The 72089-nt window shown below is 44.0% G+C and overlaps 1 protein-coding gene and 1 long non-coding RNA gene across 5 annotated transcripts in view; both read right to left on the reverse strand.

The window, feature by feature from the left end:
- The window catches only part of LOC308477334, a 6038-nt gene extending 4314 nt beyond the window's left edge, over positions 1-1724 (reverse strand). For both annotated transcript variants that reach the window (XR_013986498.1, XR_013986499.1), the window contains exon 1: positions 960-1724. This is a non-coding gene — a long non-coding RNA (uncharacterized lncRNA). The remainder of the gene's footprint in view (positions 1-959) is intronic.
- Positions 1725-5150: 3426 nt separating this feature from the next.
- Positions 5151-20828, reverse strand: P2RY1 (purinergic receptor P2Y1). Of its 3 annotated transcripts, XM_081008261.1 has the most exons (3): positions 20351-20828; positions 14771-15857; positions 5151-14150 (listed from the first exon to the last, which is right to left on the reverse strand). In XM_081008261.1, the coding sequence occupies exons 2-3, from the start codon at positions 15798-15800 to the stop codon at positions 14107-14109; spliced, it is 1074 nt and encodes a 357-aa protein (XP_080864387.1). In that variant the 5' UTR covers positions 15801-15857; positions 20351-20828; the 3' UTR covers positions 5151-14106. The 3 variants fall into 3 exon arrangements, with proteins under 3 accessions (XP_080864387.1, XP_080864385.1, XP_080864386.1); XM_081008259.1 differs by having other exon boundaries at positions 5151-15857; positions 20351-20818; XM_081008260.1 differs by lacking the exon at positions 20351-20828 and adding an exon at positions 17286-17460 and having other exon boundaries at positions 5151-15857.
- Positions 20829-72089: the final 51261 nt, after the last annotated feature.

The raw sequence follows: 72089 nt of genomic DNA on the forward strand, positions 1-72089 counted from the left end.
TTCTTGTTGGTTTTAAAACCTGCTTATCTATATGGCCTAGATAAAGTCTGCACGTCATTGTAAGTTGCAGTTTTGAGCACTTCAAGTTAACAGGAAGTTTAATGCTGCTAGATAAACGTATGTTTAAAGCAAACGCTAAGTTGTACAGCTCAGCATTTATTTTCAAAGGAGGAAAATTCATTCATTTTTCCCTGAAAAGAAACGGAAGCACTCAATCTAATATCAGATGAAAATGTCAAATGTGGTTTCCTCACTTCATTTTATTAAATGAATTCTAACACTGGGATAGGGATGGAACAATCTGTAGATTTCTGTTCGCTCCCTTTTTCATTTTCCCAATCTTAAGTTCTCTAGAGTTCTACAGCAATTTGCAAATATATATTTAAAACCCTCAAGAAAAATCATAAAATTCCTCCTAATAAGCACATTTTTGTATGCAGTATTGACTAAAGCACACATTTTTGCAAGCAGTTCCCCTGTTATAATGCATTTTGCATGTTATCTACATGAATACTTTGTATTCATTTTTAATGCACATTCCCCCTAATATATGCATTTTTGTAAACACTGGTTGGGGAATGACACCCTAAAATTCACAGACGTGTGAATTTCTAAGGATGGCTGCGTTTTGATTCTCATATTGTTTTGCAAAATGCAAATTTAATAAATTCTCTTTCAAATGTGAAGTGAATCAAATTTATCTCCCCTGGGGAACCTGCGGCCCTCCAGATATTGCTAGATTCAAACTCCCATCAGGCCCAGCTGACATAACTAATGGTTAGAGATGACAGCAGTTGCATGAAGTTGACTACTTCATACGAGAGCCAGTGTGGTGTAGTGGTTAAGAGCGGTGGACTCGTAATCTGGGGAACCGGGTTCGCGTCTCCGCTCCTCCACATGCAGCTGCTGGGTGACCTTGGGCCAGTCACACTTCTTTGAAGTCTCTCAGCCCCACTCACCTCACAGAGTGTTTGTTGTGGGGGAGGAAGGGAAAGGAGAATGTTAGCCGCTTTGAGACTCCTTCAGGTAGTGATAAAGCGGGATATCAAATCCAAACTCCTCCTCCTCCTCCTCTTCTTCTTCTTCTTCTTCTTCTCCTCCTCCTCCTCCTCCTCCTCCTCCTCCTCCTCCTCCTTAAATGCCATCTAGGTTGGTGGCCTGCCCTGCCTCCTGTGGGAGTGAGTTCCACAGTCTAACTGTGCACAGAATGAAGAATTAATTTGTTTTATCTGTCCTGAATCTCCCAACATTGGATGTCCATGCGTTCTTGCATTGTGAGAGAAGGAAAAGGACTTGTCCACTTCCTCCATCCCACGCATAATCTTATAAACTTCTATCTTGTTGCCTCTCAGTTGCCTTTTCTCACTGTGGTGTGTTCTTGCCATGAGCTGTGACCAATGGAAGTCTTCATGGGCTGCTCTTTCCCTGTGGCTGATAAGAGACTGAGACATCTGCTCTTTCCCTGTGGCTGATAAGAGACTGAGACATCTAAGTACTGTGCAACAGAGCTGGCCTTGAAAATCATATATCAGTGGTGGACAGAGGCACAAGCAGGCCGAGGATTGAGTGTGAATGTTACTTTTGTACAGTAGGCTTGTTTCTTCAAACTCAAGCCTCACACTCTATCCCCCATCCAGACAAGTAAGAAGGGGTTATCATAGTTCCGGGATACATTCCTCCCAGGCAGAAACACCCAAGGAAGGTGCAAAGCTGGAATGGTGAGGCTTGAGAGAGTGTGCGGCTTGGGAAGAGCATTGAGGGGTTATATTTAGGCCACATTCATATCATACATACACAGAACTTTGATACTGCTTTAAAGTCCTGGCTTTGCAGACACACACAAATTCTCGGAACTGGCAATTTGTTATGGGGGCTGAGAGTTATTAGGAGACCCCAGTCCCCTCACTCCCCAAGCTAGAATTCCCAGAATTCCCAGGGTGTGTGTGGATGGATTGTTAAACAACTCTGGGAATTGAGAGGGGAATAGGGGTCTCCTAACAACTCTCTGCACCCTTAACAAACTACAGTTCCCATAATCCTCGGGGCAAAGCCCTGCCTGTTTAAAATGGTATTGTAGTGCTTTAAATGTATGTTGTGGGTGGCCTTAAGTTTCTCAGCCCCCACATCTCCACCTTAAGGTAAAGGTAAAGGGACCCCTGACCATTAGGTCCAGTTGTGACCAACTCTGGGGTTGCGGAGCTCATCTCACTTTATTGGCTGAGGGAGCCGGCATGACTAAGCCGCTTCTGGCGAACCAGAGCAGCACACGGAAACGCCGTTTACGTTCCCGCGTGCTTTCGAACTGCTAGGTTGGCAGAGGCAGGGACCGAGCAACGGGAGCTCACCCCATCACGGGGATTCGAACAGCCAACCTTCTGATCGGCAAATCCTAGGCTCTGTGGTTTAACCCACAGCACCACCCGTGTCCACATCTCCACCTTACATGTTGCCATTAATTTTTTTCTTGGTAATTCACTGGACAAACATAGCTTCCTCCCCACCCGTACACATTCACGAACCTCACTGAGGGGCAGACAACCTACAGCTCGAGGGTTTCATGCCTAACTTTATGCGGGGGGGGGGGGGCATGTCATGAGAAAAAAAACATGGAGGGGAAGTAAAAATGGGTGGAGATGTGATAGAAAGCCGAAGGGGACAGGCTTCTGTCAAGTGTTCAGTACAGCCTTCTGGAAAGAACACTCTTTTCCAACCCTTTCAGCCTTCCAGGTAGGGAAGAAGAGGAAAGAGAAAGAAAAAATGGCAAAGACAGGTGGTCCTGGTTCCATTCATTGCTGGCTCTAGCTCCACCCACACAGGCTCCCCCACAAAAAAACCCTCCCCAAATTAACCACCCAAAGGGCAAGATGGTAAGCAAGTGGTTTGTAGTCCCGTCCATAAACACAGTCGGTGCATAATTCTTCTGCGACAGCATTACGTGGCCAGTTCTCTCTCTGAGCCTGTGTGCGCGTTCCAAATGTTAAGCCTATTCAATGATGTGTGAATCACTGAATATAGAATAAGGCTGTGACCAGATGGTGGGTGGGTGGCTCTGCTTGTTCTCAAAACGTCAAGAGCCAATTTGCAACAGGATCTTATGAGGCATTGTGTGGATATTGCAACTGAAAGCACTGAGCAAGGGCTGTCAATAACATCAGTAACCACTGATGGGTCACCGGCTTGCCTTGGAGAAATCTAGAGTTGCCAGTAAATAGCATCACGCGGGCAACAGGCATTCAGATTCACGGAAGACATATTGGGCAGTTGTATAATCTTACAAATGTACACAACCAGCAGCATGTAAATTGGAGGGCCCATCCAGAAGAATCTGGATTATGTTGCCTATTTGTGCATATGTAAAGCAACAGCTAAATGGACATGGGTGGCGCTGTGGTCTAAACCACAGAGCCTAGGGCTTGCCGATCGGAAGGTCGGCAATTCAAATCCCTACAACGGGGTGTGCGCCCGTTGTTCGGTCCCAGCTTCTGCCCACCTAGCATTTCAAAAACACATCAAGTACAAGTAGATAAATAGGTACCACTCCAGTGGGAAGGTAAACAGTGTTTCTGTGTGCTGCTCTGGTTCACCAGAAGCAACTTAGTCATGCTGGCCACATGACCCACAAGCTGTCTGCAGACAAACGCTGGCTCCCTCAGCCTATAGAGCAAGATGAGCTCCGCAACCCCAGAGCTGTCCGCAACTGGACCTAATGGTCAGGGGTACCTTTACCTTTACCTAAAGCAACAGCTAAAGCTGTTGGTGTGCAATGGGAAAATAAGTTGTTGTTTTTCCATTTCTGTTTTGCTTATCATTTGTTTATATTGCACTTGTTCATTTATTTTTCCAAGGAATTCAATGGGAAAGCCCAGTTTCCTGCTGCTTATAACTTTGGTGTTTGCCATCCAAATGGGATCAAAACTGCAGGCATTCTATTCCTTAGAGCAGGGGTGCCCAAACTTTTTTCAAAGAGGGCCAGATTTGATAAAATGTTGAGCTTCTTTCAGGATTGAAGTTGCTGAGCTTTTGAAGTTGCTCCTCATTTTATAGGCAGTTTAAGATGCATGAAGATCCCACAACCTTCAGTGGGAAACTCAGCCGTGTTTTCCTGCTCATTACTTATGTGTGTTTGGCACAGTGTTTACAGGCATTCCAATACACAAACAAAGAGCACCAGGTATGAACTATATAGGATAATCAGTCTTTGCTTTCTGTAACTTTGCTTCTTCCATCCTAATGGCACAAAATATTCAAATATGCAGGATATCAGACAGGCCAGATTTCAGATTTACAGGACAAATGTTCCCCATTATATAGGAAATTAAAAGAATTGCATAGGCATAGCCAAACAGCTATCAACATTAAATGGAATTTTCCTGTCTGTCAATTTCACTGCTCTACCACTTTCTCCCAGTGACCTGTGTGTGAACTGTACATAGGTCTGTTTCCTTAAGGCAATGTCTCCAATGCAGAGCAGTTGCAAATGAATCATTTTCATTTTGCTTTTGTTTGCTAAAAATGTATTTTTAAAATCCCATTCATTTTTATCATTAAAACAAATGGAGGAATGAAGCCTCATTTTTTTATTTTTTAAAAAAACAAACATGAATGTACACCCCTTAGCATGCGGGTTAACAAAAAGAACAGGTTTTTTTAAAGCAGGCTACTATTCACAGTAGTTTAATATGTTATTTACGATGTACAGGGACCCATATGAATATCACCTTCCTTGGGCTATAGTTTTTGCATAGTAATAGGGGAAAACCTTTCCCTCCAGAGTCTGTGTGAAGGGCACCCATCGTCAGCATTCAGCAGTCAGGGAGGGAGGGATTGTGTGTAAACACCCCTAAGTTACGGTTCTGTCTGAGCTCTACCAGCATGCCAAGTATAAAATGTTGACTTCTATAGATAGCACTTTTACCCCCTTAAAGAAATAGGTCAGGTCAGCAGCAGCAGCCCTTGAGTTAAATGACATAATTGATAGCCTTGCCGAGTGACTGATTCACTTGTCTGAAAAGAAGGGGTTTCAAATCAATACTGCCCAGAAGCTTTCCAATTCCTTCTATTTTAGCATCCACACCTTTTAAACTGGAACTTGCAAATATTCCTGGTCTCAAGGCAAGTTGGTTGGTTGTAATAACATAGCAGCCAACACATCAGTGTACCATCACTTTATTTGATTTTTATTTATTTTTTTACTCTTGAAGTAGCTCAGTACAATACTAGTGACTTGTGGAGGCAGTGCAGTTCTACTGTCACTAAAAAGTTACAAGATGCTATTGGCATGCCTTATACAAAAACTGCATGCAACCAACACAGTGCTTTATACAAAAAAAAAAAAGGACAATCTGTTTTTTTCTCTTTATTCATGAGAGTTATGCACAGTTAGTTGTTGTTTCCCCCAAACGACTACTAGTTTCAATCCACAACAGAACCTGAGGAGCTTAAATATCAAGTAACACTGTCTCTGTAGGCAAATCAAACCAAATGGCACTGTTATCCACAAATAAATCTCGAGTTACTCAACAATATTACAGAATGGTAGAAAAATAAAACATTTTCACATATGCACTTGAAACACACTATAAAGTCCAAATTTGCAAAACATTTAGCACATAAATCACACTTTCCCCCCCTTCCTTCATATTTGTTTGAAATGGTGATGCTGATTTAAAAAAAAAAATACACCCCGGACATTATATTTCTTAACAGATACAGTCTGAGAAACTAAATGGTCACTGGTGATTAAAAACATACAGGCAGCGTTCCTATGAACCGGCTATGCCTGTGTACCAATAGCAAAGGAAACCATTTAAATGTGAAACCCCACAGTTTCTGGATTATGGTGAGGAAGTTAAATCTGAATATAACAAAGGTAAGAGCAATGAAATACTTCCAGCCAAGCCCCTGTGCTGCAGGTTTATGGCATTTTTGTGTCTTCCACACACCTTTTGTTTGGACAGCTAAATTGTGCTCTTTATTTATGCATGGGAAACTCACCTCCTCCCAATGCTTTTACACATGAGGCAGCATGCTCTGGAGAATTGAGCAACTCTGTTTTCCAGTTTTATTGCTGCCTAACTGAACATCCCTGGGCAATTGAACTTCACTTCGGCTTCCTATCTCTACAGTAGACAAGATGATGCCATCTGGCTTAAAGGGACACGGATGTGTAACCTGTTTTGTGAACGCAAAGGGAGTCATATTGCTACAGCTCTTTTCCATATCTCTGAGGCTAAGGCAAACAAATGAGGTTTCATATACTTTGCTCACTGAGGAGTAAAAATGCCTGGATGCCAAGATACGGGAAATCAGAATGTAGTCTGAGGAGGGGAGGGTATTGCTCTGCTATAAAGCTCCACTCAAGGCACTAATCTGAGAACAGACTATGTCTGAATTCAATTGCTTTTATTGGAAAACATGCAGTCCATGCAGTTCCTTCAGTGTCTGAAGTGCTTTACAATGATAACCTCTCTTTGTCCTTACCACAAGCCTGTGGGGTGGAATAGTAGGAGAAGGGAGGTTTCAGGCCACCCAGTGACTAGAGGGATTTGAATTCGGGTCTCATTCAGATTCAACAGTCTGCACATCGCACTATGGTCAGGCAAGGCAAAACACACTTCTCTATTCCCATTTGCACGGCTAACTATAATGCCAAGCTAAATATGACTAGGATGTAATAAATCTCCTATGGAATCCTGCAGAATCTCAAAAGGGTAACAACATTCACTCCACACACACACATACAAAAGAACCCACAGTTTTAATTAGTGCAGGTACACATGTAATGTGGAGAGGTAAGAAGCCTTCTTCTCTCCACTATTTTTGTGGGTTTTCTGGAAAATTGTGAATATTTGCATTAGAATTTTTTTCATCCTCTACAGCAGGGGTGGCCAACTCTGAAGAGAGGAAAGCCCTGTTTTGGGGGAGTGTAGGGCTAAAATGTTGAGCATTTTTAGGGGAGCCAAAGTTGTTCAGCTTCTTTCGAGTGAGCCAGTGATCTACCAGTGATCTACCACAGATGTCCAGTGATCTACTGGTAGATCACGAGCTACCTGTTGGACGTGCCTGCTCTAGAGCAAGGGTCATGGGCTTAAGGCCTACAAGCCCTTTGGCCTGCAAGACCATTTCAGCCAAGCCACCCCCACCTGCCCTATACCTGATGTCATATAGGAAGCCAGGTGTGGGGCAGGAAAAAAAAACTTGGCTCAACCAAAATCCAAAAGGGTGTTTTCAGGCACTACCGATCAGTCTATCTGCCATGTCTGCAAAGCGCATTTCACTGGTGATGTCAGGTGATTGACAGGTGCGTGGCTCCGCCCATCTGCCAAACCTGGCCCGTGAGGTACAGAGGAGATAATTATCAGGCCCATTGTGCTAAAAACATTCTTAACCCCTACCCTAAAGAAGGATCTAATTTAGCAAACTTTTGCGTTTAGTAAATAAAGCTTAAAAGTTCGAATCTGCTCAGTCTGCCTAATATTAATCTGTAGTTGACGTTCATCTAAATGAACTTATGAAACAGGGCTCTTTTTTACCATGGAAAAATAAAGAGACTGCTCATCACCCAAGAACAAACCCCCACCATTAAGGGGGTATGTCAGCACCAACATTAAATCACAGGTAAGACTGAACAGTTGCCTGTTCAACCAAGATGCTTAACTGGCTACAAATCTTCCAGGCAACGTTAAGAAATTGTGGTTCCTTACAAGAGCACTGCTCCTTAGCTAGTCCTCAAAATCTAGTGAAACAATATTCTCCCCACCTGAAAGAAATAATGCAGGTTAATCTAAGGGTCAACCTTCACATGACAGGTGTTGTTTTTTTTCCTGTCAAGCTGTGCAGAGTTCCCTAATCCAGATTTCTTTTGCGCTTTGTGGACAATATTCAAAGAGTTAAAATAAATCTGTGGACAATACTCAAAGAGTTAAAATAAATCTGTGAAATTAACTACCTTTGATGTTGTGGTGCTCCTGCAGTAGCAAAGAGTGAGGCTTTTCCATATTCATGGAATAAATCCAAATGCTCGTTTCATCTACCAGTTGAAAACCAAGCACATCCAGGAAATCTGCAAACACTGAGGCTCTCACCCTGTACTTTCCGTCTAGCTTTGCATTCCAACTAATTACATTTTAAATGCAAAAAAGGCACATGAGTTTCAGACTGTTGAACTTTCTCAAGTAATCACCAGTTCATCCTCAGTACTTGAATTTCTCATAAATGTATAAATTTGTTTCTCATATTCTCCAAGCAGCATGGAAGCATAGTAAGTATTCCACGGGGCTCTGTGGGATAGACTTTTATATAAGTCACAATTGTCCACTTCTCCCTTTCAGAATATTTATACCTCTTGACTTCTAAGGGTTGCCTCAAGTATTTTCTATTTTGGAAATAATGCACAACAGAAAAGGTGCTTCTGAAAGACAGTCTTGCAAAATCAACGCTTTCAGTCAGAGGTATATATCTACACCAAAAACATTCCCCGAAGAAGAGTTTGGATTTAGATTTGATATCCCACTTTATCACTACCCTAAGGAGTCTCAAAATGGCTAACATTCTCCTTTCCCTTCCTCCCCCACAACAAACACTCTGTGAGGTGAGTGAGGCTGAGAGACTTCAGAGAAGTGTGACTAGCCCAGCAGCTGCATGTGGAGGAGCGGGGAAGCGAACCCTGTTCACCAGATTACGAGACTACCGCTCTTAACCACTACACCACACTGGCTTGGGAACTGTCGTTTGGTTAGCTGAGAAGTTGCAGTTGGAGATCCCAACTCCGCTTCACAAAACCGAAGTTCCCAGGGTTCCCTTGAGGGAGGCAATGATGATTCAGTGAGCATAGACCTTCCTCATGCATTCAAGAAGGGAGGTAGTCATCAAGGGGGTGAAGGGGGAGCAGGCATGCTCTAGTCTCACCCCAAATGTCCCCTTATGGGCTGGGTACACCTGCTGCCTTGCCCACAACATTCCTATGCTGAGCAGGAATGACTGGAGGGTGCTGCTCAGCTGAGCATCCTTAGAAGCTGTTTGAAGCTGGGGACTTTGATAATGCAGGGAGGTGTCTCCAGCCAAATGCACAATAGACCGCCCTTTCGGATTTCGCTGTTCAATGCAGGAACGTTGGGCTGGGCAGGCAGGGAAGACACAAAGTGGGTAAACGCACGATTGTCCTCTCCTGCAACACACTTCATGCTTACCCGCACATGGTCTTCTGAACGAAAGGACAGAGCTTAAGTCTGTAGTGCAGGTAAGTCCTCAAAAACCAGGAAAATAAAAATGCTCCTTTCCTCATGTGGCCAGTCTTGCAAGCACAGGTAGGGAACCTATGATTCTGCAGGCAGTGTTGGACTCCAACTCGCCCCATTGACATAACCAAGGCGTAGGGATGATGGGGCTAGGAGTCCAGCAACATCTGAAGGGCTACAGATCCCCCCCTTGCTCTAAAGGATGTTTTGGGGTGAATAGAAAGAGGAGGTCTCCACTGCATACTTTTAGGAGAAGAAGAAGAAGAAGAAGAAGAAGAAGAAGAAGAAGAAGAAGAAGAAGAAGCATCCATCAAGGCTGATGTCAAGCTTCAGCAACAATGGCCATGTACTGAGCCTCACGGCCCAGCAGAGACCCCACAGCCTCCAGATCTTGCCACTTCCTTTCACCGCAATAGCTTCCTGTTTGTCTGCTCTGTGCAGTGGAGGTTGCCCCACCAAGATCACTCTGTATTCAGCCAGCTCCCATCTGCTTACATCATTACCTGCAGCATATCTAGGGGGTAGCATTGGCTGCCTCCTCCTCCTCCTTAGTCTGTGTTGCCTTATTTGGAAGAACTCCGCAAGGGAAATGGGGCAAAACCTGGAACTAGTTGGCTCTCCCTCTGCCTATCATTGGCTGTGGTGCTACCCGCTGTTTGCTCTGGTGCCACCTACCGTTGGCCTCCCTACTGTCCACCCTACCAGTCCCCAATGGGCACCAACCTCCACTGCCTCTGAGTGAATAAACAGCAACAGCAGATTAGTGGAAAGGAGCAGTTGCTGCTGCTTCCTGCTGGTTAGCAGCATTCACTGGGAAAAGGCAAGCTAATGCTGGGTGACCGCAACTGATGGTAAGCTTATGTTAGGCATGACAACCAGATAGCTCAGTCGGTAGAGCATGAGATTCATAATTTCAGGGTTGTGGGTTTGAGCCCCACATTAGGCCAAAATATACCTGCATTGCATTGCAGGGGACAGGATGACCCTCTTGGTTCCTTCCAATTCTCCAAGTCTATGACCTTTCAAAGCAGTAATAACAGAAAGGATTAATAACTAACAGGTACTTTACACATCATTTGATATCCCAGAAGAACCATTTGGGGTTGAGGTACCAGAGCCCCACATTGGTTGCATCTCTCCACAGCTGTCCATTTCACTTTGCGGTCTTGAGGGAGTCTCTGTCCCTCAACCCAAATTACCTTGAAAGACAGTTGGGGAGAGAAGCGAGGTCAGGATCATAAAGCACTTCGTGAAGTCAGAAAGAACTGCAGGAGGAATAAATAATCAAAATAAAATATTGGGCATCTGATTGCCTGGGCATCTAATAAAGTATCACTGGCACCTGGATCCTGAAATTGTTTTATGACAGAGATAATGTTATATGGGAGAATATGAAGTCTTAATTCTGACCTTCTTTGTAGCATCTCCCAGTAGGATCTTAGGATCTGCCTGACTGGTGCTCAGAAAGGATGTTGATTTGTTTTTTTTAATGACCTCCATGGTTTCAGAAGCTCTTTCTGAAACTCTGGGATTTCAGAAACCAACTTCTAATATGGCACAGATGAGAGGGGCTATTGAAAAAAGAAGGTTAAAAAAAACCCCTCCTCTGTATGCAGATATTTCTAGACAGGTGTGGCATATTGTATTTCCAGAGACCTGTATCTTGACCTTCAGAATAGGCCATGCCATCAAGATGCAGTTGATCCTCTGGGGTTGTAGCTCTTCAGGACAGCAGCCCCAACTGAGAGACCATCATGTTCAGCATGAGGCTGCTGGACGTGATGATTTCCCAGGATGTACCTACACAGATGGTGGCATTTGTCTTGATAGCTTAAATTTGATAGGGGGACCCAGATTCATCTTTGTCACCCAAAACAGATGATTGGTGCTTTTAGAGGATGGCAAGCTTGGTGTTGGCTTCAACGATCCTGCAAGTATCCATGCAAGTCTTGTGACTCATGAAGGACTTGGTCTAAAAGAAGATCCACAAAGGGAAACCTGCTTCCACATGAGAGTCTCTCTTGCTGGATCGGGGCTCTAATGTATAAATAGAGAACCACTGTGGTTTAATACTAGGGTGCTGCACGCAAACACACAAAGATTTTGCAGGATTTTTTGGGGGGGGGAGGATTAGCAGATTATAAGAATGTTACACCCCAACATCCATTGACTAATTGTACGGAGCACGACAATGAACAGAAAACAGAAGTACGTGAAAGATAGCTGAATGTAAAAATGTAGCAAAAGAAAGTCATTCCAAAGAGTAAAAAATCCATTCCACCATTGTACCCTTAATTCAATTGCTGTGCCCAGCAAGGCATGCCTCAGTTCAATTTGGTTTAAGGGAATTGTTTAATGTTACATGTTTCTCGGTGATGCAGGGAAAGGTTTTCTATGTTTCCTGACACTCTCCCCGAACCTTCATCTAAACAGCTAATCACAAGAGGTTAATTAATTAAAAAGAAGACTGCCACTTATTTACCACGCTTCTAAATTTTCTTGGCTTTTTACATTTTATTCAGATTGCTTGTTAAGCTAGAGCTTGACATGCATACATGTCAACATTTGAACAGAAGCCTTGCACAATTCTAATTTATAGTTTCTTATAAAACAAGATGAGAGAGGTTGCAATGGAAGCCTACGCATATTTACTTAGCAGTAAGCCTCATTGGGTCCAAGGGAGCTTACTCCCAAGTAATTGAGCTCAGCACCACAGCCTTAATGATGCATCTCATTATCCCTTCACTCAACAATGCCCAATTCAGAGTTTAAGTCTAGAATCAAGGAGCACTGTGAACGCACGAGATAGCTCTTTGCTTGCCATTGCCTTCCTCGAGAAATAAGTTAAATAAACAGATTTTGCAGGTTCAGTAGATTTTGCATTTATGAATTTAAGCTGATTTGTAACTCTGCCATTATTCAGAGCAATTCCCTTTCTGCTCATCCTCAGCCTTTGGAAATTAATAAGCAAGATGTAAATAGTTTATTTTTACCTCTCCTGTAAACCACAGTCTTTTTGGAAGGATTTGTTCAAGCCATTTATGAGATTACGTATCCTCTTTATTTTATACAGAAAGAATTTTGTAATAATTCAAAGCACTGCTTGCTGCAACAGAACATTTTTTCCAGATACATTTTGGTAGATTAAATGAAGCAAATAAGGCTTTATTTTCAATCCAAACTGTTTTGTGTTTTGAATCTATCGGGGACTGGGATTCCTGCATCAGTTGGCAGCTTGCATGATACATTGTTTTTGGCCTATTTCAGGTCATCTTCCCCACTACCTTTCTCTTAGCCATAGCACTCCTTTCTAGTGCACGGTTATCGCAGCCTGTTTCTGAATGCTTGAAAAGAGCTGTAGAGAACAGTATTTCCCTAAAAACCCAAGTAAGCTGGAAATGGAGAATTCAATAAGATTGTGTTGGGCAAGGGGTAGAGCATGCAGAAGATTCTGGGTTCAATCCCCAGTATTTCCAAGAAGGATTGGATCTTGCCTGAAATCCTAGAGAGCCACAGCTGAGCAGTGTTGACAGCACTGAGCTTGATGAAACCTTGGCCAAACTCGGCTTCCTAAGTTCCTAAATCCAAATGTCATGTCCACGTGTGGAAATCTTTGGGGTGGGGTGGTGATGAAGCCATCTCAGATCACTGTCAGGCATTGGGAAAAGGTAGGGAAGGCCATCATTCAACCAGGCCTTTCTGAATCTGATGTAAATCTTTTATACATTTAGATGAGGCACTCCTCTCCCCGTCCCCCGCCCGTGAAAATTAATGACAGTTTCTTTTTCCTAAGAAGAAGAAAAGAGCATTAAATGCCAGGAAAACTGCTATTGTCATGCAAAGTGCTGTATGTTAAAAAGGGAGAAATCCAAATTAGGGCTAAAAATAAATCAAATGCAATTCTTCATGTTGACAAAAATACAGGTACTGCCAACTAGATAGGTTGAATTATTGGAGAATTTGCACCAACCCCAAAACCTAACAGTGTTCTGATGTGCCCATTAGATGTGTACTAAACTGCTGAGAAGGAGCTGCAAGTTCTGTGTAACCTTGGGGCTGTTGGTACTATACATCTGCTATGTTTATAGATTTGTTAACCTTTCAGGGAACATGACAGCACTAATTCTTACAATCTAATCTCTCTCTCTCTCTGTCAGACTTCTAATTATTATTGAGGTGGGGCATCACATTTTCAGTAATCATCTCCTCTATATACAGAAGAACCCTCCCTATATGGTAACAGGGAAGATCTATTCAAAGAAGGTTCAAGCCCATGGTCAAACCATCTCAGAAGCCTGCATGAGAGAAGCCCAGCCTGTGCCAAGCTTGCTGTCACATCCAACATCACACAAAGGAGCTAGGTTTCCAGTGCATTTGGGGCTGTACGGTTTCCCCCATGTTTTCCAACACATGCTGAAAACTTGAACCCTGCATATGGTGATGGGTGAACGCTACCAGATTGTCCTAGTTTGGGAGCCACCATGCCCAGCAGTTTCCCACGAACGCGCCGTGACCAGATGGTCCTCTGCACGAGCCCAGATTCGAGAGTGGGGGGAAAACACACGATTGGCTCTGCTAGACCAACTTGCTAGAATCGCAAAGAAATAATTGCCAACAGACCATTACTAACCCGTGGCCTTTCTCGCATTGTGCTTTCGGCAGTGCTTAAGAGAGCGGTCCAGGAACACATGTCTACATCCAGAACTCCTGTGATGAGGAAGCTTATCGGGACATGCAGGAAGGGAGGAGGAGGAGGAGGAGGACCTGAAGTCAATACCAAACAACAAATTCAAGTCATCTAATATGTTCCAACCTTACTTAATTATTAAACAAAATTCAACTTTAATAAAATAAGCACCAGGCTTACTTCTCATCGATCAGCTGTGTAGAACGCCGTCAGCCTCCTTGGTATCTCTGCAAATCAAAGGGCTTTTTTTGTCGTTGATGTTTTCAATAAAAAGACCTACATTCAGGGAGGGGGTCTGCAATATCCCTGACTGGGACTGGTCCCCTACAGACACTGCCCTTTCCAGAACCACAGCAAGGCAGAAACAGGCAAGGGAACTGGAAGCTGGAGAATAGACTAGAGCCTTAAAGAAATATTCACCTTCCACGGGCATTCCTCATACTCTTAAGTCAAGGAGATGCCTTTTCTGAGGGTTTGCACTGCATTTGTTGTGTGTACCAGACTATCAGATACATTATTCTTTCAGAATTAAAAGGGTAAGAACGGAAACCTCCCATACTGTTTTCCATTTAATTTTTTAAAGAATTTGACACTTACTTTCCCCACGTTTTTCCTAGCTTCACACGGCATGTTTTTCAAACAAAACAAAACAAAATAAATTGTCCACTTGTTAAGTTTTCTTGAAAATTAGAATTTAGATTCTTACATGGGTTAAAAATGAAGGGTGGGGATAAGGGAAAGGGGGATGAGAGTGCTTGCTTGCAAAAGGAAAATTAAACTGTTATTCACAAGCTTGTGTCTCCATTCTGTTTACACTCGGATAAAATGCTGAGAGTCATATCCTCACTTTTTGACTGCACGTTGAGCTCGCTCCTTCTTGAAGCTTTCCTGGTTGCTCTCGACAGCCGTCTTCGGAACGTGTCTCCAGCCAAGAAATACAGAATAGGATCCACGCAGCTGTTGAGGCTCGCCAGCCCCCGAGTCACTTGGTAAGTGGCATAAACCCTGTCGTTAAAGGCACACATTTCTGGAGTCTGGAAATCCAGCCTGGCTCGTAGATTCAAGTTTTTCATCACGTGAAAGGGGAGATAAGACACAGCAAATACCGCCAACACTATAATAACCAGGTAAATCGATTTCCTCCTGAGCGGGGAATTGTCTAAATCTTTGTAAATCAGTGCTTTCACGATTAATCCGTAGCAACCCAGGATCAGTATGAACGGGATGCAAAACAAGAAGACCGTGGTGCACATGCTGTAAATGAAGTAGCTTCGTAGGTAGTCGTCTACCGTCGTGTCGTAGCAAGCCATGGTTTTGACTTTCCTTTCCCCAGTTCCAGAATAGAAGAAGATGGGGGAAATCCCAGTGACCACAACCCCCCAAACCAAGGTGCTGATGTAGACGGCGTTCTTTTTTTTCAGCCGCCCCAGTGATTTCAAGGGGTAGACCACACCTGTGTACCTGTGCACGCTGATGCAAGTGAGGAACAAGATGCTTCCATACAGGTTGACATGGAAGATGAACCTCTGCAGCTTGCACATGAAGTTCCCAAAGATCCAATCGGTTTGATTGAAGTAATAGAAGATCAGTGCAGGAAGAGTCAGGACATACAAGAAGTCAGCCAGCGCCAGGTTGAACATGTAAACCGAGATGCCACTCCAAGGCCTCATGTGGAAGATAAACATCCAGATCGCCACGCTGTTGCCCAGGAATCCAGTGATGAAGACTATGATGTAGACAGCAGGCAGGTAATAGAACTGAAAACCAGTTTTGGTCAGCAAGCACTTGCTGGTGACATTGTTCGACGTCCATCCACTGCTAGCCAGCGAGTGGTTTTCAGTCCCGTTCAGAACAGCGGTCAGGAGGACTTCGGTCATGGTTTCTCCAGCAAAGTCACATAGATGGATCTAGAGGCCTGGTATCAGCAAGCATCTCTGGAGGAAAACAAAGAAAGTATCTAAGCTGCAGGAAAAGGCAGGAAAAGATCCAGCCTCCTCTTCATGAGTCTGTTCAGACAATCATATCTTGGCTTATTAAGCTGAGATATTTATAAGCCTTTTGCTCACACAAGAAGCACCACATCTCCTCCCTTTTCGCAAGCCACGGTTAAATCAGGAAGCTTCTAAAACCACACTTTTCCTGTTCATCTGAACTGGGGACCTACAACTTCAGAAAAAGCCCAGATATTAAACCAGAGAAGTCCTCACAGTGCCCTCCATCAGCCTGGGGCTGATGGAAGTTGTAGTCCAAAACATTGACACTATCTGGCTAACTCAACTTCAAGCCATGATTTCATATCCTGGCCTGTTCTGAAGCCATCAACCGTAGTTTTGATTCAGACAAAACAAGAAACTATGGTTAAGTAGAGACTTCCTGGTTTAATTGTGGCTTGTGGCGAAGGGAGGAGCCAAAAAGTGGAGGGCATGGGCAAAAGACTTGTGTATATCTTGACTCAAGAAACCAAAAAATGAATGTCCATCGTGCAGTTTTCACTTACCACAGATCCATGCGAAGGGGGTTAAACTGTAAACCTTCTGTGAGTTGACTCTTTTGGCATGCTGACAGTTCTTGTGAATTTGCCCAAGTGTGTTAGCTAGTTGCTATTCCAATGGCTGTGCGAACAGGCCCTGGCATACCATAATTCCAGAACGGGGGGGGGGGGGGGGGCACAGAGCTGCTATGCTAGCTGTCCGGCAGGTGGCCTGCTGTTGTTTATTGCTGGCTGCCTCACCCTTTCCCCTCCCAGTAAGCACCAGTGACCCAAAAACGGCCTGGAAGCTGGTGTAGCAGTTCTACCCTACCCCAGCAAGTTCCCCGCTTCTGCCTTACTCACAAAACATTGTTGAGCTTCTTTCCTCAGCTTTCTCTGCTATTTCCCTTCCTCTCATTGACAGCCGCCTTACACTGACTCAGAGCACTGTGCCACCCAGCTCTCCATGCCTTCAGCAAAGAGCCTTTCCCAACCCCAGTTGAGGATGCTGAGGATTGAACCCGGATCTTTTGCATGCAAAGCAGATGTTCTAGCACTGAGCTACGGCCTTTTCCCTCAATGCCACATTTTAATTTGTTTCTAAGACGTCTCACCTGCCCTTCACCATAAGGTGCCATAAGGAATATGCAATTATAAAAAAAAACCAAATGCAACCACTGCAATTGAAAAACACATACGGCAGTTCCAAATTGAACAGAGCAGTATGAATTCAGTGCAAAGCAAAGCAAAATTTAGCAGAGGCATTATTTACTTGCTAGCTATCCAAGACAACAGTATATCACGCTTCCCCCACCCCTCTGTCAAAGCAGCTTGCGTTTCCAACTGGTATCCCACGCACCAGGTAGGAAGATGGAGAAGTGCTGAGGTTCACCTGCAAATTCAGCCAACAAGAGCTATGGTGGTTTCAACCATCTCCAGGGAGCCAGGCTGATTTTCTTCCTCAGCTAGCTCTTCTTGCACTGTGGATACTTCACTTCCCAGTCTGGTTTGCCATCCACAAAGAGCCAAAACCAGGAAGTGATAGCAAAGACCAAATGGGGGTCGGAACAGAAATGACAGAATCAAGAGGTGGGGAAGAGAATATGTTCCAAATCTAGTCAAGCCAAACAAAGGGGAAGGCACAGATGTTGCAATCCTGACCCAACAGAAAATAGTTGGGGGGGGGGGACAGCCTCTACTGAAGCTTATGAATCAGGACTGCACCAGTGATACTGGCTAATATTGGGTTGCTGTTTTTTCTGGTGACTCCCCCCCCCCCCATAAAATGAATTAGACTGCAATCCTAACCCCACTTATCTGAGCGTAAGCACCATTGAATTTAATAGGACTTATATGGTAGCAGGCATGGTTAGGATTGTGCTGTCAGTAGAATCACAAAATGAACGTGAGGCCAGTCAAACGAGGCACTTTCAGAATTGCGGTTACCTTTGTTGGGGGGGTTCCTCTTCTTTTTTTATTTATTTAATATTATTATTATTATTATTATTATTATTATTATTATTACTATTATTATTATTATTATTATTATTATTATTATTATTTATAACCCATCTTTCCTGCAAGGAGCCTGGGGTGCCACAAATGGCCCCCGGTTTATCATCACAACAACCCCGTAAGTCAAGATGGTGACTGACCCAAACGAAGTTCATGGCTGAGTGGAATTTGAGCAATTTTTCTCCCAGGACCTAGTCCAGGACTCTAACCATTACAGGAGCTGCAGCTAAAATTAGTATGTGAACAGTTTTCTGTGCCTACATTTTAAGCGGGAGAACCAAGAAACAATGTAAGGAAAGTATATGATGTTGAGTTGCCAAATCTTTAAAATATTTACAACAAAAATATTTTCCAAATAAAGCTTGGTGGGAGTCGGGGAGGAACACCAAACATTTTGAGATATTTATTTATATAACACATAACATTAACACAGCACACTTTTTGTTGTTGTTTACTGAAATTAAGTCAAATAAACAGATCCTTAAACGATGTAGGGCACTAGAGAATGTCTGGATATTGGGTCGTAGGGAAGGAGGGGAAATCCAGAAAACCTTCACACACAGTTTTCGGTTTCAAGGTTTTCTAGATTTTCCCATCCAGTGAAATCCAGGGAATTCTCGGAATTTTGCAGAAGCTCCACATCACTGGAATTCAGAGATGGCAGGAAGGAAAAGAGGGAGAGGGGCCAGGAGACAAAAGGACATAAAGGATAATGTAAGCTAGAGCAGTCTTCACCAACCTGCTGCCCTCTGGATGTTGTCAGACTACAACTCCCATTAGCTCCAGCCAACAAGTGCTGGCTGCAGATAATGGTAGTTGTAGTGTCTGGAGGGCACCAGGTTAGCAAAGGCTGAGCTAGAGAGAATGGAAGATCAGAAAGTAAATTTTACAGATTGAAAGCACGGCATCCTTTGAAACCCGCACATTTCCTAATTTTGCAATGCAGTTCTCCAACCAAACAGTATGTACAAAAGTGCATACATTAGGGAGGTCTGTGCATTAAAATGCACTTATTCTTGAAAACCACATACAGAAATGCATTGCATTAGGGGAAGTTGCTTGCAGCAGCTCAAAACTACACACAATATTGTGTTTATTAGGAGATGTCCGAACTAAAATGCTGGTTAATTTTTATGAGGATATACATATACATATATATATACACACACACACACACACACACACACACATATGACAAATTCACAGATTATTGTGGAAATGTGGAGAGCTGAATTTGAGGCTAGAAAAATTAGAAACCAAGAAGGCTGAAATGACCAGATTCATCTATCTCTACCTGTGGCCCTTCAGATATTGTTGGGTTCCAGGTGACGTCAACCCCAGATAGCAGATTCAATAGTCAGTGATGGAAGCTGTGGTCCCACAACATCTGGAGAGGTGAGCCACAGGTTCCACATCCCCTGTTATAAGGGGACCATGAGAAGGCGACTGTGCTGGGTACCTAAGCCCAAGGTGCAGACCCTGTGAGTGAAGTTTCCTTGCACAATTCCTGTAGTCTTCCTGTAGGCTTTCGGCTGCTATGGAATGTCGTATTTGTATCTGCTGTGAGCCCATTTACAGCGCAGCAATGACAGAAAGGGGGCATGTGAACAATGCGGACTAGCCTCTTTCCTAGGACGCCTGCTGCCCTTTGCCTGCCTGTTCCACCAGCTCTTATTATTCCTGCGTGCCTAAAGGGCGGCAGACTCGCTTCCCTTTCTCACCACCCAAAACGCGCGCGAACGCGGAAGTCCGCGCCTGACTTCGTTCCCAGATCAGCGGGAGCAAGTGCAGAATGCTCCCAAAGGCCAGACACCGCTTGGGCATGCACAGAGCTCCTCTCCTTCCCCACTCCAGAGCCAACACGCCGTCCCCACGACCCTTTCCCCCATGCTTCTTGACTGCGCTCCCGTGCGCTCGTTTGGACAGCCCGGTTCTGCGTCCAGCCATCGACATTTTGACTCCTGAGTCAAAAGCTGCTGGGAAATGGATGGGTGGGGGTCTTCTAGAACTAGGACGCCCCCCCCTTTAAAAAAAAACCCCACCACCAATGCCTTCTCCACAACCTAGGTATTTTTTGCTCCATTGGGAAAGCAGTCCCTAGTTGGCGCTTTCTTAATGAGGTTTGCCATTCTCCCTTCGCTTGCATTGTTCGGAAAGGAGAGCCTTTGGGGGAAATAGCCCCTTTTCCTGGGGGGAGACGAGGAAATTCCCGCACCCCCCCCCCCAACTTTGACATCTCCGGCACTTTTAAAAAGAAACCGCTCTAAGGAGAGGGCGCTGATCACGAGGGCAGAGAGAGAAACCCATATCTATGAATGTAGATAGTTTTTAAAAAGCGATCGGGATATATATCTATGGCGTGGAACTATTCCCAAGCAAAAAAGGCGACGGTTGCAGCCGTCTGTCGCTCGCAGGCACGAAACTTTCCCAGGCGATCCTTACCTTCTCCGGGGAGATCTAGCTGGCCCCGCTGCGCCCTGGTGCCGCCGCCGCCGCCGCTTCCTTCTTCATGGCGCGGTCGCCTCCGGGCAGCCCCCCGAGCGAGGCGGGCGAAGGGGACGGAGCGGGCAGCGCGCAGCGTGTGCGCCCATCAGAGCGCGGTGGCGGCGTCCGGCGCTCCGCTTCGCGATCGCCGCCACATTCCCGCACACGCACAGCCGGGGCAAAGTGCGCGCTGCTGGCTGCCGAGGGAGCCGAGGAGGCGGGAGCACTGGCGGCAGCGGCGGCGGAGAAGCAGCCTCCCCGAGGAAGCGTCGCAGGCGGGAGAGGCTCCCCGGCTCCCGCCCCCTGAAGCCCTGCCCAGCGCCGCTCGCTTCCTCGCCGAAGCCGCGCGCTCCCAGGAGGGAGGGAAGCGAGAGGCGGAGCTGCGCCTTCCGCGCGCGCTTTCCTGCGCAGCTTGGTGGGTGCCCTTAACAGGCGAAGTGGTCTATGCGTGTGGCTGTCAAGGACTCCCCCTCCCCCCTTTAAAGTGATGCTAAGGCTGCTGAGCCCCAGCCCTCTGGGCATGTGCGGAGTGCTCTGTTTTGGAGCCGATTGGGACCAAATGGCTCGGGGCGGTGTCCGCGCTTTACAGCGTGCTTAAAAGGTGGCCACTGTTGTTCGAAGATTGAACAAGAATGTGTTGCCCGTTTGGATCAAGTTCAATGTCTTGATTACAAGTTCTTCCAATGACTAGCTTGGGTTGAAGAGTTGGAGGAAAGAAAGTGCCAAACGGTGCTGGCCTCTCACCTGTTCGATGGGGAGGCCCTGTCCACTTCGCTGCATATAATGACTGCTGCTCGGTGACAGTTGATGGAAAGAGGTCCCTGGCTTTTTTGCAGTATAGTACACACACACACACACACACACACACACACACACACACAAGGAGAGCTAAAACTGTTGGAGAGGCTCTCACTGACCTGGAACTTAGCTTCTCTCTTTAAACCCAAGCTATACTTTGTTCAGTGGTGAGGGCAGGGCACTCAGCACATGCTCAGATGGATTCTTTAGAAGTGCCTAGTTTGTTCCAGGAATGAGCCTGGATGTATAAAATAAATCCAGGGCTAAACCCTACTTGTAGCTCATAATGAAGAAACATAGCAGGACTCCGCCCATCTGGTACGTTTTCCTTCCATTTACATAAAAAATAGGCTCCAGTTGTTCATGGTGTCTTGCTATCTGATCATATACGTGTTTCTAAGACAAGTTCTACAGAGCTGAATGGGAGCTCACTCCTATAACAAGTGCCCAGAGGACTGTGGCTTGTCTGTGCAGTGTTTACTAGGAAGTGCAATTATATCCAGTGTCATTTACTCCCAAGTAAATGTCGACAGGGTTGCAGCTGTGGCTGGAGGTTTCGTTGTGTAATTGTTGTTGCTATTGGACTTGTGTTTGATGTGTTGTTTTACAACGAGTTGCAATTTAGTATTTCAGAACTGTAACATTTTTGGTTTGGTTAAACAGTTACAATGCAGACTAAATGTTTTTTATAAATGCTTCTGGATTCTTAGGGGATAGCTGAGGACAGTGGTACTTTGTTACCAGGCTTTACTTCGTTTGGAGGGACAGTTCAAAGTGCTGGTTAAAGCCCTAAATCATGGCTGGGGATCAGACCACTCAATGAAGCCAAACATTGAAAGACTCAGGCTACATCAAAGGAAGAATTCCATATTGAGACTGTAGCAACATATCTTCCAAGTGTCCCTGTTTTCCAGGGACAGTCCCAGATTTACAGAAGCCGTCCCAGTTTCTGATTTGATCCTGGAATGTCCCGCTTTCCTTAAGACATCCCTATTTTCACTGGAGGGTATGGAGTTATGTGACCTCCAAGCCAAGGAGACAACCTTGAGAAGACATCTGAAGGCATCTGAAGCTTTGTAAAAATAGTTTTATTGTGTTTTTATATATATTGGAAGCTGCTCAGAGTGGCTGGGGCCACTCAGTCAGATGGGTGGGGTATAAATTATAAAATAATGATGGAATAAGGCGTCCCTATTTTCATCAGAGAAATGTTGGAAGGTATGTAGCAATGGCCACCAACTCGGATGGTTTTGAAAGAGAAATCCACAAATTCACAGAGGATAACACTATTAATGGCAGTAAGCTTCCGAATACCAGTTTGCTGGAGACTGCAGGAGGGTCGAGTGGTCAAGAATTTATGTCCCAGTGGTGAGACCAGGATGCTGGATTCATCATTGTATAAATATACCTGAGTTCTCTTTTCCCCCAGCCTCTGGCAACTCACCACCAGCACCACCAAACATTCCATTTTTGAAAGGCTTCTCAAACTAAAAGGAGAAAGAAAAATCCAATTATAAAAATGATTGATGTATGAAGCTGCCTTATATTGAACGAGGCCACTGCGTTCCGCAGCCTGATGTTGTCAGCTCTGACAGACAGCAGCTTTCTTAAGATGTCAAGCATCGCGGTCGTTCCAAGCTCTGCTCTCTAAATTCCTTTTAACCGGAGATGCCAGGCTTTGAATTGGGAGGCCTTCTGCATGCAAGACACATCCCCTGCCACTGAGCAATTGTAGCTCTGCTTCTGTAAGCTGCTGAAAGCAAGCCTGTTTGTCTGCCATGCGATTTGTATGCTATGCCATGGGAGCGGGTGTGAGACAATGGGAAGCCCGAGGAAGCCTTTCGTTTGAATCTTGGCTCGGCCCGTCAATTCACAAGGTGGACTTCAGCAAGCCACACACTGCCTCTCTCTCAGCCTCAGATGCCCCCCTCTGCACCCCCAGCAAGGGATGCTGTTAAGAATTACTGAGATAATGTATGTTTTTATTTGTTTTTATTTATTGCATCTATACCCCACTTTTTTTCTCCAAGGAGCTCAAGGTGGGTATACAGTTCTCCTCCTCTGTCTCCACATTCAGTCCCAGCAACAACACTGTGAGGTAGATTAGCATGAGAAGCAGAGATTGGCTGAACGACATGCCACACTGATTCTCCTTATCTGGCACTCAGACATTTTTTTCCTAGTTCTGTTCTGAAACCTGCCCTTTAAGGTCTCCTCCAGATGACCCATTTCAGAGAATCATAGAAGAGTTGGAAGGGACCACAAGTGTCATCTAGTCTAACCCCCTGCAATGCGTTGCACAAAGCTTTCATGGAGTTTAAATTATGTCTGCTTTTTATTGAGCCGTCGTCCTGATTTGTTTCCATGGAGGCTATTTGACAATGAACATTCATTGTGATTTGCTCATGCATTGTTTCTTCATCTTCCTGTGAAGCCTTCATTCATTTTGTGCTTTTTAAATGCATTTCTCTGACATTTTCTGAACCACCTTTTTAAAGCAGATTTGCTGCACCAGGGTGACAAAGCACTCGGATCTGCTTTAATTCCACAGACCCAAACCTCTCAGGATGCATCCGAATGCCACCCACAAAAGGGAAGCAGTTGGGGGGCAGGTGGTGCACCTTACTTTGTCAAAAGTTTTCTTCCTATGGCAAGATCCATGGGGAACAAGCATCTTCTGCTTAGGATACAGCAGATCTACAGCTCAGACAGCTAATTCCTGGCTCAGCCAAAGATACTCTTGCTTATCCCAGCTCAGCTGGCTGAGTCTGAGCCGAGGCCAGTGTAAATCCCCCAAAGGTGGGGCATCCTAAGGGTGTGATGGGAGCAGGACCAGAGAGCAAGAGGACTTAGGCTGGAACCAAAGCCCATTCATCTCAGTCATATGACCTTGAAACGCAACACAGAGCCGTATTTTAAAGACTTGCTTTCTCTCTCTGGCAGGCTTAGCCAGAGCAGCAGCGGCAACCATGCTGCTGAACGGGGGTTGAATCCAGTGCAATTTAATTTGGGCTTAATTTACAGCTCCTTGCTTGCTTTACACCAGCTTCTTCACCATAGCTGCCTAGGTCTCCTGATTGCTGCCTAGGTCTCCTGACTCCTAGGTCACATCCACACAAAGTACATACAAAGTACTCTTATATCACTTTACCTGTTACTTTAACAGCCAAAGAAAACTGGCAACTGTTGTTTGTTGGGGGTGCTGGGAGGGGTCAGCTTCAGTGCCCAGTATTATTTGCGGGGTGGGGGAGAGCCATGACTGTCCCAGTGGCATAGATGTGCTTTGAATGTACAGTGTTTGTGAGAGACCCTAGTCCAACACTCTTATTGCAATCCACTACACTGGCATTTGGGACGTGGGTGGCACTGTGGGTTAAACCACAGAGCGAAAGGACTTGCTGATCAGAAGGTTGGCAGTTTGAATCCCCGCGACGGGGTGAGCTCCCGTTGCTCGGTCCCTGCTCCTGCCAACCTAGCAGTTTGAAAGCACGTCAAAGTGCAAGTAGATAAATAGGTACCGCTGCGGTGGGAAGGTAAACGGCGTTTCTGTGTGCTGCTCTGGTTCACCAGAAGTGGCTTAGTCATGCTGGCCACATGACCTGGAAGCTGTACGCCGGCTCCCTCAGCCAATAAAGCGAGATGAGCGCCGCAACCCCAGAGTCGGCCACGACTGGACCTAATGGTCAGGGGTCCCTTTACCTTTACCTTTACCTTTACACTGGCATTTACCAAGTTCACATGTAGTTTTCTTCAAAGAGTGTGCATACTTTACTGGCTTAAAATGCAGCTAAGTTGTTCTTGTTTTTCTTCAGTCCAAATCATAGCTGGTTTGTGGGGGAAAGCATTAAAACAGAATAATAATAATAATAATAATAATAATAATAATAATAAATTTTTATTTATATCCCGCCCTCCCCAGCCGAAGCTGGGCTCAGGGCGGCTAACAACAATCAAAATAATCCAACATTCTAAAAACATTCATTATAAAATTAATTAAAATCAAATTGATGGCAACCATTAAGCAAAATTCTGTGCAGATTGCCAGAGGAGGGGGTCAGGCTGCGCCCTGACCAGAATATTTCATTTTAAATGAATAAGAGGATAGATTTGACTGATCACTAATGTTGCATGCCTGGATAGCTCAGTGGGTTAGAGCATAGTGCTCATAATGCCAAGGCTGCAAGTTCGATCCCCGTGTTGGACAGCTACATTTTCCTGCACTGCGTGGGGTTGGACTAGATGATGCTCAGAGTCCCTTCCAACTCTACAAATCTATTATTTTGTAGACTAGCAGTGAGAGCACATTGGATGCAAAGCAAACCAGAATGTGTTCACAGCCTAAGATTGCAATCCAATTTACACTTACTACTATGCACTGAAAGGAAGTCTAATTGGACTCAGTTGGACTCACTGCTAGGATCCACCTGCACAAGTGACTCACATTTCTCCCGGCTTTACTTGCTTACAACCCTAAGCATGTTTACTCAGAAGAAGGCCCCACTATGTTCAATGGGACTTGCTGCCAAGTAAGTGACAAACTTTTTTTTTTTTTTGCAAGTTTTGGCAGTTGCTTGATTAGATTTTAATAAGCTGTGGGATATGTGTTGTGTACAAAAGCATCATCTCTGATCTCTTGAAGTACACACACAAACAACAATTTATTGCATTGCTTTGTGCTTAAAAGGTTCACATTTGAAGGGACCTTCAGAATCAGCTAATCCACAAACCAGTTAAGCTTAAGTGCTCTGCTTCAAATTGACCGATTTAATTTAAGATCAGGATCTCCTTACATGTTAAGTCCTAAGCACATCTAAGCTTCAAGCACATTAACACAGCAACGTGGGTTCTGATTCCAGCCACTGCATTGAAAGTAAACCTAAGCAAGTGTGGAGAAGAGAGATTTGGAAGACCCAAGTTAACAAGAAAGAAACGTGGCTTTTGCTAAGGCACTCTCTCTTAAGTTGTGGGTGAACATATCAGACGACACAGCAATTCTGCAAACAGCTCTTGTTTATTCGCAGGCCAGAACAGAACTGAACTGAAGGGTTCAGCCAGCCTGCTTGTATGGAGCTGCACTAGAACGCAACAGTAACCATTTTCTGTAACTATCCAATCACTGAACGTCACTTTCGATCCCTTATTTGCATATATGGACCTGAGTGAAAACTATCTACAGTATCCCCCTGCTGGCCCAGGGTGAGAACTTCAGTACATAACACCCTCAGCCTACCTGTTGCGAGAATAAAAATCGAAATAAGAAAAGTATACATTGCAATGTGGGCTGTCAAAATACATGGCTTAGTCTTAGTAGACTTTTGACTAACAAAATATATTACACACAGGTATTCTACAAATAATGGGCTTGGGGTTGGGGGGGGGGTTATATGAAAAGCAGCCTTGAGAATGAGAATGGGGCACATAAATAAAGGAGCCCTTAACTCTTTCACCACCAGCCATTTTTCTACTGAAAACAGACCTCCCACTAGCTGCTTTCCTCCCACAAGGGAAAATAAATAGGGTTCTGTCTCTCTGCCTGGAGAGGGAAAACAACTGGCATAAATTTTAGCTAGAAAAATGGCTGGCGGAAATCACTGTCTACTAATCTTCCTGTTGCTGCAGGCCCCAAACGTGCATTTTTAGAATTTATTTATTTATTTGAAACCCTGTTTCAGAGTAGTGTTGAGCATACCTGTAGCTTATGGGTGATTTGGCTGGCAGCAGCATGAACACTCCCAAACAAACAAACATTTGTTTTTCCCCATAAATAATGTCCAATACAATATTCAGCTCTGGAGCTGGGAGCAGGGAAGTTTCTACTGTTATTTTCACTGCGTCTTGGGGACTGCCAGTTATTCTGCAGGGAAGTGTTCTCAGCAAGTGGAAAAAAGCAGGCACCTCTGGCCATCGCATCTTTTGATGTTCTTCTCCAATACATTATCCCAGCACTTAAATTCAGGGATGATATGAATGTGCCGCCTGTGTTTATGGGCGTATGGGCGCCTGGAGAAAATATCCAAGGAGCAGTTAATTTATTATGTTGCAGTGCAAGCATCTACTCCACCCCCCCCCCCCCAAGGAAATGAAGATTTGTTTGAGAACTTGCGGGCAGTATTTAGGCAAGAGAAAGCTTCTACACATAGCATATGTACTGGATACGCTTCTTCAAAACCCTTCCATGAAATATCCTTAATTTAACTGCAAGCTTTGTCAAATGGACCAAAATGGGCCTGTGCAAAGTTATTGTCATACCTCAGGTCATACCTCAGGTTGCGAACATGATCCATGCAGGAGGCACATTCGCAACCCACAACGCCGCGCCTGCACATGCTCATGACATGATTCGGCACTTCTGCGCATGATGTCATTTTGTGTTTCTGCGCATGAGCAAGTGCCAAAACCTGGAAATAACCCGTTCTGGTACTTCCGGGTTCAGCACGGTCCACAACCTGTAAATGCGCAACCCGCAGCGTTCACAACTTGAGGTATGACTGCAGTGTAATTTCTTGTTCATGCAGATCTTCTTGGTGCATTTTTTTTTTAAAATCTATCTCTTTATTTGAACAAAGGTTGTTCAAAGGGAGAGGATATGAACTGGTTTGAAAAGGAAGGGCAGAGACTTGAGACTGCTTCGCTGACAGGCTGGACAAGGCCTGCCCGTTTACTGGATAGATGTTACATTTTCCTTATAAAATGGCTTCTGACAGGTCTGAACGGCAGCCTGTCATGTTGAAAAACTTCTTCTTTCATCTTAGAGACAAACAGTGACAAAATGTTTGTTCACACGGAGACTTTCCAGTTCCTAGGAAACAGTTTATTGCAAGCGTGATGGTGGTGGCAGGGTGGGTGAATTGCAAAAACGCAGCACTTTTTAAAAGAAGCATTTATTCAAGGGCAGCCTGTGAAAATGGTTATAGTGTTAGCAAGGATGAGTCTTTTTTTTTTTTTTTTTTGGTCTTCCAGCCAGTTTATTTATTTATTTTTAAATGATATTTATTAAGGTTTCAAAAGAAGGATACATAAATAAGAAAGAGAAAAATAAAAAAAGGAAAAATACAAAATACCAAAAAAAAACAATTAAAAACAATTCCATCATTTCATCACTTCTCTTTCATTTACTTGTTTCCCGGACCTCCTCATACCTCCCTTTTTTGTATTCCAGTTCAATTTATTAGTCCAGCAATTCCTTTCCCTCCTTTTTAATCCTGATCTTTAATCTTAATATATTATAGCATTAGGTTTTTACGTATTGAAAATCCAATTTTTCCATATTCTTTTATACCGTTACAGCTAGAAACCACTTAACTTCAAGCAAGGATGAGTCTTTTGGGTGCCTCACCTAAATGCACAGTCCCAAGAAACTCCAGACGTTGTGCGCACCCAGATGTTTTCTGCCCAGATGTTATCACTGTAGTTCCCAAAAATATGCCTCTGTTGAAGTGAGGCGAGCATGGAGGAAGTGCGGGCAATTGTTATGAGATGTGGGATTTCCTTCCTGACCTTTTCTAGGCTGGGCGTTGTGTCTCTTAGAAGGGATACAAGACGGCATGCTCGGTTCTTCGGGCTTATTTTGTCTGGTTTTTTAATTTATTAAAAAGAAGAACCCTAGCTTTCTTTCAAAATGAAACTTGAAGCAGGCAAATATTACATGTGATTGGAAAACACAATATACCATATTTTTTGCACTATAACACTCACTTTTTTCCTCCTAGAAAGTAAGGGGAAATGTCTGTGCGTGTTATGGAGCGAATGCCTACGGATGGCGGCGGGATCTGCTGCAGTCGTGAGCAGAGGATCCATGGTTCCCCTTCCTTCCCTCCTCCATGGCTCACTTTGAAACAGCAAAGCAGGAGAAGAGCTGCTGAGTGGGGAGGAGAGAGGGACAGAGAGCCTGCTTGCTTTAAAGGAGCAAAGCGGGAGAGGAGAGGGGCCGCTTACACGAGTCCGGAGCTGTTTTTTTCAGCGAGCCGGGGAGGAGGGAGAGAACAGCTCGCTAAATAGCAGCAAAGTTTTTCGCAAGCAGGCTCTCTGGCCTTCTCTCCTCCCCACTCAGCTGGCTAAATAGCAGCAAAGTTTTTCAGCAAGCCGGGGAGGAGGGAGAGAAGCAGAGCCTTTAAAGGAGCAAAGCAGGAGAGGAGAGGAGCCGTCTCCTCTTATACCCCTCTTCTGCATTATTAATAGCATCCTTCTCCACCCACCCCATGCGTGTTCCTTGTCCCTTGAGTGCTTTCCCCTCCCTCCCCACTTAAAATGTGGTTACAAAGCACGGATCCACATGGATCCTCAGGATTTTTGCATTGGGCTACCCCAAACTCACCGTCAGATCACTTGTCTGGTGCCACAGCATGAACCACAAAAATCATACATCCACTGTTTCGTGTAGAATATTTTTTCCCCTTGTTTTCCTCCTCTAAAAACTATGTGCGTGTTATGGTCAGGTGCGTGTTATAGAGCGAAAAATACGGTAACATCCTGTTTGATGGGAACTGTAGTCCAAAATATCTGGAAGGTGCCAGGTTTCTAATTTATCCATCTATTACATTTTTCAATATCCCACCTTTCCTTCAAGAAGCTCAAGGTAGCATAGGTTGTTTTCACGCTCCCTATATTATCCTCACAACAACCCTGTGAGGTAGGTTAGACTGAGAGCTGGTGACTGGACCAAGGTCACCCAGTGAGCTTCGTAACTGAACGGGGATTTGAACCCTCGTCTCCCAGGTCCTAGTCTGACAATCAAACTACTAGACTGCATTGGTTAGTGGAAGTTGTTTTAGACTAATAACAACCTCATCCTCTGAGTGTGGATGTTTATGTAGCCAAAATGGTACTTCCACACACAAGTGAAAGAGGTCAGCAGACCTGGGGGAACATCAAGGATGGCAGAATACAACAACAATTCTTAGTGGGGGGGGGGGGACACTAATGGGAGTGGGACTGCCCAATAGTTCAGTGAGAACAGGAAGCTCAGCAGGCCTGATATGCTGAGTCATTTTTTGCAGGAAGAGAGGGGAGAAAACTGGAAGACGTGGGGATGGAATGAATTATTCCAGAATTGAATGTGGCTGGCTGGAAGCTTGAACAGGAGTGCTCCACCTTACGGCATTTTTCAGTGGCAGATTTCAGTGCTTTATGTCTATATTCCCATGGTAGTTTATTCAGTTTCCCCTAAATTTCCCTATTATATACGAGCTTTCCACTTCCGGACCCATAGTAGAACATAGTTCTCTCAATTCCATACGATTTTCAAATGGATTATTTCTGGAAGCAAATAGCATTGTCTTCCAATCTTAATTATCCACATTAGCTTGGAAATTCAATGGCATTTTAGTGTAAATTTCCCATATTATTCATGTTTTATGCAATTTTGCCCAATACGCACGTTTTTACAAAACATTTTTTCCTCATTCAATGAATCTTTCTGTTATTTTCACTATTATATGCAATTTTAGGCATGCTATTGTGGAATGTCCATTTTCATACACATTGCTTGCCTGGAGAACTGCATTGCAAAAATCGAGTAAGTGGAAATGTTGTGAGATGAGGTTTTAACTTTTTACAAATTTTTAACTATGGCTGTGAGTGTTTTAGTGATTTTGTTGTTGTTGTTGATTGTCCTGTAAACCACTTGAAGACTTTTTTCTACAATCAAGCGGTTTATAAATGATATAAAATAAATAAATAACCCTCCCGAAAATGAATATTGCAATTTTTAATGTTTTACGCAACTTTGCCTAATACGCATGTTTTTACAAAACATTTTCCCCTAATGCAATGCATGTTTCTGTTATTTTCACTATTATATGCAATTTTAACCACACTTGTGGAATATTCATTTTTGTACACATTGCTTGGCTAGGGGAACTGCATTGCAAAAGTGGAAATGTCCTAAGATGGCTGTGTATTGGATCTTGTATTGTTTCAGAAATAATTGTGTAGGTTTTCCTTTAAATGCAAACTGAATCGAATTTCTCCCCCTCTTCTGAAAGTTATACCCTTTGCCTCTTGGGTGCTGCACAAGACATCTTCCCAGACCTCCGCAACAGAGCTACTTCCTTGCTCATATACTCAGCCTGTGAAAATGTGACTTTGTGTTTCTGGAGATATCTAAAGTGTCACATCTGACTCCAGATTCCCTGCCCCTGAATTAAAATAACAGTGTATGGTTATCATGTTGCTTACAGACTGACCCACAAAAGAATGTAATCACAACACTTCAGTTTAAGCTGATTAAGTATCTTGTCCCTTGGCAACTTCTGTAGGACTGCATTGATCAAAATAATTTCGCTTAAGAGGTTTAGAGATTGCTGGTTTAGTCCACCCCTTGTTTCAAAGTAGCAACCAAGTATAACTCTTGGCTTAATCAATGTTAATTTATTTACCTCCTTTATCAAGTGCCCATTAAATTGCCATGGCTGCAGCCGTTCAATGCACTCACGTTGTAAAATAATGAGACCTACCCCATAAATGGAATAGCTTCTAGAGAATATACTGACCAGGGACTGATAAGCTGCTGAAAGCTCGCCCTTGTTATTAAAAAGAAGAGTCCTATTTTTCCTGGTTGTCAGATATGTTCTTGGTTTCCAGTAATCATGGCTCAGAAATTCATAATGACTTGGTTAAGTATATCAATTTGTCCAGCTTATAATGTTCGGCTGTATTACTAATTGAGCACCACTCTCTTCCAGAGATTGTTCTCTAGCCCAGAATGTTAAATAAACTTCTCTGCATCGCATACATGGTTAGTGGTCAGCAGACAAAATGCTCAAAGCCAGCTGGGCAGACAGCCTTTGACATTAATCTGTTACTCTCAGTGAAGTTCTCACTGACTGATGCGGAACTATGTGAAAGCCAAAGCCTGCTGTTTTGTCAGTTCGAGATCAAGGATCTTTGATCTGTCTCTTATTGATTGCTACAAATTGTTTGAACAGTCCAAGCAACTTTCGGTTTGCTGAATCTCCTCGGGAAATTCCTTTGATTGTTCCTTGCAAGTGTTCAAAACATAAGGATCAGACCAAATGCCTATCAAGTCCAGTATTTTCTTGTCACAGTTGCATGTGCGAAGCCCACCAGTGGGGCAGAAATGCTGATAGCCTTCTCTGTGTTCAGAATTAGAATTAGAAGTGTAGAGATAGAAGGGAACCAAAGAGTCATCTGGTCCAGGGGTCAGCAAACTTTTTCAGCAGGGGGCCAGTCCACTGTTCCTCAGACCTTGTGGGGGGCCGGACTATATTTTTTGGGGGGGGAAATGAACAAATTCCCAAGCCCCACAAATAACCCAGAGATGCATTTTAAATAAAAGCACACATTCTACTCATGTAAAAACACCAGGCAGACCCCACAAATAACCCAGAGATGCATTTTAAATAAAAGGACATATTCTACTCATGTAAAAACATGCTGATTTAGAAGGCAATTGGGCCGGATCCAGCCCCCGGGCCTTAGTTTGCCTACCCATGATCTAGTCCAACCCCCTGGAATGCAGGTATCTCAACTAAACCATCCATGATAGATGGCCATCCAACCTCTGCTTAAAAATCACCAGTGAGGGAGAGTCTACCACCTCCTGAGGAAGACCATTCCACTGTCAAACAGATCTTACTGTCAGAAAGTTCTTCCAGATGTTTACTCAGAATCTCCTTTCTTGTAACTTGAATCCATTGGTTCAGGTCCTACCTTCCAGAGCAGGAGGAAACAAGCTTGCTCCATCTTTCATTGCTCTTGAGATATTTGAAGATGGCTATCACATCTCCTCTCACTGTTATATTTGGTTGTTGTCCTGCATCCACCCATGAAAATGCAACTTCTTTCTGCATGTATTTTCTGGCAGAGCAAGTCTATTTCCAATCAGCTGTTGACCATGGCCAATGCTGTGGAACGGTTGCAGGACTGACAATGCCAAATAACAGTTCCCAAGGGGCAATATGGCAATGCATGTCTGTGCTAACATTATGGGCCAAGAGAGAGATGAGAATACAGAAGAGCTTTTTCTGAATGATCCACCAGAAAGCTCTTAAATTTCAAGGCTATTCTGAAATGATCTGAAATTCAGGGATTACGAATTCACACCAGGTGCCAAGTAAATTCCCAAGAACAGATTTCAGGATAAGTAACCCAACTAGGGATGTTCAAATCTGCTCAATTTTAAAATTTCCTTCAGTTTCTCCTTTTCCCAGTCGTATGTTTAGCTCATCACATTTCAGCATTAGCTTGTGTAGTATGTTTTTTAAAAAAATATTTTTTAGTGTACATTTCTCAGCCCCAGTCAGAACGGCCAGTGGTCAAGGATTATGAGGGATATACTTTAGCAACATCTGGGGAGCACCACCATGGACTGCAAAAGAACTAATGTAGTTTTTATCAGAAGCTGAACTGTAGCAGAACAGAAACACAATTGCATGTGATGAGTTCACATGGGTTGGAAGGAACAGAATTTGAACCCTTCCTACATCCCTATGCTCAATCAAACATACTACAGTAGACCTGGAGGCATCCTAAGATCTCACTGTCTATATATGGTGCATTTCCATCTTTTATACACAATGGTTGCAGGGAGACATCTGAATAGCCCCATTGTTAGTTATTATGTTTGTTTGCCACTTTTTGCAAAATGTCCCAAAACAACTTACAAAAATTTGAAATTCAGAGCAACTTATCGAACACTGGAAATCCACAACGCAAAATGTTCTCCATGGGTCTGTAGGTCAGAAAAGTGCATGTATATTGTTCCTGGCAAAATATGATAGGCCAGAAAAGACAGCAGCATAATGCATAATGGCATTGCTACTTGCCTGATGTTCAGAGATTGTAGAAAAGGATATAAATGTTTTATTATCCTCCCTTTGCACACACACACACACACACACTCATGCACACACACATATTCATTGCCCTGTGACATTTTATTATATATAAAACAAACAGAATTGTGAGTCATGCAGGAATTAGTAAAGTATGAGCAGGCTCCAGGAAGCAGATATGTTTGGGTATCTTAAGCTGCTGCCTTTCGAAAAGACTCATACATGAAAGAACATGTCATTTTGTAGTGGGTGTTCTTAGAAAACCAAGACAGTGCTTATTGAATTGTGAAATGCATTGTGTGTCATACGACTTGGTTACTTTCCCAACCATAGAATCATATGATTTGTAGAGTTGGAAGGGACCCTGAGAGTCAGTTAGTTCAGCCCCATGCAATTCAGGAATCAGAGTGCATCGCTAAACTACGGCATTCGCTCCCGCAGGAGGCAGTGGTGGCTTTAAAAGAGGAGCAGACAAAATTCACGTTCATGAATAGCTTCTAGGCGTGATAGCTATGCTGCGTCTCCAACCATAGGAAGCAGTATGCTGTGAAATACTAGTTTCTGGAAACCGCAGGAGGGAAGAGGGCTCTTGTGCTGGGCTCTTCCTGAGGGTTTCCCACAGGTATATGCTTGACTACTGTGAGAAGTCTGCTCACCTTTTAATCAGTGGGTGGCATTGCAGCCAAGCAGCTGTGCCTCAATAGTTTTCTGGCTTAGGGGTAGAGGTATGTCACCTCTCCCCTACTCCGTGTCATCTGTGCTGAGGGACAGCCCCAGCCAATCAGCTAGTGTGGGGCAGTGGTTAAGAGTGATAGACTCGTAATCTGGTGAACCAGGTTCGCGTCTCCGCTCCTCCACATGCAGCTGCTGGGTGACCTTGAGCTAGTCACACTTCTCTGAAGTCTCTCAGCCCCACTCACCTCACAGAGTGTTTGTTGTGGGGGAGGAAGGGAAAGGAGAATGTTAGCCGCTTTGAGACTCCTTAGGGCAGTGATAAAGCAGGATATCAAATCCAAACTCTTCAGGTGACTTAACTGTGGCACAGCCAGTCAGCACCCTCTCTCTCACCCCATCGCTGGATCACCCAACCCACCCACCCTCTTTTCATGCTTTGCTCTGATACGACCTTGCTATGGCAATTGTCAGTCGCCATATTGTTGGGGTTGGGTAGGACTTTCTTCCACTTGGCAAATTGGCACTGGCCATTTGGTTTTCGCCTACTTAGTAGCAATCGTCACAACTTTTGTGAGGTTAGGCATTGGGTGAGCCTTTGTTTGGTTGGAGGGGAGGTTGTTGCATTTGCCTGTGCCTCCTCAGTAGTATCCTGATAAAGGGATCCGGGGTGTGAATACTGCCTGAAGCCTGGGCATGCGCTAGGGCCATGTCACAGCCCCTACAAGGACCCCTCAGGGTGTCCTTATTTGATGTAAGTCATAGGGCACCCCCTATCAGTGGTTTCACCCTTCTGTTGACTCCCTACAGATGGGCAGGAGTCAAGATATAGCCTGGCTTCACCCCAATGCTTAAGCTAAACCACTCACATCTGTAACCAATAAAGTTGTGGCCTATTTGCACCCATAAATCAAAATACTCCGTGTCTGTGTGTTTTATTGTTCTCCTGGAAAGTTTGTGACTCGAGTGCCTTGGCACGCAACAGACTGCTAGGCTAGACATGTCATTGGCCTGATCCATGAGGGCTCTTCTTAAGTTCTTAAGATCTAATGGACATCTACTGTGGTGTATAGCAGATTTCCCTACAGTTGGTATGCACTAACTAATCTTCCAAAGTAAGCTGAATCGGCTGAAGGTCAGCTGTGTCCACCTGCAGTCTTGGCTAGATCAATATGCCATTACAAGAATGGCTGCCAAACTATTTTATCTCTTCTGATAAGGAGATAACTGACAAAAATAGATACCTTACGTTCCCTTGGCACCTGGAGCTCCAAGCCATGAGAACAAAAAATGTTCTGTCCCTTGTGGCAACTGGTTTATTTATTTATTTTAAGCCTCTTTTTTTAAGAAAAAGAAAAACCCTATTCCCTCAGTTATAAAGTCTCCTAGAGCAGCTTGCATAACATATATAAAAACACAAGACATTTCCTGCTACTTGGCATACAATCGAAAAGACATAACACAAATGGGGAAAAGGGGGCTGAGGAAGGAAAAGGAAATTAAATAATATTAGGCCCTGATTCTTGGAATTAGTTTGTAGTTCTTATAATGGCTTGCTAGAATGGGAAAAGTGAAGGTGGAAGAGGAGTCAAATGGAGCAGAGAGAGCAAGCGAGGGGGTTATTCTGAGCCCCCAAGAATATTTGAAATGGTACCCTAATAGCAGGTGCCTGAAAACTGCTAACAACAGAAGCTGCAGAGAGGCGGGACACGCAGAGGAGCTTCTGGCAGTAAATGAATGCATCTGTCAATTTTGATTTCTCTCACTTTCTCATTTCCCCAGTTTAGTTCTCCACATTTGCAGGGGAGGGGCTGTTGTTGTTCATCTCCCCCCCCCCCTTTTTCTTTTTAAAGCGAAAAGTGTGGGATATCTGAATCATAAAGGGGAAGTTGCTTAGACACCCCTGCTAGCAATTCAGGCTGAATGCAAGATAACTGTTCATTGTCATGTAACCTCCATGTAAATAAATCGCGGGGGGGGGGGGGGATGCTCAATAAAGACTGGATGTAGTCTAACCACTCTGTAAGCTTTCTGTGAGCAAATCAGAATGAGTGCTGACTAAATGGGACCTCCTACAATGTTCTGCTGCTCACTAAGGCTCCCATGATGATGCTCTGTATTAAGAACATTAGAAAGAGTCCTGTTGGATCAGACCAAAGGCCCATCTAGTTCACCACCCTGCTTTCTACAGTGGCAAATCAGGCGCATAGTCAGGACAGGCGCCCAATTGCCCTCTCCACTTTGACCTCCAGCAGCAGGTTTTCAAAGGCATACTGTCTCTAATACTAGGTAATATAGGTCCATCGATACTAGCCTTGATCTCCCTGAATTTATCTAATCCTCATTAATGTCATTCATGTTGGTGGCTGTCACTGCAACCTATAGTAGCAAATTCCATAGTGTGTGGCTTAATTGGTAGTAAATAATTGAGATTAAGTGGCAGAAAAAATGCAGTTTGCCTACAACCAATTGGGAAAGGGCAAATGCACACTTTTGGCACAACAACACAATAATCTGCCTTGAATTTGAAGCTAGCTCACCAGGATAATCTGCAAAGGCCTTTCTGTATTCTGAATTCTTTGGAAGAGCTGTCATCCAGTAAATGCCATGATGGGGCATATTACTAAAGTGGGACAAACACTTCTTTCTTTTATCATGTCGATCTTCACTGCGGCTGTGACCTTTACGCAAGCTCTCTTCCTCACCTAACAGCAGCTCTTGAATGACAGATTCAGCGTTGCTATTTTTAAAACCCAAGTAGCAAAGATTGTGTAGTCGCAGTAAAATATCCCCATATTTCAGCGAGGTCTAAAACAGGTAGCGAGTCGGTGTTTATGAATAAGCAGAGTTTGCCTGCAGAGTTGAACCCTGGTTCAGACTTTCTGCATCCATTTGGATGATCAGTGTATGGATGATGGGAGTCAGAATGCTACCCAGCTCTACCTGTCTTTTAAATCAGAACCAGTGAAGGTGGTGAAGGTCCTGTGTGAGTGTCTGGAGGCTGTTGGAGGATGGATGGCAGTTAACGGATTGAGGTTGAATCCTGACAAGACAGAAGTACTGTTCTTGGGGGACAGGGGGCGGGCTGGTGTGGAGGACTCCCTGAAACTGAATGGGGTAACTGTGCCCCTGAAGGACCAGGTGCGCAGCCTGGGAGTCATTTTGGACTCACAGCTGTCCATGGAGGCGCAGGTTAATTCTTTGTCCAGGGCAGCTGTTTACCAGCTCCATCTGGTACGCAGGCTGAGACCCTATGTGCCTGCAGACTGTCTTGCCAGAGTGTTGCATGCTCTAGTTATCTCTCGCTTAGACTACTGCAACATACTCTACGTGGGGCTACATTTGAAGGTGACTCGGAAACTGCAATTGATCCAGAATACGGCAGCTAGACTGGTGACTGGGAGTGGCCGCCGAGACTATATAACACAGGTCCTAAAAGATCTGCATTGGCTCCCAGTACATTTCCGAGCACAATTCAAAGTGTTGGTACTGACCTTTAAAGCCCTAAATGGCCTTGGTCCTGTATACCTGAAGGAGCGTCTCCACCCCCATCGTTCTGCCCGGACACTGAGGTCCAGCGCCGAGGGCCTTCTGGTGGTTCCCTCGCTGCAAGAAGCCAAGTCACAGGGAATCAGGCAGAGGGCCTTCTCGGTAGTGGCACTGCCCTGTGGAACGCCCTCTCAGCAGATGGCAAGGCAATAAACAACTATTATACTTTTAAAAGACAATTAAAGGTGGTCCTGTTTAGGGAAGTTTTTAATTTCTGATGCTGTATTGTTTTTAATATTCAGTTGGAAGCTGCCCAGAGTGGCTGGGGAAACCCAGCCAGATGGGCGGGGTATAAATAAATTATTATTATTATTATTATTATTATTATTATTATTATTATTATTATCATCTGCTGACCAAGGAGCATGGATCCAAGAGCCAACAGACTCAATGCTTATGCAGCATGGCACAGTGGTTAGAATCCCTGCAGGAGCCAGTGTAGTGTTAAGAGTGTTGGGCTAGGACCAGGAAGACTAGGATTCAAATCCCTGCTCAGCCATGAACCTCACTGAATGACTGCAGGCCAACCACCCAGCTCTCCTCTTAACCTACCTCACAGGGTTGTTAGCAGAATAAAATGGGAATGGGGAGAACTTTGTATTCCGCCTCAAGCTCCCTGGAAGAAAGGTGGTGTATATAACTAAATAAATACGTATGAACATGTGGAGGCCAATGTGAGGTCAGTACAGTGGTACCTCGGGTTACATACGCTTCAGGTTACAGACTCCGCTAACCCAGAAATAGTGTTTCAGGTTAAGAACTTTACTTCAGGATAAGAACAGAAATTATGCTCCGGCGGCGCGGTGGCAGCAGGAGGCCCCATTAGCTAAAGTGGTGCTTCAGATTAAGAACAATTTCAGGTTAAGAACGGACCTCCGGAATGAATTAAGTACTTAACCTGAGGTACCACTGTAGTGTGGTTCTGCTGTCCCTTCTCTCTATATCTAATTCACAGATTCTAACTGTGAACAGAGAGAGAGAGAGAGCTGTGGCAAGTCCAGGGTTGGCCATGATCTCAGTCTGAATTCTCCCTCTTTGCTTAGGAAAAGAAATACTGACAAGTGTTAAGAAGACGCAGCACTGTCTTGAGGCTGACCAAGACAGGGTGGGCACGTCACTTGCAAACAGGGACATTTGATACCTATATCAGTGTGCGCACACTTCTAATTCAGATGCATTCCTGAATCATGGAATCATACCAGGGGCACATGATTCCCCCACTATGCATTGACAGAGTACATGAGGGAATTGTGCAGGCCAACTCTGTCTCTGCTGTTAATGTGACAGAGATTGAACATCCCCACTGCCTGTTCATTCAGCTCTACACACAGCCTTAAGTATACATGTGGAGCACACTCATTGGGTGTGTTCAGACAACAGTCTAAAACAGGAATAGCCAACGTGGTGCCTTCTAGATCAGCAGTCTTCACCTTTTCCAGACAAGGTTTAATGAAGCCACCTTTAACTAAAATATGCATTGGGGGACTCCTCTACTGGTATGGTGGTAGTGCTGGTGTTGTGACCCACCATAGATCAGGCTAGGACCCGGTGGTGGATCCCACCCTAACAGCTGAAGGCCAATGCTCTAGATGTTGTTGGACAACAACTCCCATCATCCCTGACCAGTTGCCACACTAGTTCTGATGTTCACTTTTTAAAAAGCAATTTTGCCTGATAGACATTTTATTGCAAGCTGTTTCTCCCAATGTAATGCATGAAAGTATGCTATATTCACAAACATATGCATTTTCATGCAATGTGTATATTTGTGTACACATTAAATGTCTGGAGAACTGCACGGCAAATTTCAAAGGATAGCTGTGTGTCAGTCTGTGTATTGTTTTGGAGTATGTGAGTATGGCTGGCTCACATTTAAATGCAAGCTGAATAGAATTTCTCCTCCATCCCTAGTGGTACATTGCCACATGTGGGTTTTAGAAGATCAGTTGGATGAGCGCAATGTGGAATCCGACAACATGGGACTCAAGAACTTAAGTCAAGCAAATAGCGTAAGGGACCATCCCCATGTGAGTTAAACTGTTGTAGCCAAACCAGGGGGAGGGGGGGAGCATTCAGGAGCACAGGAAAGCTGACCCAAATACCAAAAGACAGAATCTCATCAAAACTATGAGCTGAAGCTGTTGTGATTGGGGAAGGTGCAGTAATGGTAAAAATTCTGGTGGGGGGGGCACATTAAATGCTAGCTATAAACAAACAGCAATTAAGCAGTCATCAGGCTATGTGTAATTAAGCACACAGAGCTATCAAGAGATATATGGACTTCGAATTGTTGATTGTATGATGTGTATATTTTACTGTGTGGCTTACAGAGCAGGGGATGAGCAGGGACCTTTTTATCTTAAGGAAAGATGAAAAGCAAAATGAAGAAATAATCTTAAGCTTTTCTTGTCTGTTTATTTGTTTGTTTTAAGCACAGTACTGGTTATAGAACCACATTCGTTTCCCTTTTCTGCTAACATCTCTAGATCACGTTTTGTTTTCTTCTGGCTCTGCAAAACAGCAGCAAACTGAAGTTTTTTTAAAACAACAACCAATCACCTGCTGTATGTCGGCAGAAGCATGACTTCCTTGCTTGCCTTCTAGGCATGTCACTTGTGGAACTCTTGCTCAAGTGCTCATGGGTGACCTTTCACATATACACTCATGGGGCCTGACCTGGCAGTGACTGACTAGGAATGAATCCTGTCAGGGATAGCTCAGTAAAGATGTTGACCCAGTGTGCGGCTGCTGGGAAAGAAGGTGAATTCTATACGAGGGGTCATTAGGAAAGGGAATGAAAATAAAACTGCTATTTTCATACTGTTTTCTAGTCAAATCTTTGGGAATCACCTAACTCAAAAAGCGTATTGTAGAGTTCAGAAAAGGACAACCAAAATTATCAAGGAATAAGTCCCCTATAAGGAAGGTTTACAACATTTGGAACTTACAACATTTACAACATTTCGAAGATCGTATCTGAAGAAGTGTGCATGCACACGAAAGCTTATACCCAGAACAAACTTAGTTGGTCTCTAAGGTGTTTCCGTGCGCTGCTCTGGTTTGCCAGAAGCGGCTTAGTCATGCTGGCCACATGACCCGGAAGCTTTCTGTGGACAAATGCCAGGTCCCTCGGCTTATAGAGCAAAATGAGCGCGCAACCCCAGAGTTGTCCGTGACTGGACCTAATGGTCAGGGGTACCTTTACCTTTTTAAGATGCTACTGGACAATTTATTTATTTATTTATTTCAACATTTGGAACTCTTTAGTTTGGGGGGGCAGGAATGAGTAAAGAATTAAATGAGAGATGTGCATAAAATTATATGTGGAAAAAGTGGATAGAGAGACTTTTTTCTCCATCTCTCACAATATTAGAACTTGGGTCCCGCCAATCTTGCAGATTCGGGAAAGACAAAGTACTTCTTCACAGAACACATAGTTAAACTGTGAAAATTGCTTCCAGAAGATGTAATGGTGTCCACCAACATGGATGGTTTTGAAAGAGGGTTAGACAAATTCATAGATAAGAAGGCAATCGATGGCTACTAACCATGATGGCAGTATGTTTCTGGATACCAGCAACTGGGAAGGAGCATCTCCACCCCCATCATTCAGCCCGGACACTGAGGTCCAGATCTGAGGGCCTTCTGGCGGTTCCCTCACTGCGAGAAGCCAAGTTACAGGGAACCAGGCAGAGGGCCTTCTCGGTAGTGGCACCCGCCCTGTGGAATGCCTTCCCATCAAGGAAATAAACAACTACCTGACTTTTAGAAGACATCTAAAAGCCCTGTTTAGGGAAGTTTTTAATGTTTGATGTTTTATCATGCTTTTAATATTCTGTTGGGAGCTGCCCAGAGTGGTTGGGGAGACCTGGCCAGATGGGCGGGGTATAAGTAATAAATGATAATGATGATGATGAACGCCAGGTCAGGAGAGTGCTCTTGCAATCAGGCCTTGCTTTTGGGCTTCCCATTGGTTTCCCTTGCTTGTGGGCTGGCTACAATGAGAACCAGATGTTGAGAGCCAGTGTGGTGTAGTGATTAAGAGCGGTAGACTCGTAATCTGGTGAACCGGGTTCGCATCTCCGCTCCTCCACATGCAGCTACTGGGTGACTTTGGGTTAGTCACACTTCTTTGAAGTCTCTCAGCCCCACTCACCTCACAGAGTGTTTGTTGTGGGGGAGGAAGGGAAAGAAGACTCCATAGGGTAGTGATAAAGCAGGATATCAGATCCAAACTACTCCTCCTCTTCCTCTTCTTCTTCTTCTTCATCACGTTACTAAATCCTGCAGGGCTCTCCTTGTGTTCTTTTGTTCTTAATCTTTGGAAAAGGCAGATTTGATTTTCCGGAATAAAAGAGCATTAATAGAAGCCATTCAGACACTTAACAGAATAATATACATTCCTATTCAGAATGATCACTGCCAAAGTTCATGTAAATCATATTCATCCGGTCACTCAGGAGGACAGCTGAACTGTCCCCCTCCCTCCCTGGAAAATAGTAAAGTTCATCTGGCAAATGACGCTTTGCCAGGATTATTTTGTGTTTGTTGTCAAGCTGGGCAACGTCGCAGTTCCCTCCCTGTGCAAACATGTCTAGAGATCAACTATAGGAGATTTGTAAATATACTTACATCCGTGCAGGGAGTATTTTATTTCATGATGATTCTGTTTTGTGTGACAGAGACAGGAATATCCTAAACCTGGAGCAGAAAACCTATGGCCCTTCGAGATGTTTCAGGACTCGAGCTCCCATCAGCCCCAGCCAGCAAAGCCAATGGTTAGGGGTAATGGGAGCTGTAGTTCAGAAACAGCCCTTCCCAAAGCAAACTAAATTATTCTCACAGAAAATGCTTTGCAACAGAGAGTAAAAAGTGGAACGATCATCCATGTCAATATTTGAGGCAATTGTCATTTTTCTCCCACCACCTGCAAATTTCCCTTTGGTTTTAATGGATTTCAGATGTCTTTGTTTGTCCTCATAATGCTAACCAAACCTGCTGTTATTATTTTCTGGGTTGCTATGATCACTTAAGAAAAGAAGAAGTTGAACATCCACGTCATGCAAAATGAATACTTCGCATTTGTGTCCAGCTCATTTGTTTAATAATGCATCTTGCATTTCACATTTTCAGACAAAATGAGAGATTATGCTGAAAGTCACCTACGCAGGCGTTTTAGCTTGCAATCTGTAAATCATTTGTTGTAACGATGAGCTAATATCACTGTTTTCCCCACTGTGTAGGTAAGCGATTGCTGGTAAGAGGTGTCAGCTTGCCTGCAAAAGGATTCCATTACCGCACTGAGCTGGGGGCTGGAGTTTTATATCAAGTCTAAGAAAGACTGTAAGATTTTGGTGTCAGATGACTGTCCTTTTATCTGAAACAGGGGTCACTAACATATGGGTCTCCAATTGTTGCTGTACTATCACATGCATAAGCCCTGGGCAGCATGGTCAATGGTCAAGAATGATGGGAGTTGTAGTCCAACAACATCTAAAGGACACCACATTGGTTATGCCTGCGGAAAAGCATGCATGCTAATTGTACCATAGAGATCAATAGATCACAGGAGAAATAGAAACGATGGCCCTATGTGTCTTGATACTGGGTAACTAAAGGGACTTGGGGGACCCTCCAGAACAGCACCCCATCAAGCAGAAGCCATTGGTAGAAAGCACCATACACACCCACTGCCAACATGTGGCCCCTGACAGATTACCCCGAGGGAGGGCACCCTTCGACAGAGAAAAGTGTCCCTACTCTGTTCTTGGGCTCGGTTAGGGAAGCTGGTGGCACTGTGGTCTAAACCACCAAGCTTCTTGGGCTTGTTGATCACAAGGTCAGCAGTTCTAAAGCTCCCTTTGCTCTGTCCCAGCTTCTGCCAACCTAGCAGTTCTAAAGCATACCAGTGCGAGCAGATAAATAGGTACCACAGCTGCAGGAAGGTAAACAATGTTTTTGTGCACTCTGGCTTCCATCATGGTGTCCCGTTGCTCCAGAGGCGGTTTAGTCATGCTGGCCACATAACCCAGGAAACTGTCTGTGGACAAACGGAATGAGCTCCCTTTGTCTGAAAGCAGAGATGAACACTGTACTCCAAAGCCAAATTCGACTGGACTTAACCAGCCAGGGGTCCTTTACCTTTTACCTATGGGCTCAGCTGTCTTCAGCATTCTGTAAGCTCGTAGGTCCAGCTGTTTTTGCTTTTTAAAAATAAAATAAAAATAAAATTGTGTTTTCATTTACTTTGCAAACTTTATACTGCTGCATGCCTAGTGAGTCCTGAGTGTGCAGAAACCATTCCATCATTTTTAGGTGGCTTCCACACCGATTTGCACTTTTCAACCCTATTAGAGGAAATTGTGCTGGAATAGCTTAATCGATAGAGCATGAGACTCTCAATCTCAAGGTCATGGGTTTGAACCCCAAGTTGGGCAAAAGATTCGTGCATTCCAGGGGGTTCACTTAGATGACCCTTGTGGTCCCTTCCAACTCTACAATTCTAATATTCTATGAAACCAGAGATCATTGGGATTAATATTCATGGGCTCCCCCTAAACATGGACCCCTCTGCCAATGATAGTGACTGTACTTTAGTTCCCACTAACTGTAAACTTCTCTAGAGGAACTTATCACAGAGATATTTATTTCAAAACTAACATGCATTATCTTCAAGCATAAATACGGCTTGATGCTATTGCTTGGCCTCCAAAGCCTGTGATTTTCACTGTGAGAGGTAACACATGAAGTCAATTTCCCGCAACCCCAAAACTACACAGAGCTTTCTTTACTTTACCACAAAACTGCTTTGGCAGCTCCTTCTTTCAGATGTTAGCCCAAGTGACAGAATTTATGTGGTTAGCATGCACAAGATGCATATTGTTGAAATCCTGATGGTATTTCACATACCCACACAAATTTAAAGCTAATCTTCAGTGGGTGGCTTAAAAAAAAATTCATAGGATTCTTTTTTCTCTTTTGCTTTTTGAACTATTCAGCTAAGGGGGGGCTGTGGGAGTTCAATGGAATAGCATTCTGATTTGCATGCAAAAAGTGTTGTTATTGCATGCCGCCCCAATCTAATCTCCAAGCGGTGCAAGATTTCAGGGGTTCCAAGCACTCACCCAGGATTCATGTTTCTTTTTGAAATAAGGCACAGAGGAGACTGTGCTGTCTTTATGATATATGGTTTGTTTGCACATATATACAATGGAGGGGCTCATAGCATCAAGACTCCAAGTCAGTCTTGCTTCTTTCATAGGCACAGACTGGGATAGGATTCAAGCAGAGATCCAGCCATCGTGCTCTGACCACTGTTTTGTGTCTCCCAGTCACATAACTCCTACTTAAGCTTCTGGCTTTATTCCTTTCCCCCCTTTCCTCCCTACTGAGGGATAAGGCAGCATAAAAATACAATTCATCAGTGCCTGTTGACCCACAAAACCAGAAGATAATATTTGCCTAAATAAGAATGGCTTCAGCATGTACCAGAAGAAAACAGCTTTCGTTGCCTGTTTTACATTAAATGAGAGCACATTCCACAAAATGGGCACCATCATGCAAAGTGCCCCTTTCTAAGCATTCCTTAAGGGTGCTGTAGTGGTTCTAGGGGTTGCTCGTGCGTAAGCCGGTGCAAACACCTGGCTCAGGGTTGCCTGAGTGAACCTTTTCTGTCCGGACAGCCACTCACCCGTGGCTGTCTCAATCGCTGGCAGAATCTGTCAGTGGGTGTTTCTTAAACTTCTTCCAGCAAAGAAGCTCTTTGACGCCTAGTCTGCTCCTACTCTCTCTGCGCGAAAGCCTTCTGCGCAAGGAGGGCGTAGGCAGCGGAGGACCTCTACTCTCCCCACTGGTCCCCGGCAAGGAGTCATGGGACCGCCTCGCCGCTTCCCCCATCTGCCCCCCTTCTCCACTGGTGCTACGCTGATTCTCTTCCCCAGAAGATGGGCTGCCTCTCCCAATCCTGGAACGCTCTCCGGAATCCCCCTGGATTTTGCTCTCTCCCTCCGGCATTGATGGCAGTTCCCTGACAGGTGCTGAACATTATTACGAGTTCCCCATTCCCCTCCCAGAGCTACAATTCCCAGAATTCCCTGGGAAGAAGGATTGACTGTTAAACCCACTCTGAAAATTGTAGCTCTGTGAATAGGGCTCTTCTAGAAACTCTCATCACCCTTAACAAACTAATAATTTAGAGAATAAAGAATAACTGGGTGCACTCTTCCCACCTTGGATCAAATCTATGCTTCCAGGTGTCATAAGAAAGCTGCAGAGATAGTGCAGGATAGTGCGCAACCCGGAAATGATCTCTTTCAGCTATTGCCTTCTGGAAGAAGGTACAGGGTTATAAAGACCAGGACTAGCCACCTGAGAAACAGTTTCTATCCAAATGCAATTTTGGTTTTAAACACAGTGTAAGGTAGTCTCTGTGGGAGTATATTGTATTTAATTATGGGGTATCAGAGTTTTTAGGGGTTAACCAGGCTGGGATAGCTGGGATAGCAGGCTTGTTAGTTTTTGAATGTCTGATATAGATTTTTTCAATTTTGTTGGTCTGTATGAGTCAATAACAATAAAGATTATCGTATCGTATACAGTCCCAAAATGCTTTTGAGGGAAGCCATGACTTGGTACTAGTTTGAGTGTATAGTGTAGCTGGGGCCTCCATGGCAGGGCTTTTTTTTCAGCCAGAACTCTCTGGAATTCAGTTCTGGCGCCTCTCAGGTGGGTGTGTTGCCATTCTGAGAGAATGAGGGAGCTGTTCATGGTGAGGTCGAGCACCTATTTTTCTAGCAAAAAAGCGCTGCTCCATGGTAACATTCCGTGACCAAACAGTGCTTGTATTTTCACCAACCTATTGCCCAGTTCTCAAACTTACTTTCTCACCAAGGTGAAATTATCTGAATTATTCTAAAAACAAACTTCCTTACCAATATTAGCAGTTTAAATATTAGCCCATCAGCCTGCTGTAATGTTTGCAACCTACTTTGACAGTTTAAATACGCGGTCTAAGTTTTAAGTATCAGATTCTCAATGTTATGTTTGTTTGAGTGCCTTCCAAGAAGCTCCTTCTATTCATGCTGTGTCGCCTTAGGTCTGCTGTCATTAAGGGCCCATCTTTTGAGAAAGTATAACAACACAATTCTCACCATTTCCCCATTCTCTACCTTCCTTTTAAAAAAAAAATAATGCAGAGCCTCTAGTCCATTTCTCTTGTGATCATTCATAAATTTGCTGGGGCCCGTTTCAACATGCAATTGTAATTTAAAATACAAACAAACTACTCCACAATATGATATTTAAATATGTATTCTGCCACAGCATATTTTTTATTTCATTTTAAAACATTTACACACTACTTTGTTTTTTAAAAAAGCCAAGAGCTATGTACATCAATGAATCATAAGCAATAAAAACAGAATAAAAAATCCAAGTAGTAGCCATATTTAAAATACATTAAAATATTTAAATATGTGTTTAATAATAATAATAATAATAATAATTTATTTATATCCCGCCTTCCCCAGCCAAAGCCGGGCTCAGAGCGGCTAACAACAGTAAAAATAACACAGTTTACATAAAATCACAGTGAATTAATTAAAATACATTCTAAAATCAGTTCAGAATCAAATTAATATATGTATTTCAATATATGTATTTTCAATATATGTATTTCTAGGTGTACTTTATCAGAAGATGCACATTCTAAAATGCATGCTGGTGTGACTTTTTTGTGCCATTTTCAAATGCTGATATCCTTCCCCCGTATTATTGTGTGAATATTGCAGCCACGGGAGGTAGCAATTACCTGTGGCTTCCATTCACATTTTTGTAAAATATGCCAAAGATGCTCAGTTTTGCCTGCCTAAGGCTACAAGCATAAATATTCTTACTGGGGAGGAAATCCAATTAATGTCTTACTTCTGAGTAAATATTCTTCAACTTATGCTATAAATCTGTCAGTTCTTCCCATCACATCTTGCAATACTGAGCTTTGTGAATAAACTTTATTGCGCACACTTAACTGAAGGTTTGTTTGATGATGCTGTTTGCCATTCTGGTAGGTGGCTTTGGGGAATGTAAACTTTTCATCCTGTAACAATGACGACAATTACAATCTCAAATAAACTGTTTCATAATCATCCATAAATTATGATGTGCTTTTGGGCGTTGTAGATGTCAATTTGAAAACAGAACGCAGCCAAAGGGCGTATCTTGCCACCTTGATGAAAGAAAATGAATCGTCTTCAAAAGGAAGTTTCCAGTTCTTTATCAAGCGATCAGATACATACACAAATATGAGATGCCTTCTTTTCACTTTCTCATCACTAGTGTAGTTGTCTAGCAAGGCCTGCTGCCTGCTGCTGACCCAGCACGGATCCCTGTAAAACACAACTAAGTACAGTTTTCTAATCTGATACTAATGCTGATATCCCAAACTGGGTATCTTTCAGATGTTTTGGATTACAATTCCCATCACCTACAGTCAACGTTGGTTGGCACTGATGTCAGTTGCAGCCTAAGAAATCTGGAGGGCAATAGGATGGCTGGGTTAGTTTAGAAGAAGAAGAGTTTGGAATTGATATCCCGCTTTATCACTACCCTAAGGAGTCTCAAAGCGGCTAACATTCTCCTTTCCCTTCCTCCCCCACAACAAACACTCTGTGAGGTGAGTGGGGCTGAGAAACTTCAGAGAAGTGTGACTAGCCCAAGGTCACCCAGCAGCTGCATGTGGAGGAGCGGGGAAGCGAACCCAGTTCACCAGATTACGAGTATACCGCTCTTAATCACCACACCATGACAACTATTGAGGGACATGAGTGACCTCATGGGGGAGGTATGCTGCCGGTAGCTTGGAATCCCAACTCCCAATGGTTGGGTCAGTGGTCAGGGACGATAGGAGTTGGAGTCCAGTAACACCTGGCGAATGCTGCATTGATACCAGGTTGGGAAATGCTGTGAGTTTAGCAAGATTAGGCATAGTATAGGGAGGAAATGGACAGAGAGCCACTTCTCTCTTTTCTTCACCCCCTGGTATAACCATAGAATTCATGGCCCCCAAATGAAACTGATCGGAAGCAGGTACTGTTATGTATTCAGTGGTCTGTGTCTGCCTGAGCTTGAGTCTAGACTAAGGATTCTGAGCCCGTGTGTTCTGATTCGATGCGTTGATATCCAACCACAGAACATTTCAGGATTTGGGCTTCTGCCATTGACCCTTAAACTTTGACTCATGATTCGCAGCTTGGAAGTTTAGACAGCCAATCACGGTTCTTGCTCTTATCACTGTGTCTTGCCTCATGGGAACCCACCGATACTTCAGAAACAATACAGACAAAAGACAATTCCCAGAGATGCCTGTGAAGACAGATTGATTGTAGCTGGAATTGTAGCTCTGTGAAGGGAATAAGGGTCTCCTAGCAACTCTCAGAGCTTTTAATAAACTACAGCTCACTGAATTCTTTGGGAGAGGCCATGGCTGTTTAAGGAGAGAGATAGGCTATGGATACCAGATTTTTTTCAGTGAATCCAGGGACACAGTTTGGTTTTTTTTAAAGCTGAGTAGCAACAGGGAGTCAGTAGTGGGGATGGTGAGGCAAAAGACACTGGGCCCAAGCACACATGCATATTGTATAAAGGTGCAAAGCCCTTCTTCCACACTCTGTGAAACATAAATGTGCAGAGATTTTTTAAAACTGGGCAATGGCGCGCCGCCCGCCCATGACTCTTGAGCCTTCCCTGATCTCCTTCCCCCTTCCCCCTTTGTTCTGACAGATTGGGGGAGGCTTGGGAGTTGCGGGTGGGCGGCTGTTGCCCAGGAGGGGTGCAAGGCACACGGTTTCTCTGCCAGGCAAGGTGCAAAGCCCTTCTTTCGCACCCTGTGAAACATAAATGTGCAGTTTTTAAAAAACTGGGCAACGGCCACCTGTCTGCGACTCCCGAGCCTCCCCGATCAGTCAAAACAAAGGGGGAAGGGGGCAAGAGATCAGGGAAGGCTTGGGAATCATGGGCAGGCAGTGCGCCATTGCCCAGTTTTTAAAAAAACTCTATGCCCCTCCTGGGCAACGGCCCCCTGCCCATGACTCCCAAGCCTCCCCTGATCTGTCAAAACAAAGGGGGAAGGGGGCAGGAGATCTGTACCACTGGACGTCCCTGGTTGCCCTTCAGCAGTGGTGGTGGCAGCAAGAAGCAGCAAGCAGCAAGCAGCAAGCAGCTCCTGATGCCAGCCAGAGCCAACTGCGCTACCAGGCTGACTCCAGGCTGCTGAGGATGCCGCTGCCATGTTTCCCGGGGACAGATCTGCAAATCCAGGGACATTCCGGGGACGGAATTTGTCCGGGGACAGATTTGCAAATCCAGGGACTGTACCCAGGAACTGGGGACGTCTGGTAACCCTAAGACAGGCAGAAAACTAAGGGGAAGGGGGAATGGAATGGATACTGCAAGTCAGTCCATACTGCAAGGTTTTGATGCAGGCCCTACTTGTTGCAATCTGCTTTTGATTCTTTTATTACAGTAGTAAGAGGTTTTCCTCTTCTTTGTAACCAAGTGCATCTGAGGGCAAATCCACACCACACATTAAAATCCCATCTACTGCACCCTTAGTCCACATCTCCTAAGCACTCATCAAAGAATGCAGAACTGGGTTCCAAATTTTATACATCTGCTCCTTGTTGGGCTCGAGTATGAAAGGACGGAGTTGTGAACCAGCAAATCCCTGCATCAAATCTCATTTCCAGCACAAATTTCCTAGCTGACTTTGGGGCTACCTCTTAGCTCACCGTTTATAAGATGCCGCTAATACTAGTGGCATCCCTTGTAGTAATTACCAAGATAACATACAGAGAAATTGTGTGAACATTCTCAGAAAGCAGAGTGCAAATACGTTACAGTATTAAAAGGAAATGAGATTAGTCTAAAATTGTACCTTCTTAATAAGGAAGTCCTGCTTTCTAATAAAACACTCCATTTTCCTCTGGGCACTGTTGACAAATGTAATTGCTTTTAAATATATTGATCTTCATGTATTCTCAGCTGTGGAAGTAAAACTAACACTTTGGTAATCCCATGGGCTTTCCCACCCCTTTTAAAGAGGGAAACTGTGATTAATCATGGGTTTCATAGAATTGGAGCATTGGAAGGGTCCTCGAGGGTCATCTAGTCCAACCCAGAGCCAGAGCTGCCCACACCAGAGCCAGAGCTCAAGCCTGAACCCAAGCTGCCTGAGCAAACGAGCAATTTTTTTACCACCACCCCACTCCAACCCTGGAAATTTGCTTACAGTTGTAAAAAATCCCCCTGAATGGGCATGTAGGCCACCTAAAACAAGACATGTCCGGGATTTCCTGGACGTATGGCAACACTATCTGAGATAAGTGGTGTTCTGAAGATCTTTTATCCATACTTCTGAAAGCTTTGGGGCTTACCCCAAGTCTGCTAACCCTTCCCTCTTGTGCATAGACAGCATCATGTTTAGCTACCCAAGGGTGGGTAGGTAGAGAATTGAGATTGCTATTATTCTATTTGTGTGTATATAGTGACCTTTCTTTGCATAAATGGCACTTGATCAAGGCATTCTCTGTTCCATCGCTCTATAACTACATAAATAAGCACTTGGGAGATTAACATCTGACTTCTTAAAACTGGTATACTCTAGAAGCTTATTTCAGGAAGCTGCTCTAAAAATACACCCACACAAAAATCACCAGCATTATCATTGCTTCATAATCCCTGAAACTGAATCGACTCGAAATGTAAGAATAGAATGCTTTTGTTATTGCAAAAAGTAGTGCAGCCCCTGAGTAGCTGTGACTAGTTTTTAAAAGTATGGCTCATTTTAATTAAATAAACGAAGGGGTTGTTATTGCTTTGGAACAGCTGTTGTTCTATGGCTTTTGTTTTACAGATACTGTGTTTAACTGATGCTGTGTGATTCAAAGAACCAAGTTCTCTTCAAAGTTCTCTTATGGAGCAAGACCTTTCGGCCCCTTTCACCCCCAAAAAAGTCACACCTGAAGGTCAGGGAAACTTTCATGGTGTCATGAACTGTAGCACATGCTGGGGGCTGGAGCTGAGGTGATAGAATTGGGGGAGGTGATGGAAACTGGGGACCCTTCCAGGCACAGGCTGAATGGTCTTCCAGTTTCACAAGGGAGTTTTTAGATCCCTGAAATCGTCACGAATATATATTACATATGTAATTGGATATGAGTAGCTCGATTTCCACTCTGTCAGTAGATGCTTCGCAAAGGAATTTGAAGCACATTTTCTATTGTACTCCCTCCTTGTTATGTCACAAGATAAGTGCTGTGCTAACTACTATGGCAGCACACTTGGTGCAGTTTAATTACCTGTCCTTTAACCATCTTCTTGTGTTTATAAAATGGTAAGTGGGTGGTTACCTCTCTCAATTCACAATGGTTCATCATTAGCCCTATTTGTGTATGCAACAGCACTGATCCTAGTCCTCATTGAAGCAGGACGTTTGACAGACATACCATATTTTTCGTCCCATAGGACGCTCCGTCCCATAGGACGCACCTACTTTTTTGGGGGGGAAATAAAGGGGGGGAAATTCACTTTATTCCCCCCCCCCCAAAACCAGGTCCGGGAACAGTGGGATGGCGGCGCTGCGCCTCCCCGCTGTCCCCCGAGCTTGTGGGGCTGGCCGATGTCTGCCCGGCGTGAGGGGCGCTCTGCTTCAGGGCGCCCCACATGCCCGGCGGCAGGCTGTGGACACCTGCGCAAAGCATGGGGCGTCCTCCGGAGGGCGCCCTGTGCTCCGCGCTACAGGCTGCCGCCCGCAAGCCTTGCGCTCCCGGGGGGAGTTCCCCCCGGTGCGCAAGGCTTGCCGACACCTGCGCAAAGCACGGGGCGTCCTCAGGAGGGTGCCCCATGCTCCGCGCTGCAGGCTGCCGCCCGCAAGACTTGCGCGCCCGGGGGAACTCCCCCCGGGTGCGCAAGGCTTGCGGGTAGCTTCGTGGAGCCTGGAGAGCGAGAGGTGTCGGTGCGCACCCACGCCTCTCGCTTTCCAGGCTTCAGCGAAAGCCTGCATTCGCCCCATAGGACGCACACACATTTCCCCTTCATTTTTGGAGGGGAAAAAGTGCGTCCTATAGGCGAAAAATACAGTACCTGCCCATATTAATGGAAATTTGAAGAGATACCCACCCTTTTGCTTCCATGCCTGTGAGGTACCTGTGAAATCATCACAACCAATTTTGACAGTCACAAAGGACAGGAGGATGCTAGATCATGGTTGTATTAAGTATAGTAATTTAATTCACTGAAATTCTAAGTGCTTGTATGCATTACTATGTGTTTAAATTTGAATGGTTGGTAGCTGAATTCTAGAGAGCTCTAGTAGTTCCCATGTGATTGGTTAACATTGGTCCTATGGGAGGTATCTAATGAAGGAGAGACTCCATTTTTATGTGAAGCAAGATGACTGTGTTTTATGAATCCACTGTAAACACTGCTAAGAGTAATAGAGTGTTGGAGTGCTTCTTCTCTGCTAGAAAGAAAAGAGAGCAAAGCTGCAGGGGAAGGTAAAAGTGGGAATCTCTCAAAGGAACTGCAACACATGACCTAATTGAGCTACAAAAGGCTGCAAGTGCTGAGCTCTGGAAAGAGAGGAACATACAGTTGTTTAGAAGTTAGAAGTTAGAAGAAGAGACTGTAAGCCCATGTTTGAAGAAGCATGAGACTGTAAATATTATGTTTTAATTCATGTAAAGTTTTTGAATACTAAAGTCTGGACATTGATTTAATTTCCAAAGAAGGGTGTCAGTCATATATATGATTTGAGCTTCCTAGCTGTGATTTTGCTACTCTTACTTCAACGAGTTGGACCACACCTGAGACTTCCCATTAGTGTGGGTGCTCAATGTTTGTGAGTGGGCTCATCCATGAGATTTGTTCCCCACTTCTCCTCGAGAGAGGGGATTTTTCTTAAGGATACATTAAGCTACTGGCAGGCAGTGCTGGGTGGTTTCATTGATCCATAAAGAAGCAACCTGTGGCCACCCGAGACTCTGAAAGAGGGCAGGGCAAGCTCCAGCAAGCTTAAAAGAGGGTGTGGTGGCTCTGTTAGCAATCCGTGAAGCTGCTGGACCAACAGTCTCGGAATGCCAAGTGGGAAAGCAAACTGCCCATGCCTTTTGAAAAGTCGGTTTTTCACTTGTATTTGGGAAGGGCCATAGCTCATCTGCTTTGCATGTAGATGGTTCAATCTCAAAACCTCCAGAGCCGCTGGCAGTTCGTTTGCATGATAGTGAGCTGGATGGTCCGGTGGTCTGACTCATTATATGGCAGCTTGCTGTGTTCCTGTTGTGTATTATACAACAATCACTCAGGAAGGGAGAATCAGAGAAGCGCTTGTTCATCCAAGCAACTAGAGAAGCCCACCTCACATTCTGAATCTCTTGAGAATTGAGAAGAGGAGCATTGCTCTTTTTCTTTATACAAGTATTGAAGAGAAGCATTCAGTAGAGCATTGCATGCACCTTTGATTATCCTTTATTTAATTGCTCAGATACTCTGAAGCATTAAAAAAAATGTTTTCACTCAGTGGTCTCTTGTTATCAGTTGATCTCAACTGTGCACTCTTTTTCTGTTCTGGGAGCTTCACCTTAAATTAGTAGGTTTTGACCAATTATCTGTTAAAAATATCACTGTTTAATTAGAGGGAGGACGTTAAATACCCAAATCGTGCAAGCTTCCATATGGAATTTGGAATTCACAACAACTGCACTCTTATGTTCCTCATTTAATCCAACTCATATTTTATCATTGCTTTTTTCCTTGGGTTGTGTTTCTCGGTTCACATCCTACAAGATCATTACTCACAGCTGAAATGAGTAAGGCCATTACTCACTGTAAAAAATATGGAAACATTGCTTATACCAGAAAGATTATAGATGAAGAAAGTGTTGGGGTGGAGGGGGGGGGTGCTCTTGTAAGCAAGCCACAGTTTTGTCTTATTGATTCTACCTCTTGTTTTTCTATCTAATTATAATAGCTGGTAAATGGTATTCTGTGTTTTCAGCTGTACAATTTGTATCTGGGGAAATGCTGACCTGATCTAGGAATGTAAGAAGGCAACATTTCCCATTCTAACTGGCCTATGTTACATGCAGCGTTGTTTCTGCTCCACTGCAGTTTATCCTCTCCCCAAAATTCTGCTGTTCATCTCACTGTCCTGTACGTATATGATTCACCTAATTAATTGATTTTGTAAATTATGTCATCATTTCTTTATTTCACCCCCATTGCTTTGAATGCAAAGGAAGTGCAATGCAAATAGCGGCCGGGGGCAGGGAGTTATCAATTGCATATCATTTGCAGGATTAAAACAACAATGACAATGAATATTCAGACTTGGGACAAATAAGTGAACCTTAGTGATTTTATTTCTCAAGATGCATTTCCAGTTGCTTGGCAAGTTTATGGAAATGAAATCTGAGACCTTCCATTTCTATAACTAACTGAAACAGTTTGCTCTCTGTTCGTGGCTGCTGTTTACAATACTATTTCGTAATTGCTTTAGTGACTGTCCTAGAGCTAATTTTACTGAAAGTTCATTGATAAGCAGGGACCTTTCCCTCTCCTTTTTTCTCTCTTGGTATTTTGTTTTCCTTCTGCATTTGTTTTCCACCTTCCGTTTGCCTCATCCCTGGCCTGAATCCCCAAAGGAGGAACAGCCCCTAGCAACCATGGGCAGGGGTTATGCCTGCTTGCCCCTCCCCTCAATTTTTCTAGCCCAGTGTTCTGTGCAGCACCAGGTAACTGGATCTAGCCACCCTTTTGGAAACCCACAACACCCCAACCTAGCATCACTCTAGGGTATTGTGTGAAATGAAAAGAGTGGTTACACCCAGCTACCTAACATTGCTTAGAGCATGGAGAATGCAGCCAGATAAGCCTGCTGGAGCCCAGCGATGGAAGAAAGAACCCACCAGAAGATACTTGGCCAAGGGCCCTTCAAACCTGCAATGGAGCCGTCTTTGAAGATGGTTCAGAAACTGCAGCTAGTGGGTTTTTTTTTCTTTTTTACTGGGATCACGTGGTCTAAGAATATAGCACTGATTCTGGTCCAACTGTGCTGGCTGGCAATTGGTTTCTGAGCTCAATGCAAGATGCTGGTTTTGACCTAGAAAGACTTGTATGGCTCAAGGCCTCAGTGTCGTAAGGACTGTTTCCTCCTATAAGAACCTACTTGGACTTTATCACTGTCTTCAGTGGTCCTTCTCCAAGTGCCTCTTCCAAAGGAGGTGCAGATTGTGGCAACGAGAGAATGAGCATTTTCAGTAGCAACTCCCTGATTATGTAATTCTCTCCTTAAGGAAGCTTGCCTTTCAATACCAGACAAAACAAAATATTCTCCCTGTCTTTTGGTTCTTAAATTGATGTGAGATCACTGTTTGATTTGTGAGATTTAGCCCATCTTTTAGGAGGACAGGTTGGTTGGTGAACAAAGGTGCGACAGAGGATAGTCCCTTTTGGGGGGGGGGGGGAAACGCCACAGGTTCTGCTACTGGCAATCGTTCCCCTTATCAAAAACGTGACAATGTGATAAAGATTCAAAATCACTCTTCAAACTAATATCCTGGAGGGGGAAAAAGAGGAAAATAAAAAAGATGGTTTCAGATATGATTTATTGTGAATACCTGCTCATATTTATACCATCATTGTTGTTAGTAGTCGTACTGTGTGGCATGCAACTATGTTTTACTCAGTTAGGTCTATTAATTTAAATGGGTCTACTCTGAATAAAATGTAGCTTTGTACCACCCTTTAATTTTTATTTTTTTAAACAAATCTGTAGTATCATCAGTGTACATGGAGCTTTGGATATCTAAGCAAAAAGGACAGGTCTCTGCCCCAAGCCAGTTGCAAATGAAAGTTTGCCAGAAGGAAGAGAGAAGATGGAAGAGGAGAGGGAGATTACATAATTTTTAACGTAATAATAAAGGAGACTGAGCTCCATTCCTGCCCTCTGGTTTGCTCTCTGAGCCTGATTGCTCTTTTGCTCCTGGCTTCTGGCTTGTTCTTGCTGGAGTTTAGAAAGAGAGAGAGAGAGATTGAATCTCACAGTGGAGCACAGAAATAAATAGTCTGGTAAGACTGCTGGTGGAAAGAACAATGAAACTTAAGGTTTATTACTCCTGGCAAATAAAGTCATCCTGAGTACAAACTTGCATGGGGCATCATGTCATGGGGTCAACGAGAGGTCCAAATAAAGAAGAAGCTGCCAGACAGAAAGGAACGAAAGCCTGAGGAAACACTGGCCACAGTCACACAATACATTGAAAACACCACAAACACACTTTAAGCAGTCATGGCTTCCCCCAAAGGATTCTGGGAGCTGTAGTTTGATAAGGGCACTGAGAGTTACTAGGAGACCTTTTATTCCCCTCAGACGCTGGCCCATTCCTGCAAGGGTTCCCTCATATGCAAGTCTCAGTGAGTTCAGCAAGGCTTCTTCCCAAACAGGTGTGCACAATTGGGCAGCCTGCTTGCCTGACTTGACCCTTTGTAGACCCAAGGTCCCACTGGGCAGATTTCTGCCAAAATTGTACATTATTCAATTCTAGTTATTAGTGGCATTTTTGCACTCAAGTGCCTCAAAGTAAAACAAGAATGAAACCCAATGTGGGTGAGTGGAAGCGTTGCATGAAGCGAGCTCAAACATTTTCAGATCTTTGATTTTCAAATTAATATCTCATTTTTATATATTTTAAAAACTTTTTATTCCCAGTGCTGTAAGTTTGACCCCCCAAAATATGGAATGGTGATGGTGCAGAGAATGAAGCATAGATGGCTGTGAAGTAGCCATGCCTTCATAAGAAAACACTCTGCTCTAATTAGATGTCATCACATACCCCAGATGGAATTAATTACACGTAATATTGCTATGTGCACCTCAGTTCTTCAAGTGTTGAGTTGTCCCAGGAAGACAGTACCTCCCTACTCACTAGAAGGTCAACTGGAAGATTCTGGTGTTTTGTAACATTTATATTTATTTACATGTATACATCTTGAGCTTAGGTGGAGGTGTAGTCTCAAGACAGTTGGCCAAAGTCCACAGCTCATGCACCAAGAACTCAGACCTTAGATTTTTGTATCCGTCCTTGGTTTGCCTTAAGTTGCAATCTACTCTTCTTCTTTTCAAACATAGATAGTATGATGACATCATCCACAGCTAAAAGAGTTGAAAGGTAAGCCCTGGTTCCGAAATGCTTATCCGATACCAGAAGAGTCTTCAACTCTGGTCTAAATCAGGGTAGTCAATGGAGTTCCTTTCACGTGTTGTTGGACTGCCAACACTCATAATTACTAACCATGCACCATGTAGACTGGGCCACTTGAATTCAGCAACAACTGGAGGGTACCATATTAGCTGCCCTTGGCCTATTTAACTCCCATGGCAACATATCACTTGGGACACAGGTGGCGCTGTGGTCTAAACCACAGAGCCTCTTGGGTTTGCCGATCAGAAGGTCAGTGGTTCGAATCTGCGCAACAGGGTGAGCTCCTGTTGCTCTGTCCCAGCTCCTGCTAACCTAGCAGTTCGAAAGCATGTCAAAGTGCAAGTAGATAAATAGGTACCACTGTGGCGGGAAAGTAAACGACATTTCCGTGCTCTCTGGTTTCTGTCACTGTGTTCCATTGCCCCAGTAGCAGTTTAGTCATGCTAGCGACATGAAAAGATGTATGTGGACAAATGCCTGCTCTCTCAGCCTGAAAGTGAGATGAGCGCCACACCCCATAGTCGCCTTTGACTGGACTTAACCTTCCAGAGGTCCTTTACCTTATAGTTGCCTATCAAAAGATGTCCTATCAAAAGACTTGTCATGCAGGTTTCAGATACCCCTCTACTCTCCAACCTCCAATCTCATCACAGTATGCCGACTAATAGATGCTTGCTCTGTAAGCAAGGTATAATTTATAAAGGTTATCTGTTAACCTTGCTATGAAAGATACCCTGGAATTTCCACTTAGATTGGCACTTGGTTGTTCTCAGACTGATGCTAATGCTACTTGGAGACATTCCCTTGGTGTGACTAATTACCTGAGAAAAGGAGTCTATGGGCCATGGCATGGACTTCTCTGCTGAAGTGCAGAATGTATTATGTATTATGGCAGCATGGGATTTTCCCTCTCCCACCAATCCACCGCTTTATTCAGTTTAAGAGGCATTGCTTAAATTTTATTAGAAAATGCATAAGAAATGAGAGCTGAACAAAAAGGAGACCATCACCTTAGATGGGATTTCCTGCCCTCTGTGGAAAGGGTTACTGCTCAATGTTCATGAAGCAATTCACATGGCAAGCTCAGAACAAAATTAGCAAACTGTCACACAAGCAGACTGATGCCAACCGGCCCTTTTGTGGAAATGAAAGAGAAGAAAACTGCTCACTTCCCCAGTGACAATTCCGAGAAACGATATGGGCTGTCAATCATCTTAGGAACTTGGACAAAACATTTAACAGTGATCTTTCAGCTTTTCCAGATGCAGTTCCTTTCCAAATGGAGGAAACACATGGCTTTCTTTTAGCCCTTGGCTAGTGCTAGTCATAACCAACAATACAGCAATACTTCTCTCTTTGCCAATGCAAGGAAGGGTGAACCATGCTTCCAAGAGGTAGTCTTGTTACTGATGGGATAGTCCACCAGTTCCTTTAAGTTTCAAAGGTCTAGGTTTGAATATTAGAAAGGGTCTAGTAGCACTAGAAAGGGACACAGGTGGCGCTGTGGGTTAAACCACAGAGCCTAGGACTTCCCGATCAGAAGGTCAGTGGTTCGAATCCCCACGATGGGGTGAGCTCCCGTTGCTCGGTCCCTGCTCCTGCCAACCTAGCAGTTTGAAAGCACATCAAAGTACAAGTAGATAAATAGGTACCACTCCGACGGGAAGGTAAACGGTGTTTCCGTGCGCTGCTCTGGTTCACCAGAAGCGGCTTAGTCATGCTGGCCATGTGACCCAGAAGCTGTATGCTGGCTCCCTCGGCCAATAAAGCGAGATGAGCGCCGCAACCCCAGAGTCAGTCACGACTGGACCTAATGGTCAAGGGTCCCTTTACCTTTACCTAGTAGCACAGTCTCCAAAGGAAAAAGGGGCAGTGAGAAAAACAATGTATGAAATAATACGGGTTTTTGTACTTGTACCAGAACGTAAGTGATTGATGGACTTGAGGAACATTTTGCACTGAGGTTGTGGGTGCTAGGGATGTCAGGGGAAAGTGGCTCAACTCACATCTGAATGTGTACCTACCCAATTCACAGTTCCTGGAACACTGCAAGGACCAAAACACAGCAGCCCTTCAAAATTTGCACTTTGCTGAATTTAGCAATGCAGTTCTCCATCCAAAAGAAGTGTACAGAAGTATTCAGGGGAAGTGTGTGTAAAAATGCATATTTTGTGGAAACAACGTGCAAAAATGCACGATACTGGGGGAAATTGCTTGCAAAAATGTGCACATATTAGCCAGACTGCCTACAAAATGCAAAATGCAAAAAAGGACTTCAATAAAGAATTACAATGCAGAGCTGTGGCAAGCTGTACTGAAGACTGGAAAAAAGATGGACTGAAATTGACTGGTTCTTCTATACTTAATGGTCACCAGTCAAGAGGAGCCTGATATGCTGGCACAGGTACCCCACCCAAAAAAACCACCCCGGCGGTTTTCAATGGAGCAGCTTTACCAAGTTCACAGCATCAAAAATTTCCACTGTGCAGAAAGCAACAGTGAGATACGCTATATTTGAAATTGCACGATTTTTTTCACCCATGAGGCTCATCTGATGTTAACAAGGAACCAAACCTTCAGTGCAAGCCCTGTGCAATGCTCTTCCAATAGAGCTTAAGAAGTGATCTTCTGTATGAAATTTTAAATGTTTGCTAGTTGGTTTTTTCATGCTGCCAGGCTTATGCAGACAATTAAGAAGGGGAGTGGGGGGAACCTATGTAATAGTTAGCCAACGGCCAGTGTTTTTAGTTGTTATGTGATTTTATTGTATATAAAATTGTTATTAAACTACTTTGATGTGGTACAGTCTAGGTACGGTTTCACTATCTCATGGGTAGGCAAACTAAGACCCAATCGCCTTCTAAATCTGGCCCACGGATGGGCCGGGAATCAGCGTGTTTTTATATGAGTAGAATGTGCCCTTATATTTAAAATGCATCTCTGGGTTATTTGTGGGGCATAGGAATTTGTTCACCCCCCCAAAAAAAAATATAGTCTGCTCCCCAAGGTCTGAGGGACAGTGGACTGGCCCCCTGCTGAAAAAGTTTGTTGACCCCTGCACTATCTCGTTAAACTGTGTGAATGAGCCCAGGGATAGCGCTCTGCCTTTTGCAGAACAAAAACTCCATAACTGTTTGTGCCGTAGAAGGAAAGACTGAGAGATGAGACTGAGACACCTGACAGGATTGGAGGTAGGCCATTTGAGTGTGCAAATGAACTTCATCACTCTCTGTACTAGAGATGGGCAAATCTTGGCTTCTCATTTGTCTAATCTGAATTTCAGTTCTGTGCCGTACACTGTGACAAGTTACCACTTGAGAAATCATCACCTCCATTCAACCTTTCCTTGCTTCTTCTGTGTAAGTGTAAAAAGCAGAAGTGCACTTCTTGCCCAAGACAAGAAAATGTATTTTCATTTCACAAGCATTTTCAAGAGAGGATTAGATCTGATGACTCAAGTCTCTTCCTGTGGGCTTACACCGTCACCTACACCGAGAGAGAGTGAGTCACTTTTTTGGGGGGGGGGGGAGTGTTGTATCATGCCCAGTTCTAGCTAACATGTGTGCATTGCATGTACGGTAAATAGAACTTTTGCATCACTTCATTGGATTCTTCCTTTTCTTTTCGCATTTCTGTTGTCTATATTCAATTCAGTTTAGTTCTATGGATCAGCTGAAACGTACCTGCAATAAGAGAACTGCATAAAGAAATGTTCAGCTTTAAATATATTCCCTGCACCCACTGGATCTCTGAAAAATGCAGAAAATGTTTCAGTGAAACTTCTTTTCGTATACATAGGTAGGTAGCCGTGTTGGTCTACTGTAGTTGAAACAAAATAAAAAAATTCCTTCCAGTAGCACCTTATAGACCAACTAAGTTTGTTACTGAATAGAGACATTGGATTCTTATCTCATTATACATGATAAAGCTATTTTTGGCCATCTCATCCGTTGCTTTTTCCTGTAAGACCAATTGCAGTCGTTAACAGTTGTCAACAGGTTTACCACACCTATCAGCCAATCACTCATTCCCACCACCCTTCTGAGTAGGACCCCTCCCCACCCTCTCACTATATATAAGGGTCTGGTGACTTCTGTTTCAGTGTATCTGAAGAAGTGTGCATGCACATGAAAGCTCATCCCAATAAAAAACTTAGTGAGAGCCAGTGTGGTGTAGACTCATAATCTGGAGAACTGGGTTCGTGTCTCTGCTCCTCGACATGCAGCTGCTGGGTGACCTTGGGCCAGTCACACTTCTCTGAAGTCTCTCAGCCCCACTCACCTCACAGAGTGTTTGTTGTGGGGGAGGAAGGGAAAGGAGAATGTTAGCCACTTTGAGACACCTTCGGGTAGTGATAAAGCGGGATATCAAATCCAAACTCCTCCTCCTCCTCCTCCTCCTCCTCCTCCTCCTCCTCCTCCTCCTCCTCCTCTTCTTCTTCTTCTTCTTCTTCTTTGTTGGTCTCTAAGGTGCTACTGGAAGGAATTTTTTTATTTTGCTTTTTGTAACCAGAGTTAAATAGAATTTCCGTAAATAGAATTCCCTACAATAAATTTGCCCTGTGCAAACACTCCATTGTTATCTTAACCCACCTGTGAACTCAGGGCTGGGCTTGGGCGGAATCCTTAATCTGACTCTGTGGTCCTACACCAAATGCTGGACCTCCCGTCCCGATTCAAGGCAGAAAGATTTCATAATGAGAAAGATGGAATTTATGGACCATGGCAACACCCTCTCTCTGACCCACCAGTCTGTGTTGGTGCTGTACTGGATATAATTGAGGAAGAGCAGCAAACTTATTTGAGCAGCGTAGTAGCATGAAGCCCGCTGAATTATGTACAGTGCTTGAGATCCTGGCAAAGTAAATCTTAGTAGGTGTTAAAGAGAGTTATCTTGGGAGAGAATTGCATCTTCCTCTCTGATGAGTGTGCCAGATCTTCTGGTTCCAATTCCAACAGAGGCAAGGGAAGCCAATGAAAATGCTTAGAGGCTTTCATATTATCAGCCTAAGAGCCATCTGCCACTGTTAATGGTTGATTTGCAAAAGATCAGAGCCTGACCTTTCCCCTCTTTACTTTGTAAAATGAGACAGATTTCCATTTAAGCAGTAGAATTTACGGGGCATATCATTAACCTGGAAAATGGTGTTCTGGAGACTACCTGGAGTAGGTTTGCTAATACATATATTTAGTTAAGTACCATTATGGTTAGAGTTCTATGTTTCATTACTCCTCCATAAGTCCATGGAATAATTATAATTAAACATATATTGTTTTTTAACCAAACCAGGAAACCCTTGGGTCCTGCACTGGGAGAAAGGTGGGATAAAAATGAAATAAACGAAAATGGATACATCCTGATAATAAAAAAGAAAAATGCCTAGTGGAAATATAAATGTCTTAATGTTATGAGAAGTTATAATAACTTTCAAAAAGCCATTGCTTCCATTTTGCAAATGGACGAGGCTCCTCGACCCTCGTTTCCCCTCATCGAACTCCCTTTCATCAAAACATTGACTGTAAATTAATTCACTTGTGGATGAATATTCTGCCGTTTTTCTGTTAAACTATACAGAGGTATTTATGGCCGCAGCCTACTCATTTAATGTTCATTTTGGTGTGTGAATGCGAGGGAAAAGTCTGATGTATCCAGAAAAGCTGATAGTTTTTATAAAGATCACTGGAAAAGCACAAAGATGGAGGAGTTCCACCACCTCTTTGAACATATATGTAGCAGTATCCCTATCTTGTTTTTTAAAAAATAAAATCTAACCCAATTTTAGCCCCTAGCTTAATTGTTTTGAGTTCTTTGACACTTTCTTTCGGCACACTAGAGAGGCATGTTTGAGCAAGCTTTCATTGCTGTTTCTGCTTATATAACATTCATCGCTTAGCACACAGAGTGTCTCTTTCTTTGGTAACTACAATGTCCTTCCCTGTTTGACGCTGCAAAAGATGGGCTCTGCACTTAACACCTGTAATAGTTCTTTGATGAGTCTGTGCCCATTTCTCTGCCATTGATATGGTGCGTTGTATGAGGGGCTCTGGACTACAACACATTATTATTGTTCCGTTAAACCCCAAGGAATGTTTGATGGACTCGAGATGCCTTTGGTTCTACACATGTTACCTGTTAAGGTAAAGGTAAAGGGACCCCTGACCATTAGGTCCAGTCGTGGCCGACTCTGGGGTTGCGGCGCTCATCTCGCTTTATTGGCCGAGGGAGCCGGCGTACAGCTTCCGGGTCATGTGGCCAGCATGACTAAGCCGCTTCTGGCGAACCAGAGCAGCATACAGAAACGGCGTTTACCTTTCCGCTGGAGCGGTACCTATTTATCTACTTGCACTTTTGTGCTTTCAAACTGCTAGGTGGGCAGGAGCAGGGACCGAGCAACGGGAGCTCACCCCGTTGCGGGGATTCGAACCGCCGACCTTCTGATCAGCAAGTCCTAGGCTCTGTGGTTTAACCCACAGCGCCACCCGCGTCCCTATGTTACCTGTTACCTTTGCCCAAATTATATCCAGCAGGTCCCATTTAAAGACAGCAAGGAATAAGGGCTTCTCATTCATTGTCTAACTGACATTGGAGAGACGCAGGTTCAAATCTGTACTCACCTTTGAAGCTGAGCTAGGGCCAGTCACCATCTCTCAGTCCAGCCGACCTCACAGGGCTGTTTGCTTGCGTACAAAGAGGAGAATAATTAGGAATGTTCATTTTGCATTGCTTGGAGAAAGGGTGAGATTTTAGAGTAAGCAAGCAAACAAACTAATCATTTATAATCGGTTATATTTCTGGCTAACTCACTGCTCCCCCCCCCCCCAGCACTTAAACTAGCTCATTCTCTTGATATCAATGCCAACAGCATAATCCCTTCATTTTTAAAGGGGGTTTGACGTATGCAAGTAACATTGCTCCATTTATTAATCGTATTAGAATGTAAAAGTAATATGTTTTCTTGAAATAAACATCATTTTATGTATTCACAGTAAAAAAATAATAGCGTGTTAGAAGCCTCACGTGCTGTTTTTGTCTCAGTGCCTATAATTTTCAAGCCAGCAAACAACAGCGCTTGGGAATTGTACTAGATTTTTGAGAGGCAGGTGGAAGAATCTAACCCTGCTGTTGGTTGACACAAATTATGAGAGGGTACCATGAGCCATAAAATGTACTTTTCAATTTGACTTTGCTCAAATGTCTGTTTCACCCCCCAATTAGCTTTTCTGCTAACAGCCAAGCCCCAAACTGTGGTCTACCAGAGTTTAAAAGAAAATTTTATGTGTGGTATCTCTGGTGCTGCACGATTTCTAACCAAGCAGTTCCTATTAATACACAGAAGTCTCTGTGGTTTTATGAAAATATATTCCCTAAGATCCCTTTTAAAATTACCTCAGGGACTCCCCACCCCCATTGAAGGTTGTGTAGCAGAGGTGGCACGTATGCCTGTAAAATTATGCGTTTTCATGGCTCTCTGATCTGGCATCATTCCAAAATCATATTAGCATTGAGTAATAAAAGCCTCTGGAAAAAGTGCATGGGGGGGGGGACTGAAGTAAGTTGGGATGCTTCAGTAGAAAACCAAAATGCAGGGATTTGGTACTGATTTTTCAGATTTAAGAAACCGGTGTCTGGAGCAGATGCAAAAGCCTATTAAAAACTGCTGCCATAGCACAATGGCAGAGGCACATAGGCTATAAGGTAACGCAGTGGCGCTGTGGTCTAAACCACTGAGCCTCTTGGGCTTGCTGATCAGAAGGTCGGTGGTTCGAATCCCCACGACGGGGTGAGCTCCCGTTACTCTGTCCCAGCTCCTGCCAACCTAGCAGTTTGAAAGCACACCAGTGCAAGTAGATAAATAGGTACTGCTGTGGCAGGAAAGTAAATGGTGTTTCTGTGTGCTCTGGTTTCACAGTGTCACAGTGTTTCATTGCGCCAGTAGCCATGCTGGCCACATGACCCAGAAAGCTGTCTTTGGACAAACACTGGCTCCCTCGGCCTGAAAGCAAGATGAGCGCCACAACCCCATAGTCGCCTTTGACCGGACTTAACCATCCAGGGGTCCTTCACTTTTTTTAAAACGTAGGCTATGCACACAGAAGGGCTCAGTTTCATCCTCAGCACCTCCCATGTAGCTCTGGAAAAGTCCCTTGTCTGAAACTCAGGAAATATATTGCCAGTCAGAGGCAACACTGTGCAAAGATGGGCCAGAGGTCTGATCCAGTACAAAGCAGTCTTTTATGTTTTCTAGGACATAGAGTTAATTGGGTTTTCACTGTTCTCTCTGTTTCTTACTCTACATCAAAGTAACGCATGCACAAGACAATTTAACATCTCCCTCTCTTTCTACAAGTCCTCCTTAGTTCTACATTTTCAAAAAATAAGCAGAAGAAAGCCCCCTTGTTTTCCTGAAGGATGCTGCTGTAAAATGCATGTCACTGAGATTAAAAAGCTTCATTATGTTTCCAAGTAAATGTATTCAAGGACTGCGGCTTTAAGCAGCTATCGTTTTAAGGCAGCTTTGGCTATAAAATCAAAATCCATCACATCAATTGTAATTAGTTTAAATGCTATCACACTTTTAAATACCAAGTTAGTTAAAACCTCTCTTTTTTCATGTAGAAAAGCCATGTTAAAATGAAGGCTGGTAAATTAGCAGATGTGTTAATTATGCTCCTTTATGGCAAATCTTAAAATAGAGATTTCTAAACTGACCTCTTTGCGAGAGAGGTGAAAACAAATGCAGACCATGCTTTTAATTATTACATAAACATGGAAACAGATGGGTTTTGCCTTCTGAGAGAGAAGAGGAAAGAGGGTTTGCATGACAACATAGAAGTAAGGAAAGGGTAACAAAGCTATGTATCTATTGGGGGAAGTAAAGAACAGCTTTGGATCATTTTTCAGGCATTTACAGTGGTTGCTAAAAGACAACTGAGGTAGTAAATCAAAGCGCATTAGATGTAGATTATAGACAGATAGATTTCTAGCTTTGCCATCATACACCCCAAGTTACATAAACTCGATTAAAGGGGTAGGGATATCTGATGTACATAGATCTTGTTTCATTTTGAAAAAGTTCACTATAGGCTGTGAGGGCTATGGGTTAACAATACTGGAATGAAATCCACTTTGCTGTCCAGACAGCGGAATGTTCACAAACATTTCATCTTTTAAAAAGTTCTTGGTACATAACCTGAGAAAGGAGTAAAACAGCGCTGTCACAGAGTCAGTTCCAGTGACCCAGGTAGTTAACCTATGCTTAAAACACAAAACGTTTGCTCACATGGTTGGTCCGTACATTAAAAGCTGGAATGCATGTTAAAACTGACAATCAAATATGAAACAACCAACAATAAAAGAAAAAAGGTGCAAGATAGAGAACATGAACAAGTCAGGGAAATGGGTATAATTAGCAGTGCAGCTGCCTTCCAGAAAAGAAATATCTTTACAGAGTAGCAGAAAGCCATCAGGGAGAAGGCTCTCTCCTGTGTCATAATCTTCCTCAGCCAAGCAGAGAAACCAAGCACAGAGGTCACTGGGGATGTACAGAAGTCCTAAATGGTCAGGCAGATCCATATAGGAGAAGATAGCCCTTAAAATATCCTGACCCCAAACCATTTAGGACAGGGGCAGAGGAAACGGTGGCCCTCCAGACGTTGCTGGAGTCCAACTCCTACCATCCCTGGACTTGATGGGAGGGTCAAGGGATGCCCAGATTTAGGGCCTTGAAGGTCATATCCAGCACTTTGAACTGGATCTGGAAACAGAAGAGATGGTCATGCTGGAGTTGAACAATCATGGCTGCCCTGGTCTGTGTTTGTGTTGGGGAATCACAAATCGACCGTCTCCTGCCATTGAGGAATTTTGGGCCGGGGATTTAGTGGTGAGGAGAGAGCCCTCTGTTTCCCCACATAAACTTTGAATGAACAACACTATCTGGATGCTCAATGTAGGCCTGTGTTCAAGAACAAAGCACCAACATTTCCATCCAACACACTCAACATAAGCCTCTTTCCCGGAGTGGCGTTCACTCCCTTCTTTGTTTTATCTCCATGAGGCAGCAGCAAGAGTCCTCCTTCAAACAGGGAGAGACAAATGGACAGGCGGTTCTCCAGGCCCCTTATCTCTTCCCCTTGCAAATCCAAGCGGGGTTAATCACAGCAGCGGGGCAAGAAGAGAGAAGCCAGCCTTGGGTGTCTCTGTCAAGCACTGGCACCCGCACAAAAATTGCCCCGGCAGCTTGTGGGCTTCCAATCCCCCCTGGCAAAACAAAACAAAACAAAACAAAGCTTTACAGCAAACTGTTTTTGCTATAAAGTGCCATAGCAATTGCACAATAAAGAAAGCTTTCCCTTATTCCCTCTGCCTCTCCTTTGGTTTGCAGTATTTCTCCGCAAGCGGCATTCTCTTCGCTCTGAGTAATCAGACATTTTGTTTCAGGGAATATCTTTTCAGCCAGGTCTCGGGCTGGAAGATTAATCCCCATCGACTGCTTCCACTATTTTTGTTTGGCATTATCAAAACGGAATTCTGTTATCAGTCTGCCGTTCAGAGGACGGGCAATTCTGTTTTCTTATTTTCCTCTGTGCTCCACTCTACCTTTTGCCGCTCTCCCAATCTTCCTCCCTCCTGTTTTCAGAGTGCTCTGTTGTCCAATTATCTGCTATGCCATATCAATAGTGATGACTGCAACTGAATAACTAGCTGATGCAACACAACACACATGGAATTGGGACACTGTGCTTCAGCTGTGCTTTGGAGAGGTTACTGACATCCACACTGTTATAATTGCATATGCCACCAATTCTTTAGTATTCGTCATACTGCCTTTCTTGGCCTACGCAAGATTCCTTTCAAAATAGGCAATGGCACGGAAACAGCCATTTCCCTCCACCCTTTTTTCATAGGTATGCAGATGACTTCTGATAAGCAGAAATTCTCAGTCTTAACAAAAGCTGGTTACAAATTTTCTGTAGGGGCATGCGGTATAGTCTTCAAGGATGCCACTGCAGAAATGCTCATAGAATAGAGGATTGTTGTCATTCTTGCTTCAGGAGCCCAGTATAAATGGCTCCTTGCATGTGGAAAGGTAGCATGCCACAGAGAAAGTTTCTGGCCTGCCCTTTTCGCTTTCCACTGGCAAAAGAAATGCAGCTTCTTCTGCATGCGTCCCAGAGATGACTACATCACCTTTTCGCTTACTAGAATGTTTAGACTGGCCTTGATATGTTACTGTCAAAAAGTAACTACCAAACAGCTGCTTCCCATTGGTATTTGGAAGCAGGGGGAGTAATTGGTCATATGTATTTTAGTTATGAAATGCTAAATCTATATAATTTTTGTTTGTGGTGTTCTGGTTATGCAATAAAGGTTCACTTGGCTGCCTTAAAAAAATAATTTCCCTTCGACATCGAAATCTGTTTTAGCCTTTGGGGATTTCATATTGCAAAATACTTGATTTTAACTATTGTTGTTACAATTGTTAACTTGCTTTAATTTATGTTGTAAACTACCCTGAGAAATTATGTTGTTGTTTAGTCGTTTAGTCATGTCCGACTCTTCGTGACCCCATGGACCAGAGCACGCCAGGCACTCCTGTCTTCCACTGCCTCCCGCAGTTTGGTCAAACTCAAGTTTGTAGCTTCGAGAACACTGTCCAACCATCTCGTCCTCTGTCGTCCCCTTCTCCTTGTGCCCTCCATCTTTCCCAACATCAGGGTCTTTTCCAGGGAGTCTTCTCTTCTCATGAGGTGGCCAAAGTATTGGAGCCTCAGCTTCACGATCTGTCCTTCCAGTGAGCACTCAGGGTTGATTTCCTTCAGAATGGATAGGTTTGAACAAACCAAGGGTGGATCTACACACAGTGGCGGGCGGGGGGGGGGGGACGCTATAAATAAGCCAGAAATTAATTTGTTACAATAAAAGAAAAACACTATGTAAATTCACATAGAAATTTCTTTGCTCTCCAGCGCCATCTAATGTTGCATGTTTATAACGCATTCTAAACACTGTTTTTTGTTTTTGTTTTTTTACTAATGTAGCTGAGTCCCACTATACGTAGTGTCTGCTTATTTTCCATTGTGAATGTGTAACTGGAAGGGCTGGAAAGAAAATGTCCCTGGAAAGACGTTGCTTTGGATATCCCTGCAGGGAATATACAAGCCTGTCCATGTGGAACTACACCGTCCCAAAGCCGAAAGTACCTGTACCTTTAAGAAGAAAAACAAAGGCTTTACTGTTGATTTTCCAAAATGTTTGTTAAAAAATAATTATTATTTTTTTAATGAGGTGGCAGAGAAATAACCCCCTTAGCCTTCCCTCTCCCTGCTACAGAACTGCTTGAAAATCCCTGAGACAGGAAGATAACATGACAATCTTCCTGGAAGTGACTGTAATGCAGCTGGAGGCTGAGGCCTTCTGGGAGCTGGCTGGAATCTGCCAGCTTTTTTTCATGGCGGGCCGGCTCATGGGGGGCTCAATTGATACCATCAGCCCCAGAGAGCAGATGGCCCGGCTGTTCTTCCTGCAAGGCAAGTGGAACTGATGACTCCTGTGAGGGAGAAGAGGGGCTCAGCCCATCTGGTGAGAACAGCAGTGGATAAAGATGGCATATTCTTGCTTTCTGCTGCTGCTTTTGTTGCTGTTGCTGCTTTTCCTGGCAGGACAGGTGGCACTGCCCAGCTGGTGAGAGTATTAACTTTCCTCACCCGACAGTAAGGAATGAATGAATGATAGTGACGTCGCCTCTCTACACGTGGGGCTTCTTAAAGCCCACACTAAGAGGGCACTAGGCCTCATCAGCAACTCAAGTCACAAATAAATTTAACAGGAGGGTTCAAGGGAGAGCTTGTATCTTCCGAACAATGGACTTTGCGTTCTCTAAGGAGGAATACTGGTGCTTTAAATGGATAGTGCGAATGTGGGAAGTCCATTAAATTTGCAGTGGAACTCGCATTACCAGGCATCCTCCTTCAGAAATGGAGAACAGCTTCTCTGACCAGATGCCTCCTAACAGGCTGTATAGTCCCATTTCATCCCACGAAAACATCATTAATAGCTCAGATTTCTTATGCCTGCAGTTACACTGGAAGACTGACTACCCAGGCTCTCTGGCTATATCAGCAGTAGGTGGGTGGGTGAGCAACACACAGCCTGATGGTCTTCTGCAGTCCCTGGGAGTCTGAGTTGTTCTTTCCCCCTTCCATTCTTCTTCCTGAAGGAGATAAATTTCCAGACCTCTGCCTTATACTATCAGAAAAAGGGACTGACCTTCCCTACCTACAACTGTCTGGTGTTTTCCTGTTCCATTGGCACGCTCTGCTGGCATGTTGAATGGGCACTCTGCCCATGCCCCAACATGAGATATATGCTTTAAATATATCAGGCATTGCTGAATATATTAAAACAAAAAGGCAACTCAAAAGAGAACTAAGGGTTGGGTTTTTAGCTCCCTACAGTGAGGGGGGAAAGTATTTGATCCCCTGCTAAATTTGCCCATTTGCCCTTTGGTGAAGAAATGACCAGTCCATAATTTTAATGGTAGGTTTATCATAGCAGTGAGAGACAGAATAACAGCAGGAAAAAACCCCAGAAACCCAGAAGACAAAAGTCAGAGATTGATGTGCATTATAATGA

This window comes from Podarcis pityusensis (assembly GCF_964106645.2).
Source record: "Podarcis pityusensis genome assembly, chromosome: 5".
In the NCBI taxonomy this organism is placed as follows: Eukaryota; Metazoa; Chordata; class Lepidosauria; order Squamata; family Lacertidae; genus Podarcis; species Podarcis pityusensis.

Coding starts and splice junctions, on each gene's coding strand:
- P2RY1 (XM_081008259.1), bottom strand. CDS start 15,800: ATGACCGAAGTCCTCCTGACCGCTGTTCTGAACGGGACTGAAAACCAC.